The sequence below is a fragment of the Protobothrops mucrosquamatus genome, unplaced genomic scaffold (assembly GCF_001527695.2).
Source record: "Protobothrops mucrosquamatus isolate PMUCROS unplaced genomic scaffold, P.Mucros_1.0 scaffold341, whole genome shotgun sequence".
NCBI lineage: Eukaryota > Metazoa > Chordata > Lepidosauria > Squamata > Viperidae > Protobothrops > Protobothrops mucrosquamatus.
The window spans coordinates 82,822-154,910 of NW_015386678.1; the positions used below are offsets into that span (position 1 = coordinate 82,822).

The 72,089-nt window shown below is 39.5% G+C and overlaps 1 protein-coding gene and 1 pseudogene across 1 annotated transcript; both read left to right on the forward strand.

The window, feature by feature from the left end:
• The first annotated feature begins 4,071 nt into the window (after window positions 1-4,071).
• LOC107286954 lies at window positions 4,072-5,360 on the forward strand (annotated as a pseudogene).
• A 5,828-nt stretch (window positions 5,361-11,188) lies between these two features.
• TIPARP (TCDD inducible poly(ADP-ribose) polymerase) lies at window positions 11,189-42,209 on the forward strand. Its single transcript, XM_015815392.1, has 5 exons — window positions 11,189-12,119; window positions 33,190-33,358; window positions 34,102-34,283; window positions 38,303-38,572; window positions 41,451-42,209. Exons 1-5 carry the CDS (start codon window positions 11,212-11,214, stop codon window positions 41,896-41,898), a joined length of 1,977 nt encoding a protein of 658 aa, XP_015670878.1. The 5' UTR covers window positions 11,189-11,211; the 3' UTR covers window positions 41,899-42,209.
• Window positions 42,210-72,089: the final 29,880 nt, after the last annotated feature.

Genomic DNA, 72,089 nt, shown 5'->3' on the forward strand with positions numbered 1-72,089 from the left:
GCATTTAAAGACATCCTAAGCCTCCTTAGTTTTAATCTTCATTGATTCGGGATGGGGAGTATATGCATTGATGCGTGCTTTATGCTCCCCATACATTAAATGAAACAGATACTGTGCTTACTGGAGAGCTGTTCCATTTGAAAGGAATGCCCTAACAGAGAGGCCTGAAACAATAATGGAGTTCCAATATACATCCTTGTTAAGTCTTTGGAAGCAATTCACAAGGGGACAAAGAGTAAAGAAGCTGAAATTTATGTCAAATAATTAATAATTATAAAGTTGTTGTTAGTTGCGAAGTCATGTCCGACCCATCGCGACCCCATGGACAACGTTCCTCCAGGCCTTCCTGTCCTCTACCATCTTCTGGAGTCCATTTAAGCTCACGCCTACTGCTTCAGTGACTCCATCCAGCCACCTCATTCTCTGTCGTCCCCTTCTTCTATTGCCCTCAATCTCTCCCAGCATTAGGCTCTTCTCCAGTGAATCCTTCCTTCTTATTAGGTGGCCAAAGTACTTGAGTTTCAACTTCAGGATCTGGCTTTCTAAAGAGCAGTCAGGGTTGATCTCTTCTACGACTGACCAGTTTGAATGCCTTGCAGTCCAAGGGACTCACAGGAGTCTTCTCCAGCACCATAGTTCAAAGGCCTCAATTCTTTTGCACTCAGCCTTTCTTATGGTCCAACTTTCACAGCCATACATTGCAACTGGGAAAAAAGCATGGCCTTGACTATACGTACTTTTCTTGGCAGGGTGATGTCTCTGCTTTTTAGTATGCTATCTAGATTTGCCATAGCTTTCCTCCCCAGGAGCAAGCGTCTTTTAATTTCTTGGCTGCAGTCCCCATCTGTGGTGATCTTGAAGCCCAGGAAGATAAAATCTGTCACTAATAATTATAATAGACTAGGGGTAACTAACAAAGGCAAATTAAGGCTGAAATAGGGGCTACCCGAGTTCAATTGATCTCAAGACCAAATAGCTCAGCATATTTGAAACTATAAAGCTTTTGCCAGCTGAGCATAAAAGACAAGCAAAAATGTTTAAATAAGCTGCTGCAATCAGATTTCATCAGCACGACTCCTGTAATGGCTACAAATTAGGCTCTGAGCTGTACTCAGGCATGGGATTGCTTTCTTTTTTTAATCTTCTAAAGAAAAGAGGGACTGAGGTGAGCGTGACGTTCATTTATATTATTTGTAAGGTATCAAGTGGCAATATTTAAAAATATTTATCTCAAGCTACTGATTTAATTCTCAGCATCATAGTTTAGTTTCTGCTGTATTGCTTGTAATATTCATTATAATTATTGTTACAGATTGCTTACTAATGTTGTCTATATTGTTCCATGTTTCAGACAAAAGCTTGCTAAATAAAACAAATATCTTGGATGAAAGGACTGATGTTTTCCATTGTCTAAATCTTCACTGGAAAAGGGTTAAAGTGTAACATCATTGTTAGTTGAATGTTTTCTTCAGAGGTAGTTGATTCTGAAAGTGTAACTCAATGCCTAATAATAATTTAAATTCCAGACAACAGGAGGGTAGATTAATTGTGAGATAAAGGATCACATTCTTTAACATTTGATATATATAATTTTGTTGTTCAGGGACCTAGTGAGCAGGAAAAGAGTGGTTTTGGGTGGGATTATTGTTTAAATAAAAATAGTTTTAACCAGGCAGGAAGAACTGGCCTGTTAGATAATGATAATGATAAAGATATAGGGAGGAAATAAGAGATTGGCAGAAATTGGGATGAATTGAATACCAAAATGAAAATGTGAGATGACTGGTGATCATAGAGTTCAGACTCATGACTGAGGATGGGGCTGGATGGGATGCATCCTAGAGGGTCACAAGCAGAAGCTGCAAAACTGTTCCACTGTGTAATGGGCAGTGTCAGAATGGGAAAGGAGGAGCCTGGTGTATCAAGACTACTTTAGCCAGCGCTTTCATAGATGGATGAATCCGTTGTAATATGTGGGAACATGAGAAAGAGTTGCAGACAGGACAATAAGGATATACAAGATGTCTCAACTCACAGAAGGGGAGAGTGTGGAAAATATTTCAGAAGAGACCCTCCCTAGTTTTTAAGAGGGTAAAAAGAAAGGGAGAAATACTTTTAATGTTGCAAGTTTTTGTTAATACAACCATACAATAAAGAACAGAGCTAGTGCTCCTGGTTGTGCTACTTGTAGGGTCTATCTCATAGGACTAACACTAATTTTGCAAGATTCATCTGGTTTCTGGAGATGCCTGAAGAGTTTCTCCAAAATCTGAAGGCTGTTTTGTTAAGACATTTTTTTGAGACTCCCCTGTGCACCAATTGTGAAGTATAACTCTATTAATTTTGCTGGATCTTTCATCAGCCAATGATGTCCTCGATCATGGTATCTTTCTGTACTATCTGTCAAGTTTTGAGGCCTTGGAGGAGAAGCCATATTGGGATGCTGTTTAGTTCTGTCTGCCATTTTATTTAAACAGCTATATGAGGTTGTAGAGGTCATTCAATGGTTTGGGATATAGTATCATTACAGATTATACATTTCTATTCCAAGGCAAATGAGAGGTACAGTGGAAGCTTTGCTCCAATGACTGGCAACTATAGGGCCTGGATAGGAAGAAATACGTCGAGACTAACCCTAATATAACAGAATTGCTGCTGACAGAGAACCCAAATGAGTCTAGAGAGTACCAGATTCAGCTCTAGATTGGGTTTATGCTCCTCTGAGGAAAAGCTGGGGTACTGTGGAACCCTCTAGAAAGGGAGTGGAAGCTATGGCCAGGAAAGTCACTGTACAGCTTTGCTTGGTGACCTGGAATGGAAGGTAGCAACAACAGCCATTCATACCCTTTTCATCTCATGTTTCTACTACTATTAATTGCTATACTTAAGACTGCCCTTGAAGACCATCCAGGAACTGCAATCAGTGCAAAAATGCAGTGACCTGCATATTAATGGAAATATCCCAATACTATCACATGTTTGTCCTGCAGCATTGATTGCTAGTGTTTCTAGATGCAATTCAAAGTGCTGATGATACCTACATGGTTTGAGACCTGCTTAATTGAAAAAACACTTACACCAGATAGAATCTGATCACACAAGTTCTATTGGCAAAAAGTGCATGATAACAGTCTCTATCTCTTCTGAGATCCCATGGAAGAGACTCAAAAGTGGGCATTCTCACCTGTTAACTTTCTTCCTGTGGAATTCCTTGTCACCTGAAATAAGATCTTCATGTGAATTCTCAAAACATTTAGAATCTAGATTTTTTTTCTGATGGAGACTAAGGAGTAAACAGATCAGATACCTAGGGTGGATTATACTTCTATGATGCCTGTGATTATATGGTTTTTATAGTTCATTCATTCATTCATTCAATTTCTATAACCCATAAAGTAGGGGCCGTGTGATGGTCCCTTTCTCTCTAAATATATAAAAGTTCCAACTTCAACTAAATTTTCTCCCAAAGAACAAAAAGATAAATCTCCTGCTTCTTGGAGATTAGGTTTTTGAAAGATTGGTGGTTGAGCCACCATGCTAGAAAGTGGGAGACCGTGAATTCAAGTCCCATCTTAGCCATGAAAGCCAGCTGGGTGACCTTGGGCCAATCACTCTCTCTCAGCCCAACCCATCTCATAGGGTTTTTATTGTGGGGGAATAGGAGGAGGGAGATGTGTTGGATATGTTCACCACCTTGGGTTACTTGTAAAAATAATAAAGTTGGGATATAAATAAATAAATAAAATAAAAATAAATAAAAATTACAGGCTTCTGACGAAGATTACAGCTAGCAAACCAATTTCAGAAAGAAAAAGATTGAACTGAGTTACGCATTCAGCTTCAAGCCCTAATCAGGCATGTCAAACACACGGCCCGCAGGCCATATGTGGCCCGTATAGGCCACGTCCACCCCAGCCCTGCAAGGGCAAAACAAGTCCCGATATATCACAATATGGCCCGCGATGCAATCGATTTGACACCCCTGCCCTAGATTGTCCTCTTCAGTAGACAACAAAGACAAGAAGAAAGAAACCAAAACAACAATGTGCATATGGCACTTACAATATCAATATGTCTGACTCTGAATCTGAAGAGTAAGAAAATAGGAATTCTTAAGCCAGTATAATACATGGCAGTGGATCTTATACTAGAAGAAAATGGGAATAAGACACATATATAAGACTATTAAATGAAGGAACTTCATCACTTAATTCAAGCTATCATAAAAGAAAAGATGACTTGACTAATTCTAGTATTCCAAACATTACATCCACATCATCTCTGTGACTGGTGTTCAGAAAAATCTGCTTTCTAGGACAAATTCTCCTTCAAAGGCCACAACAGGTTCAGCAGCATCAGCCATGCAAAGCAGCATCTCAAATTGTTTAAGAGCTGAGAAAGACAATGTTTCTACAACACTGACTGCTCCTGTTACACCATCAGCTGTAAATACTGTGAGTACTACAACTGCCTTGTCTACAACTACCAGCAGTACTGTGTCATCTTCAAAAGTCAGGGAAAGGCACAGGTCATACCTCATTTCAGTTCAGGAAGATGAATCGGAATATCAAACAAAAGCTAGATCAAGACAAACAAGGCAATCCAGAACATCCACACCGTGTGTAACCCATGTACACAGGAAGCTGGAAAAAAAATTGATAGAAGTTGGATTATATGATTTAGAGAACAAGAGAATGAAGAAAAGGAATAGGAAGGAAAAGAAAAACAAGACAAAGGAAAACAAATGGAAAAGAAAGAATCAGAAACTAAGGATGATAAAGATATGTGTGAACTTATCAGAGTTATAGAACTACATCTTCAATTACTTCATCAATTTCTTCAGTAGCCACATCTTCTAATTCTTCAAGCCAAATGAATAGGTCAAACAGCTATAGATACAACTTCTGCTTACTCAAGAAGTGCAGCAAAAGAAAACGAGAGAGAAACAGACAAGAAAGAGGAAAAAGAAAAGTTAAATGAAAGAAGGCACTGTGAGAAAAACAAAGATCAACTGGAACTTGTTTTTGGACTTAGGATAGTGATGAAACAAGAACATTTGTCTAATTCCAGAAGAGGAAACTAATAAAAAAGAACGCGGAGTGACAGTCATTCAAGATATGACACAGGGTCATCTGGAGATTGTTATGATTCAGTAGTAGGATGACCCGGTTACAGTTACTTGGAAAATCACAAATTATATGCCAGTAAACTAGAAAAATAAGATACAACTGATTTTTAAAAACTTTATGAAAGATTATAGCTCAAAATGAAAAACTGAATGCACAACTGCATGATACGGATTAATTATCCGTATTAAGCTGAAATTGGAGAAGGCAACCCAGAGACAAAAAATGTGTTGATCAGTCTCTGTAAGAAATGGAAAAAGGGAAGTGAATAACTCTGAAAAGGCAAATATATGAAAGGGAAGAACTCATGATGCTATCAGACCTGAAGGCAGATAACCAGGGGCTAAAGGATGAATATTGGGCTTTGATCAGGGTAATCAGCATACTTTCCAAATAAAATTGTTCACTCTTATCAGCAAATCATGGGATTGCACAAAATTAGTAACTCCAGTGGATCACAGAATAGAAGTCAAGATTCCTGGGAAGATTTTTGGAAACTCTTTTCAGATATTCTGTTAAAAGCCCTTTTACCTGTGTGAATGTTTTTTAAACCAAGATCCTATTTTCATATGTTAAAGCAGCTGCTGAGAAGACAAAATCTGAGAAATCTTGTTTACATTAAGAAAGGGCTCAAGGTCTGATAAACCTGATATTGAATTGAATCAGTAAGTCTTAACTGTATATAAACACATTTTTAAAAAGCTTTCTGCTGTTACCTTATTTTGTTGCTTTGTCACTGTTTGTTTTGGGGGGGATTTTATTCCTATATGCCACTTGGAATCTCTGAGTTGGGCAGCCGTATAGATTTCCTTAATAAATAAAGTAAATGAATAAGACTAGATTCACTACGTAGTTTGATGTCCTAATTTTAAAAAGTGCTCCAAAAGAATATGAAGGCTGAAGATTCAATTAGCCACTGAGAGATGAAAGATAATCAAAAGTCTATGCTAAAATGGTTATAAATATGAAAAATGGTCATGTCACTTTTTTCAGTGCAATTGTAACTTAGAACAGTCACTAAAGGAACTGTTGTAAGTTGAGGACTACTTGAATCAAAAAGCTTTGCATTGATGATTTAAATTTTGACAGCAGTTGTAAGTACATTCCCCTCTTAACTTAATAGGGATTTGTGTCTTGGAACATGTTTTTGTACCATTATTGTGCTAAAGCCATGCTGAAAAAAAGGATTGAATCTATGATTGTTATAGTTCATTGTGTCAGATGGACATATTGATTTAATGGTTTCAGATGAATGGTGTGAAAAGCAGGGAGGATGAGTGAAATTAAAATAGTGGTTAGTCCTGTACTAAATAAAAGATTGGATTTGATAAGTGTAAATGACCTTGTCCAAATCTATAAATTTATTATCTGTCCACTTCCTTCTTTGTGAAATTACTTTCTCTACTTGTAACTCAATATTTTTCAATAAGCGAAACCAATCATCTTGCCAAAGTCAAAGCTGTAAAAAGCGTTTCCAGGCATACAGTACTGTTTCTGTGAGAAAGTTTGCGAGAAGCAGTAATTCATATTCACTTTTGATATACACCCGATTGCAATTCTTGTTGCAAGAGTCTGTGCATCAAAAAAAAAAAAAAAAAAGAGTACGAATTATTGTATCTCACAAACTTTCTCACAGAGACAGTATTCCTGGAATCACTTTGCAGCTTCCTCTTTCGTTCCCACCCTTTTTGGCTAGGTTCCTTGCTTTCTTCTTTAATTTATATTAAATGACGGTTTAATTTAAAAGACCTCAAAGAGGCAGGGACTTAGTTAACGCCAGCGAATTCAGGCCAGTTTCACACAAACAGCCAGTCATTCTGCCCATTTCCGATTCCCTCCCTTTTCGGCTCAAAAGCCAGAAACTGACACTGAAATGAAATTCTTGTTTTACCCGAAATTATACCTGAGGCTGTTGCCCAACCGTTGTGTATACAAAGAACTGCTCCATTCTTGCACCGAAGTTTCTTCCAGCTTCTTGATTCAAAAGCACGCTACGAATTTCTCATAAGGTCTGGAAAACCTAGAAGTCCTTTTGTAAAAGGAGTGGGGGGGGGATTACTCCATGCACACGTGTGCACAAGCGTGCTTTTTCACTTTTTTTTTTCCTGCCGGCTCGGGAACAAAGTGGCTCTTTGCAACCACGCCAGTTGCCGGGTTCGTGCGTGCGTGTTCGTCCTTCCACCCCCCCGCCCCCCAAGCCGCAAGAACTTTATGCAAATAGGGAGCCGTGAGCCCGCCCGGCCCCTCCTCTCAGCCCGCCCTGCTCGGGTGGGAACGGCGCAAGCCAGGCGAGGCCGGAGGGAAAGGAGGCCGGGGTGGGGGGGGGGTTGTTGGCCTGGAATACCTCTCTGGACCGGAGTTCCTCTCTCACACACACACACACACACACACACGCCAAGAAAGGTGGGAGCAGGCTCCGCCCCTTGAGGCTGCCAGGCTCCTCCCCCGGATCGTGCAGCTGTTGGCCGAGGGCTTTGCAGGAAGCGGTATTTAAAACAGGCTGCGAGGAACATGTGAGCCGCGCAGTGTTCGGAAGGGCTCGGAGGAGGAGGAGGTGGTGGTGGAGGAGGCGGCGGCGAGAGGAGCTGGCTGGGAATTGGTGCGAGCGCCGGCCTCCCTCCACCCCTCCCCACCGCCGCGGCCGGAATGGGAGCTTGGTCACGTACAGGCAGGAACGGCTGCTCCAGCTTGCGGAGCGCCGCCGTCCCTAGCAGACTGCGCTGAGCGCACGGACTGTGCCGAGGAGGGAGCCGCCGCTCCGGCCCGGAGACTCGACTTCGCCGCCGCCTAGCTGCTGGTGCCGGCCGCCGAGCAGCAGGAAGCGAGGTGCGTCCAAGCCGCGGACTCGGGGGAAACTTCCTTTCTTTCTCTCTCTCCCCCCCCCCCCCCCCGTCCTCAGCAAAGGCGTCCTTACTTTTGCCAGGGCCCCCAGGGCAGAGCGGGGCCGAGGGATTTACGCGCAGTAGTACTTTAAAAAATAATAATAATAATCTTGGCCTGCCCTGGCTTCTGGAGGTTGAGCTTTATGGAACCATACCTTCTTCCCGCTTTGCAAACGCTCGTCCTTGGGAGCCTTGCGGATTGACTTCTGAGGTCGGCGTCCCTGGGATCGGGGTCGCGAAGGGAACAAAAAGGGGTGTGGGGGTTGGGTTGGAGCGCTGAAGAGGAGAAAGGAAGCCGAGCCCCGGAGGTGGGCGCGGGTGTTTTGGTGGTGGGGTTTTTTTTCTTTCAGCCTGCTCTTGGCTCAAACGCGCGTCCTTTTCGATTCCTATGGTCTTCCCCGGGCAGCCGTTTCGGACACGGTCCATGGACTGGATCCCAAGCCCCAGAAGCCTCGCTTTGAGCTGGCCAGGACTTGTTTCCAATTCGAAGTTAGTGTGCATTGCCCAGGAAGGGGGGAAGCAACTGGGACCAGAGAGAGAGAAAAAGTTTTAAGCCGCTTGTCTGAAAGCGGGACGGGTTCCGTCCCCACCCTCAGAAAAAGCGCTAGTTGTGAGTGAGATTTAGCGACTTCCAGAACAGAGTCTCGGAATCCCCTTCGGTTGTTTTGGCAGGAGCGCCACAATGGTATGTTAATTAATGCAGAGGGAATAATCTGGACCTTTCGGCGCATGAACAGATCTGGATTAGAGAATCTCACAATTCAAAACAACGCTTAGAAAGAATGCGAGCAAAACCGTACGCCCACCGCTGTTTCGACGCTTGGATCTGTGTTAAGCAAGAGGAGCAGCCTATTTCTCTGTTGAATAATTGATCTTCTTGGAATGTGATCCCTCCTAGACAAAATAATGGGGAGGGGACTGCTTTTAACGATGGTGCATGATCCTGGAATTGTAAAACTTCAGGAAGTGTAATGAATGAAGCACTGTATGTCTCGAGTTGGTGAACAGGAAAGGGACTCATCCATCTGAGTAATCTTGGCTGCTGCATAAACTTGCTCGACCCCTTAAGGTTTGCACGGGGAGTAAATTGGTTGGCAACCTCTCCAGAACTATTTGCTCTAGGGACAGATAACCCTTCATACTAATTTGGGGAGTATGTGTATGTATCCATTTTGCCTTATAAGAATTGCTCTGACATAAAGTGTGTCATGATTTGAGTTTTTATGATGGCATAAAGCAGGTGTAACCTCCTGTTAATGATAAAATGGAAAGGTTCATTTTAGGGCAGCTGATTAACCAATTATAAAATCTTGGGTTAAAGGTTTCGAGTCCACAAGATACATGAATAGTCTGTCTGTTTGGCCTGGCAGTAGAACCGGATGGCCAGTTCAATCTTTTGTACAATAGCCTGGCACAGCTCTGGGTCTTAAGGGAGGCATCTTTTTTGTACGGGCACAGAGGGATAGGAACCTTCACTGGCTTGCTGGATTCAGTATTCGTATCATGTCCAAATTACTTTGCAATTTCTCAGAATTTCTTCCCCAGCAAAAGTGGCTCCTCTTTTTCTGTCTTATAAAGGGGCCCAGGAATTTCTTTTGAACTTCGATGGAGTGTGTTATTTCCTCTGTTTGTGGAGATGATTGATGATAATACAGTACAGCTAGCTGTGGTAACGTTTGTTTTTTTTTTGTGGTGTAGTTCTCTATCCTTCTGAAACCTGCCTGGCTGCCCACATGTCCCAGTCTGAACATCCCAGCAGGAAGAATTTCTTAGGGATTTAATTGACACTTACAAAATCTGAGACAAGAGCTGTTGGCTGCTGGAAAGATGACAGGCAAGGCAGCACTCTAGGCCACCTTGTAATTAAGGAAGTGGAAGAATACTCCACCCATGAGAGTTTAACTGAAATTCTGTCGTCCTCTGAAAGCAAATGTACATACAAATTCCCTTTTGTAAAACTGAGAAAGGCCTGGTGGGAAAAATGCAAGAGAATGTTTCTTAACATTTTAGTATGTATTCTTGTATCCAGTTTCTTCTTGCTCCTAGCTACAGACTTTGTACTGGTTATTTAGAAAGCCAGAGAAGCGATTCAAAAGAGCTTCTACCCCCTCCCTTTTAAGCATTTTAATTCCCTCCCTAGGCTCTTGCTAGAAGACAATATTTTCAAACCTTAATTTTTGCATATGTTCAGCTGCTGTTTTGCCTTTTCTTTCTGACTAGAGTCGGACCTGCAATAGTTGGTTCTGCCTGTGGGTGGCAGCATGTTTATTTGCTGTGTCATTTAGCCAGAAACAGCCAGGGTTTCTGGAATGTGATTCAGATAGAATGACTGGCAGTATGTGGGAATACGAAACTGTCCAGGAAGCTTGGAGGGAGGAACAATTGGCAGTTCCGAAGCCACTTTGCACAAGGTCTTTTTTTCAAAAGAGCCTTTTGAAAGAGTTTCACATTCCCACATGCTGTTAGTCATTAATTCTGAATGTGGCAACTTGCAAGGTCATCCGTGGAAGGAAAATGAATCTCTTCCTGTTGTTAGGATAACCAACTGGTGCAGGTATGTTTGTCCTTTATCTTCATTAATCTGTGAAAGATCAGGAGAAGGAAGGAAAACATTGAACACATTCAAGGGGATGTTAAGATTCTAGGACAATCTGTCCTGCGTAAATAAATGGGGAAATTGGGGGTAAGGGTGGGGAGGTAGTTTTAGTGTCTGTTCCAGAACTGGATTATGGATTCAGGGAAAATTGAATATGTTTATTGGGGTTCTAGGTCAGGGGTAGGCAACCTTGGCTCTTTTATGACTCGTGGACTTCAACTCCCAGAATTCCTGAGCCAGCCATGCTGGCTCAGGAATTCTGGGAGTTGAAGTCCACGAGTCATAAAAGAGCCAAGGTTGCCTACCCCTGTTCTAGGTCTTCAGTTTTTAATTGGTTTCGGGCTTTGTGTCCAGCCTCAAGAATTGGAGAGAGATTAACTACCTTTTTATTCTGGGAACTTAATAGCATCTTTTCTGACTGTCACCTCTTGATGAAAGAATCATAAAATGTGTTATAAGGGGTGTTATCGGAGTCCTGGTTCTTTGTCACCATAGATGTGACACAACTCTCCTTCAATAATAACAGTTTTATTTTGTTTACTTGTAGGTCTTTAGGACTTGGAAATTAATTCTGAACAGGGTGGGCCCAGGACGCACAGAACCCGCAATGGAAACTGAAATGGAGTCTCCGGGTGAAGTCCAGCCAGCTGCTTGTCAGGAAACACAGCCCCCCGATCCTCCAGAGGCATTTCCTCCACCTGCGAGCGTTCCCGAAAAGATACCACCAATTAAGCCATGTTTTAAGAAGAAGCAGCAGATGCAAAAAAGGCTGGATTCAGAAGCACTGAGGGCTCTGCGGCCGATCTTCACCAGCTTGCTTGGCACGGGCACCCTGGATGGAATTTTTGTGCCCAGGGGACAGAATAGTAGCCATAGTAACTTGTGTGAATCTGTTGCAAAAAAGAACTTGGGAATTGCAGCTCCATGCCCACAGCCAGATAGCAATGTAGCCGTCTTAGTGCCAGGAGCTCCAGCGGTTCAGGGACAACTATCAGATGGACATCTTGAAGAGGAGGTCCAGCCACAGGAGCAGCGCTTCCCCTCCATTACCTCTCCTGCTAATGAGCCATTCCAAGACAGCTGCTTGCATGCTGCCTCTAATGCTGCTGCCCTCCTTGCATACCCTGGCAAGATACTTGAAGGTTACTCATCTGGGATACCCCCAAGTAACAACCAGTGCCTGCTCCAGTGTAACGGGAATCCAGGTGATAAGTTTGGAGCTGGTCTTTTCCAGAACAAAAGTGAAGATGCTTCCCTTGACCTGGTATTTGAACTTTTGAATCAGTTGCAATATCATACCCACCAGAAGGATGAGATTGACATCTGTGTGCACTTTCTTCAAGGCATGTGCGTGTATGGCAGTGATTGCCCCAAGCATCATACTGTCCTGCCATATCACTGGCAAGCCAGGAGAACCGCTACACAAGTGTGGCAGAGTGTGACTACTGACTCCCAGGAGCATCTGGAGAGACTCTACTGCAATCCAGACAACGACAAAGTCAAAATGAGATACCAGTAGGTCTTTAATATAATTGTACTGGTGGAACAAAAAGTAGGATTTAGGAATCTTACTAGAGTTGCAGAATTTGTGCAGAACATAACATTTCATGTCTGATTAGGACAGATGATGTACATGTTGGGGAACAGGTTCAAATGTAACAGCTTCCTCCCTTCCCCCTCCCCTTACCTTCTATTCTTAGAAGACAATTATGTATAGAAAAGAACTTTCTCTGAAGACTTTATGCACAATTGAGTTTCTAGGTTCATTAATTGGACGGTCGTTTGTCTGATGTCAGTAATAATGAAATAATGGTTCAAGAGATACCAAAGTAAGAGTTAAACAAGTATTTGAAGAAAATGGATCATGTTGGTGGATGTATCTATTTGAGTTTTTTCATTGGTTGCAGTGATTAGCTGTGATTAACTTTGGAAACTAAAAGTGATTGACTGATTTGTTAGATCAATATCTCACCTTCCCTGCCATTTCCCCTATCTCTGTGAGATAACTTGGGTTGAGATTATATATTTTTAGTCTGGCTCACTTCTACTCTGCACAGTTCTGGGCAGATCACAAGTCTTATTTAGATCAACAACTAGATTCCCATAGTCAACAAACGGATGCTTATCTCCTGTTTTTCTTCTTTTGTGATTAGATTTAAGGAGCATGCACTAATAGTGTTCTTAAATGGATTTTAATGTCATATTCCTGATGGCCAGTGCCACGTATTTCTAAAGGCACATAGAATTTTCAACAAATGAATTAACAGTTTTCTTACTTTTCTTGAATTCAGTTCCAACTGATATTGTTCTCTCATTGTGAGACAGAAACTGCTCTTTATACATTTTTCTACTTTCTACATTAATAACTTCGTTCACTTTTATCATATCTTTTATCATATCTAAAAGCCCCAAACCTGTCACCTTTCTTTACAGAGCAGTGACTGAATTGACCATATTGATTGCCTTTTTCTACATTTTTTTCAAATTTCCTTTCTAAGCTGCAGCAAGATACATACAGTATTCAATATGTAGTTGGATTTATACAAAGGTAAAAGTTGAAATAGTTGTGCACCATTTTATACACAACTAAAATATTGAGATCCAAAAATGTGCTTTATCACACTGACCAAGAAACAACATAATTAGAAATTGACTTCAATACAGTACTTGCTAACGGTGATAAATTGGCAAGAAATGGTAAAGTTAAATGAAGTTATAACAGCTGTTGCAGGCAGCTGTTGATCCCTAAAGATTACATCTCTTTAATGGAGGACCTCAGGGGAGATCTCTCTGGGAACTCTTTAGATTGGGTTGCACCCGGGCTTGGCTAAGCACCAAAGGACTTGAATTGTCTGTGATGTAAGTAGAGCAATCTGTGCTAGGAACAAAGGAGTGTATGAAGTAACATGTAGACTAACAGACCTTTGGGAGAGGAACATACTGTTATCTATATTTGCCAGCACAAAATTGGATTAAATTCTAGGCAACAGGGTAGAGATACAGAGTGGAAGAACTTGTACACCACTCCTTAATTTCTTTAAAGCAGAAGTTCATACATAATCTGAATCCCCAAGGATGCAGGTGACTCTAAAAGCACACCCAGAAGTCTTAAGAGAGGTCCCTGAAATCACCTTGGAGATCATCTAGTCTTAAATGGTATAGGGTTTTCTGCCTCGGCAGGGGGTTAGACTAGATGACCTCTAAGGTCCCTTCCAACTTTTACTACTACTACTACTACTACTACTACTATTATTATTATTATTATTATTCGTTAAGCGTGAACCTCAGTCAACTGAGCATTCAAATTGACTGGCGCTGATGGTTGACACGGGTTGCTACCAATATCCTAGGTATCAACCAGGTACCTCCTTAAAATGTAAGATGTTCCGAGTAGCGCAGTTTTTTGTAACATTGCTGGAGTTATTGCAGGAAGCTGCTGTTGCTTGAAATATTTTGCAGAGTTTTTGGACATAGTTCCCAGTGCCCCGATGACAATGGGTATGACTGTTACACGTTTCATCCATAATCGCGCAATTTCGATGGCCAGGTCACAATATTTTGTAATTTTCCCAGTTCTTTTTTATTATGTCGTTGTTGTTATTATTTATTATTTACAAAAATGACCACTGAATTGAATTGTTAATGTGATAGGATTACATGTCTATGCATTTATTCTAATTGTTTTAAATATGACAAGATGTATATAAAAATAATTTTAATATTTTATTTCATTGGTTCTGAGCTTATCCAGCTGTTTGTCCTGCTCCTTAAGTGTTGTTCTTGGAAAGACATCGGTGTCTTAGCTAGTTAATTATTGTTGACCCAAACCAAAGGTTCACATGATTATTGAGGGTCTTTAATGGGATCCTCAAGAACTGGTTAACAAATATTTAAAAAGCCACACAAAGTTATTGGGAACTAGAGAGTAACTCAAAAATGGGTTGCTGGTCTGTCTGGCCATTGGACTACGTGGGCTTGGTGATGCAATGTCTTTCTTTCTTGCTAAGCTGCCTTATTGACTCAACTGCTTGTGTAGGGTTAGGGAAGTATTGGCATTGCACTTGTTCATACTTTGCACAGTTGAAAAGAACGTGGAATGCCTCTTTCTAGATCAGTGCTTTTCAGCTTGGCAACTTAAGAAGCATGAACTTCAACTCGCCTTGCTCTCTGGGGAATTCTGGAGGTTGAAGTCCACAAATCTTAAAAATTGCTAAGGTTGAGAAACACACTTCTAATTTGTCTGCAAAAGATGCCAGAAGAAACATCTTGAAAGTAAACAAGTATTTTGAGCTCCCTCTGCAAATGTCTCTTGTTGCTTGCTGATTCACTATGATTATGGCATATTACATCCATGTTGATTATAGGATTTATTTAAGTATTTCTTAGATTCAGACATGAATTTAGAAAGAAATGTCAAAACTGGTTGGTTTAATCTATCTGCCTGTAGTGTTTGGGGGGAATAGTGCCAGAGAAATTAATTTGCACCTGACCTTGTTATTAAACAATCAACAATAGCAAAAACAGGGCTGGGAGAAATGGTTTTGAATAGCGCTAACCCACAGCTATTTGCCATACTTTAAAACAGCTGCACTGCATGACCCAAAAGTTCATGCCCTCATCTCTCATCCTAGGACATTCCACTTGGATGGAACAAAGCCTTAGTTGCACCCACAAAATTGCTGCTGCTCCAAGCAATTGCTTGGGCAGCTGGGCTGGTTTTGCAGGACCCACTTGACATTCCAGTCTAGGTCAGCACAAAACTAACCTAGGCTTATGCAAATACAGAAGGAAGAGTAATCAGAGTGATTTAACTGACACAGTGAAAGTGTTGGAACTAGAAGGAGGGATAGGATGGCTGTCAAAAGAGTAGGAGCAGTTGGCTGGTTGAACAGTTGCCTTGGGGAAGTTGTGGAATTTCTCTTTGTGACATTAAAGCAGAAGCTGAATGAACCTCTATTGTGGATGGTTTGGATCCGAGGAATGTCTGATGCATGTGGTAGAGAATGAGCCCAACTCTCTAGTCTCAGGACTTCAAACTTTAGAGGGGTAAATCAAATCAATAATTCAAATACTATTCTTGTTCATTCTTGGAGGCTTGTCTGTCATGTGTTGCTTTCCTTTTGAAATTTATAAAGGAAAGACAAATTGATTTAAAACTTGTATGTTGTTCTGCAGCAATCAAAGTTACTTTATTCTTGTCTACATCAATGTTATTTTAAACCCTTAAATAACAACAAACCTAGTTTTGGTTTTACTCATCTCCCAAATCATGGGAACCTTCGCTTTCATTCTTCTAGGTGTTTAGGAAATGGATGCATTGCATCCACCATAAGTTGTAATTTTCAGATGTAGAAAGTATATTCATGTAAGGAAGAGTAGGAAATCTTCATGTAGTTGGGAAAAGCCAAATTTTGACTTCTCAGCACATGTGCACACAGGGCAAATTATTGGTGAGAAGAGGAAAAAGTAAAAATATTGAAGACACCATGGCAATCAAATAGAGTTGTTTTCCACAGAGGAAAATAATAAAGTACCTTTTACAATGTGGTTTGGATAAATTTAAAAGCCTTCAGGGGACTTTAAGATTTTATCTAATCTCTCTGTATTCATACAACTCCATGAAATTAAACTGTCATTTTACAATGTGGAATTTCTGGCTGGTTATAATGTTTAAAACTACTTTGCTAGAATTATTTGTATTGTTTTGCATTCACTTCTTGTACAACTACAATTAAAGTAATACATTAAAAATATTTTCAAATAAAGCAATCAGGTTTCCGTAAAAAGCATACAAGACAATAATAATTGTCTAAATAAAACATTCTTTAAAGAAGATAAAACAAGAACATGTGAGCAAATTAAGAGAATTGGGACAATGGACTCTGTAACTGTTACAGGTACTCCTTGACCTATGACCATAGTGGAGCTCAAAATTTCTGTTGCTAAGCCAGACAGTTAAGTGAGTTGCACTTCATTTTATCACACTTTGGCCACCGTTGTTAAGTGAATTACTGCAGTTACTAAGTGAATCATGTCGTTATGTGAATTTTGCTTCCCCCATTGACTTTGCTGTCAGAAGCCAATTGGGAAGTTTGCAAATGGTGATAAATGCCAGTTACCAAGTGCCCAGATTTTGATCACATGATCATAGGGATGCTGCAACGGTTGTTGGTATGACAACTGATCATAAATTACTTTTTTCAGTGCTGCTGTAACTTTGAATGGTCACTAAACAAATGGTTGTAAGTCGAGGATTACATGCATTGATTATTTTCCTGGGCAATGAGGAAAAACTTATTTTTATATTCTCCATTAAAGCATTTGAGTTTCTAAGACTGCTGCTAGGATAATTATTAATGATGAAAGCTATGAATGTTTAAACCCTGCACACTTTTTTTTCTAAATGTGTTCAGATGGTTTAATAATACATCTTATTGATTAATGCAACTGAATTGTTGTTTGCTTTTTGCTATTAAGCTGCTTTGATCCAAAAGGGCCACACTCGGGTATGATTCAGCATATCTTCTCTATCATCTTGCTGATGGTTGCCAAAAAGCTTTCAAATATTTGACATTGCAAGTCATTGTTTTATCTCAAAACATAGCTTTATCATTTTTATTATTTGCCAAGGTCGTCTGCTGGAAGATTAACGGCCTTCCTTGTGTATTTTGGTTGGCCACTAGGGAGAGCAGAACAAGGGTCTGATCCGGCAGAGCACAGCTTATGTTCTTATATTAAGGCAGAAAAGAGTTTGGGTTTTCTATATTTCTTTGTCGGCCATGATTTACAGCCTAGATCTGGTAGCCGTATTATTTTATACTTAAGTACATTGCATTCATAGACAGAGGATAATTTCCTCACATTTATGTGCATTCCTTCTATTCTTCAGTCAGCAGGAAAGGATGCTGATTAAAAATGTTGCTGCCCTGATGAACTGTCTCAGTGAAAAGGCGGCCACTGATACTGCCTTTTCAGTTTTAATATAGAACAATTTAAGGGCAGCAAATTGTGTATTCTCCCGTCAGCATTTCCCTTTGTCGCGAACATAAGTAAATATACTGTACGTGTCCCAGGATAATTGTTGCAGGCTCCAATCTGAGTCGGTCACCTTTGGTCCCGGTGACTGACTCAGATTGGACCCTGCAACATTTGCCTTCGTATCCAAGCTTCACCTGCTGGGTGGGAAGAACAACTGTTTAAATGTTCTAAATGTGTATGGGACAGCCAAACATCTTCTGAAATTGCAAGAAAAAAAATTATTGAATTTGGTGAGAAAAGCATATTCTTTGGTGTCTCAAATGAGAATTGTACCATAAATTCCTATGCCTGAGGAGTGGACCCAAACACCCTTACCAATCCAACTTCCATCCCAAGCCCAGGAAAAAAGTTGTACAGGTAGTCCTCAACCTACGACCACATTTGAGCCTAAAATTTCTGTTGTTAAGTGAGACATTTGTTAAGTGAGTTTTGCCTCATTTTACAATCTTTCTTGCCACAGTTGTTAAGTGAGTCACTGCAGTTGATAAGTTAGTAACATGACGGTTAAGTGAATCTGGCTTCCTCATTGTTTTTGCTCGCCAGAAGGTTGCAAAAGGTGATCACATGACCTTGGGATACAGCAGTGTCATAAGTATGAACCAGTTGCCAAGCATCTGAATTTTGATCTCATGATCACGGGGATGCTAGAAAGGCCATACGTGTGAAAAACAGTCATACGTCACTTTTTTCAGTGCCGTTGTAACTTTAAACATTCACTAAATAAACTGCTGTAAGTCGAGGACTACCTCTACTTGCGAGAGAATTCTGGTGACCTAGGATTTACTGCATTTACAGGGACCGATATTAAGTCTCAATGGGAATTAATTGTCTGGAAGTTGAGTCATAGCAACTAGACTTCTTGTTGATTCAAAATGTTTCGCTACTTGTACAAGTAGCTTCTTCACTCTTCTTCAGTTCAGCTGAAGAAGCTACTTGGATAAGCCGTGAAATGTTTTGAATCAACAAGAAGTCCAGTTGTCAGGACTCAGCTTCCAAACAACTCTACCTAGATGACTGAGAATCTTCATCGGCATATCCCAAACCTCGTAGGCTTGTAGGCTGCCAAGCTTCCCTGGTTTCTTCTGTTTAGGAAAAAAGGTGGAATTCCACAATGCAACACATCTTAAATATGTTCATATCTGTTCATCAAAACTATTCTGTGAAAATCTGTTTGCCCCCTTTTTAGGTTTTTGGAATTTTTGCATATTATTGCCACTGAATATTAGTAGAAAAGTTATATAATCTTGATGTGGAGAAGATTGGGAGCAATAGTGAAGCTTCCCAAGTATTTTACTTGAGATTTCTGGAGGAATGCTCTAAAAACAAATGAATCAAATTGAATTTTTTTAGCTATGTGAGTGTTGTTTCATTTGTCAGAAACCAAACACTTATTTGCAATAAGAACCTCATACCAACTGTCAAGCATAGAGATGATACAGTCATGGTTTTGGAATGTTTTGCTGCCTCAGGACATGCCACGATTAAATGAAGCATGGATTCTGTTTTGAATCAGAATAATCGGCAGGTCATCTTCAGCTGATGCTGAAACAGAAGTAGTTTGTGGAGCAAGGCAAGGGTCTCAATATATAGTATGAGCAAATATAGCAGATGAAGAAAAACAAATTTAGTCAGCATTTTTGAATAATCGGGTTAAAGCCCAGAGTTAAACCCATAGAAAGTTTATCACAGGATCTGAAATAAGCTAGAAAATGCTAGAAAACTCTTAGATATTACAGAGTTGAAGCAATTCATTCTGGAGAAACAGGCCTAACTTTCTACATAGCCGTGTGAGAGGTTATTAGTACCTAGAGGAAGTATCTGTTTTCTGGTAAGAATAATGCAATGAATAACTGAATTTAAGGGATGGTTACTTCTTCACACGAGCACATTAATATGTTGGATTGCCTTCTTTATGAAATAAAACAAGCACCAAACTTCGGGATTCTTTTTCTTCCAGGATCCACATGAGGTTTGTTGAAGAACACGGTCCATTGAATTTGCCATGAAATACCTTTTGGAGCAAACTTGTCCACTAATCTTTAAAAAAAACCAAATTAATACTTATTTTACCAATCCACATTACTGTTTTTGCATACATCCAATTGCTAAGTTTAAGTAACATGTCAGGATACAATGGGATTGGTTAATTTGTGACTTAGTACATGATGTGGTTTAGTTTGTAGTCCAGTGTTAAGATACCTGACCGTTCTGTTTGCATATTGTGAGAGCTTTGTTATTGATTTAAGTCCTACTATGATTTCATTATTTAGGCATAATACATTACATGAATTATGGTTTTCTCTTCTGGGTTTAATTTAATGTGTTTTATAAACTTAGCTAATGTACATTGGATAAGTCTAGAAAATCTGAACTTTTGAAGCCCATGCCAGTTTCACATGGAACCTACATGTGGCCGCTGCAATCCAACTTTCCTGTCTGTTTTTCAGATGATGTTGTGTATCCTGGCAACTCAACATGGATAGTGGTATTTTTGAACCTGGCTCCTTTAGCATTTAGTTTGTGAGCTTCCTAGTTCACATGGTTACCACTCTGATTTGGCTAAAGCTATTAAAACTTCAGTGGACTATCTGCAAAGCTTGCCAGGAACAAGAAATGTCTTAATTCAGCAGTTCTGAGTATCCAAGAGATGACAAGCTGCAGCCAGCCTTGGGTAGTAACCTGCAGGGGGTAGCTGTTCGTTTTCCCCCCTTTGTTTTGAATGGTTTACATGGCACAGTGACCCATCACTGCGCTTGGTATCCATAATACCTTCATTGTTTGGTGCTTTAAGTCCATTCATGATTCTGGACCAATGGCTCATCCAGAGGCTAAAGAACAAGGTGCCCTACCAGTAGCTTGCTTTTCAGTTGATCTTACCCCCTGTATCTATTCTAAAACTTAAATTCAACATTGCATTCCTTTTTCTTTTCTTCTGCCAAACCTTGTTGGCAATGTAAGAAAGAATAAATAGGCATATGTACAGATAGGGTGGATGTGGGGGGGGAGTATTGAGCAGCTGCCATAGCCTATGCCAGTTAAAGGGGACTTGTTTGTACTTGGGATCTCCCTCACAGCTGCTGTTCCTCTGTGCTATCACTTGCCTGGCTGATTGCCTTGTCCAAATATGCAAGGAGTGAAGTGATAAGTAGAGCACATGGCCTACTTGCATTGACTTTCTCTTTGGGCATAGAATTGTTTGGGGCCATGGAAGGAGAGAAGGGAATGGACTCTGTATTGATAAGGAATTGGGGAACAGAGAGTGGGGATAGCCATTCAGGTTTTCTTGCCCAAAAGCTCTCTTCCCCTTCCTTAAAATCTCCTTGGAATTGATCGTCTATGCTTATTGAAGACTGTTTTCTATTGTTTTTACTTACAATTTTTACGGGACTTTTATAGAAGTTCTGCTTATATATGCTTCAAGTGGTTGTCCTTGGACTGCCAGTCGCATAACACATTATATTTTCACTTTTTACATCTGTGATGACTATGTAATATGGGGTCTTCTGGCAGTTGATAATGTGCATACTTACATGGAAGTCAGTCCTTCTAAATTTAGAAGGATATATATTTTGAATAAATCTAACAGTTGTCTTTTAAAAGTTTAAAATCATTAAAATGGTTAATTCTAGTTAATTTTCTTCAACATTATTACAAATATATTTTTTAATGAGCTCAGACTGGAAAAAAAAATCTGGGTTGGTTCTCAGTGAGGAACATCCTTTGATTGACAGTCTGTTGATCCTCTACTCTTCATCTGAAGCCATGTCTACAAAGAAGGATGGGAATTTTGCTGTGTTGTGAGAATGTGTTAAAAGGATGGGCTGTCCTACTCTGTGGGTAGAATTTTGAATGCTCCATTCAAACTTAACACGTCCATTTCTGTATGTGTGTGTGTGTTTGTGTTAATTTTAAAAATCATGTATGTGTGTTTAAGTTTAAAAATCATATTAAGGAAGATTCACAAGGCAAAATCCATCTGCTGCCTAGCATGATACAGTTCATTTTATCATCTTCGCATTCTTGCATCTGATTCTTTTTCATGTGTGGGCCTAGTGCCATGTAAATAATTCCCCCTTGCATTTGGAACAGGAAGTTCAAAGGTTTTCTGCTAATCTGTTTTTCAAAACAGAATGTAGTGATTATATTTCTGGCACCATATAAAGGCACATAAAACTGCTCCCGTTGAGTCAAAGTGTTTGCTATTTTAGCTGCAGGTGTCCTGATAGCTTATTTAAAAATAATTCTAGTACATAATGGAACTTATTTTTATTTGCATCTGTTGTATAATATCATCAGAATCAGATTGCCATAGCTGAAACTGTTGGCATTTTTCTTCACTTTCAACATGGGTTGCAGATTATATTTTGATGTGGAAAGATGTCAGACTTTTTTTTTTTTAAAGTGCTGTAGCTTTTTAAGTCAGTGTTCTTTGACTCCCCATATTTTCCTGGATGTCAGAGTTTACCTAACCTGAGAAATTATGCAGGGTGATCTGTATAGGTAGTCCTCAACTTACGACTGGTAGCTTAGTGACTATAGCTTAGAGCAAAGGTCTCCAGCCTTTTGGGCACCAGGGACTGGTTTCGTGGAGAAAGGTTTTTCCACGGACCGGAGAGTGTGTGGTTTTATGTGCTGCCTGCATCCCACGGATGGGGCTTTGCTTGTTTGTGTGGACCGGTTGCTGGCATGCCACGGCCCGATACCGGTCCACGGACCAGGGGTTGGGGACCCCTGACTCAACCTCCAAAAGGTATTTGTGACCCAGTTCTGATGACCCCCCCAGTTCTGATGTGACTACATTCAGGTGCTTGACAACTAATCCTCATTTATACTTATTGGCAGCATCCTGTGATCACATGATGGCAGTTTACACCATTTTTGCCAAAAGCTGGAATTTACTTCTGATTTTTGGCAAAAATGCACCATAGTGAACAGTGGGCTCCCTTCATGACAGTTGTGTTTGCTTAATGACCACAGATTCACTTAATGACCATGGTGATTTGATTAATGACTACCACAGGAAAAAAGTTTGTAGAATTGGGTCACTCACGTAATGACCCAGTTTGCAACCATCTTGACTTATGATCATAATGGACTGGCTCCATTATGGTCATAAGCTGAGGACTACCTGTATGCTGTTTCAATGAAGATAACTTGCTATGAATCAATACAGATGAATTTGATTTCAGGTGATTTCTGGGCTGGTTCTTAGAATTACATCAGTTATATGCTTTGGCTGTGCCAAGACTAAAAGGATCAAAGATCTAAATGGGAGAAGTTTTGAATGATTGTGGATATCTCTGATATGAGTTCCTGCAAGCTCATATGCTGTGTTTATACAGGAAACAAAGTGATTAGACTCTTTCCTTATAGATCTCAGAAAACTGAAAGACACATGTTGGAAGTGGTGGGGGCAGAGTAGGTAACTGTCAACACACTCCTATTTACTTCTGTTACTATGATGATAAGATTGGGGAAGCAGCTGTCACCTGGTTTGATCTAGGTCAGTCTGTTCCTTGTATAGTAGTAATAAATGCATGGCAGCCTAACAGGGAAATAAGGCATAGGTAAACGCAGCAATCTAGTTTAGCCTATTCAAGTCAATTGTTGCAAGAAATTTCTGATTACCACCTGTGTTTTAGTTTCGTTAGCCATGAAGTGGGGGGGAAAAATCCTCCAAATATTTTTACATGTTTAAAAGTTTCCAAGCTCAGAACAGTACTTTGTATTCAAAGCAGTTTTGTTTCAGGTTTAGGATACTTCCAAAATTCTGGAAACAGGTAGTTTCACATTAAACATGGGATAGGAAATTGGTTTGAATCGAACTGTTTTGCATATCACTATCAAATGTGCTTGTGCTTGGCCTTTATATGGTAGAAATGAATACTGAGAATTTGTAAATTCAGGCATTATAAAATCCACTCACAGAATGATATCAATTCCCATTTCCCTAAGTAGTAGTAGTCATGTAGTAGTTACAGTTGGATAGTAATGAGGAAGAGTATGATGCTCTAGTTCAGTGTTTCTCAACCTTGACAATTTTAAGGCATGTGGACTTCAACTCCCAGAATTCCACAGCCAGCATTGCTGACTGTGGAATTCTGGGAGTTGAAGTCCACATGCCTTAAAATTGTCAAGGTTGAGAAACACTGCTCTAGTTACTTCTTGTCGGCCCAACTTTCCTCACAGGATTATTGTTCAGAAGATAAAATAGGAAATGACATTTTCTCCTTTTGTTAAGAATATAAAAATTAGTAAAATGTTAGAAAAATGTTTTGTGGACAAGGGTTTTTCATCCATACAGGCCTAGTCTTTACTAGATCTAAGCATTTCTTTCTTAAATAGAATTGCTTTCAATACAGGTAGTCCTCAGCTTACGACCACAAATTTCTGTTGTCAACAAGACAGTTGCTAAGTGAATTTTGCTCCATTTGACGACCTTTCTTGGCAAGTTGTTAGGTGAATCACTGCAATGTTAAGTTAGTAAGACAGTTGTTAAGTGAATCTGGCTTCCCCATTGACTTTGTCAGAAAGTCACAAAAGATGACCACGGGACACTGCAACCACCATAAATACATGCCAGTTGCCAAGCATCCGAATTTTGATCATAGGGATGCTGCAATGGTCATAAGTATGAAAAACGGTTATAAGTCTCTTTGGAAACAGGCTTTTTGTCAGTCTGTCACCTGTGATGCCTCCCCCAGTCTTATCATTTCCTTATTTCTGCACCTAGAAATGCAGATTGTGCAAACTATTAATGTTTCTAGAACTGCTATGGTCCTATAATAGGAGTGCTTTTGGGATGGCAGGAGAGAACAGAATGATAGAAGTCCACGTCTCAAGTTTCAATTTGCCTTTTTTGTTATTTAATTGTAAATTGACAATTTCGGTAAAGCTATGAAGATTTGGCTTTCCCCCCAAACACTGGAATAAGATGAGATGGCTGCACATCAGAGGTTTGACTTAGCACCAGATTTTTGTTTTAAATACAGTATGTTTCATTTTTATAATTTTAACATGACTTTTACGCTGTTTTAACTTTCGATTGGGAGCTGCCAAGAATTAGTTATAAAATGGGCTGCTACATACATCTTTTAAATACATAAATAAGAGTCACAAGCAAACTTGCAATTTGTCCAGAACCCAGTCTTTGTGGAGGGGATAAAGATTCTCGGCTTCTGCATAATCTTGGCAGAGATGTTGGCACTCAAACCTGCCCTGTGTTCCATATAGCAAATGGCTCAGTGTCCTGCTTTATGTTTTCTCAGTAGCCTGAAAAGGAGGCATTGACTTCCACACACTCTCCTTCACTGAATTTCTTTAAAACTTCACAACTAGGAATAGCATTATATGTCGACTTCGGTTGTGTTGCGTGCATGCCTAGCTACTGTTGCTAAGCCACAAAGGGTTTGGCAAAAGAGGAACAAAGAGCTTTGTCAGCCAGTTTCCAAGAGTGATTAAGCAAAACCTTGTTCTGCATGTGGTTTCCCTCCTTCCTCCCTTCTAACTGCAGGGCACACACCACTTGACCAGTGCTGATGAATCAGGGCATAGTCACTGAAGCAAAGCCTTAAATGATGGGGCACAGTATCCTCCTGTCTCCTGTCAGGAGCCTTTTAGCCAGGAGGCTGAAGTTAATATGGTACATGGAAGCCGTTCATGGCATGATGAACTGACTCCTGTAGCCTGCCCTGTCTTTCTCAGCAAGGCATTCATTAATTGAATGTGAATGCCGCTTCCACACCCTCACCCTGTGTGCAGATTAGGAAAATCGTGTCTGCAGAAGTTTCCATTGTGTAACTTGTGCATGGAAATCAACCTAAGGCTGGCTCTCTTCCACACGCTCATTTCTGTGCCCTCTTGTGCAGTATCAACATACGATGCAAATGAATACTTTTAACTAGGAGAAATAGCAATAGTACTTAGACTTATATACTGCTTCACAGCGGTTTACAGAGTCAGCATATTGCCCCCAACAATCTGGGTCCTCATTTTACCAATCTTGGAAGGGATAGCAAAGGAATAGCAATAGCACTTATATACCGCTTCACAGTGCTTTACAGCCCACTCTAAGCGGTTTACAGAGTCAGCATATTGCCCCCAACAATCTGGGTCCTCATTTTACCAATCTTGGAAGGATAGCAAAGGAATAGCAATAGCAGTTACATACTGCTTCACAGTGCTTTACAGCCCACTCTTTACAGAGTCAGCATATTGCCCCCAACAATCAGAGTCCTCATTTTACCAACCTCGGAAGGATAGAAGGCTGAGTCAACCCTGAGCCGGTGAGGATCGAACTGCTGGCAGTCAGCAGAATCAGCCTGGCAATATTGCACTCTTTTTTTTAAAAAAAATATTTTATTAATTTTCTATTATTACAATTCATTAGCACTTAATGAACAACGTGTTGTCTGGGTTGATTTGTTTTGCTTAGTAATACAAGTTAAATTCTTACTCTCTATCCCGTTTTTCTAGCCATTGATAAAATAAGTTCCATGTTTGAAAATATTCTGTATCTTCTTTTTCTTTTACCAACCTCGGAAGGATGGAAGGCTGAGTCAACCTTGAGTCGGTAAGGATCGAACTCCTGGCAGTCAGCAGAATCAGTCTGGCAATATTGCATTCTAACTACTGTGTCACAGCGGCTCCTGTCAAATGGCAACTCTTAGGAGGTTGGATAGGCCGAAGTCACCACTTCTCATCAGTGTAGAATTTTTGTAGCTTTCATGGCATTGAGATCTCCCCTTTCGTGTTGTACTTTCTGCGTACTATCCACAAAAGTTCTGATCTTCACAAATCACTGTAAGGCAGGCTGATGGTATCTCCAGTGTTGTTGTAGTAGGGCAGAATTGAGATGATAATCCAGAATTCATTTTGAGATTACATGGATAATTTTGAGCCACCCAGAGTTATTGTGAGTTGGACGGCGTACAAATTTTAATAAATTATTATTGATATTATTGATAAAGGTTTATTCCCTTTTATATACTAATTAATTCAACAAACTCACATTCTCTCTTAACATTTTGTAGAATTTATATAATTGTTAAATAAATGTAATTATTCGACTACTGAGACATATACTTCCAGTAGCAAATATTATAAAATATTAAAACTGATGAGCACAAGAACCTTGTCAGCTGATCTAATCATAAACCAGTTTGAGCTTGATCCATCCCTCAGAGGAGTCACTAGTTAAGGTGCTAGATGTCACCAGGATACAAATGCTGTAACCTGATTCTTGGAAACTACAATTTCAACAATCAATGTGAGCTTGATTGTTGAGTTAATTAGCATATAAAAGGATGAATCTGTGTACAGCCAAGTGTGAGGAAGAACATAGTTTGTTGTGTTAGCCCTTGTAAAGCCTACCCGCAGCTAGCTAGTTAATGGTGTGTCTAGTTCTCCTTAGCTAGATAACTTGTTCCTAACTTACAAAAAGTTAGGAGACTTGGTATAGCTGGACTGTATTACATCTAGACTAATCAGGACTGAGTTAACATTTGAGGATTAAGTGTTGCTCGGCTCCTTACATGTTCATATGAAGTTGCTAAAGATTTCAGCAAAATTATTAGAAGCAATTTTGCTGTGCCACTTTTAACTTGACTTCTGGGTGACCTTGTAGAGATATCTATGAAGAATTCCTGTCAACAATATGGAAGTAATTTCTTTGTTCTGGGGTATTTTTTCAATTTCTAGGCTTAGCCTACAGTTCTGGGGTTTACCATCCAATTATTTGAATGTTCCAATGTTATCTTTTTTTTTTTAAGATCAAGCCTTTTTGATTAAATAAAAAAACTCCCTTTAGTCCCTATTTGGAGTAGACTCTGGGCAACTGAATGGAGCTGAGCATTTACTGGCTGGATACCTTCCTGACACCTATGTGGAGTTTGCGGCATATATTTTTTTCTTTGTGCCCTAGGAGAGGAACATCTGCTGCTACCTAGGATTGAACTCTCAACCTTCCGAGTGGGAGGCAAGCATCTTCTCCACTAGGCTCCCTTTTTGACTAAATGCTACGGCAATGATGGAGAACCTTTTAGAGACCGAGTGCCCAAACTGCAACCCAAAACCCACTTATGCATCGTCGGGTGCCGGGTGGGCGTGGCCCATTGGGTGGCCGTGGCCCATTGGGTGGCCGTGGCCCATTGGCTGGGCGTGGCTGCGGTGGTAATGGCAGATTGGGTGGGACTAAAAAGTTCAATCAATTCCAACTTTGCAAGATTTTTTTTTCCCACGAGAAGTTGAAATTGACTGACAGATTGAACCTTTTTTTTTGTACCTGGCGGAGACCTAAAGCGAAAAAGTTCTATAAAACCCAGCTGAAGGCCTAGGACTAGGGCGACGGCACGCGTGCCCACAGAGAGGATTCTGACTGCCGCCTCTGGCACCTGTGCCATAAGTTCACCACCACTGTGCTAGGGTTAAAATTCTGCCTCTAGCAGAAATGGCTTTGATTCTTTTTTGTGAAATGCAAATTAATAAAACCAGTTGGAAATATTTTAGCTACTGACAAGAAACAAGCTTGCTTAAAGAAGTTTCTTGCAGTAGAGTCCAGTTCTGTAGATTTTGGAGCCCTTGTCTTGAATAGCAAATGCAGTCTATGAGTGCAAAGTGTGACTTCTCATTTACAGGGGGAATATGTGCCGTTTATTGGGTGGGGTAGATTGCAAGAAACTATAACCCATATTGAAACCTTTAGTAATAGTAGTCTTGCACACTTTAACTGAACTTTGAGATTCCACCCGGCACAGATCTGTTTTGAGTAAGAACAAAGAGGGCAATGTCTTCCTCATAGGCTCCTCAGAAGTGGGTTGGCCTTTTCAAGTAGCAAATTCACTAAAAGCAGATGCCATCTTCAGCACAGATCTACTGCAAAGTTTGGATGGGAGAGTGTTTTAAAAACATCTCATTTGATTGTGTGCCATTAGGTCATTTTCAACTCTTAGCAACCACATAGATTTTCTTAATGACAGTCTATCCTAACTTGGTCTTTCAGCTCTTCTGATGGTGCAGTCATCCTCACTGTAGTCGAGTGTATCCCCCTCCCTTATCTTCTTGTCTTTCTTTCCCCCTTTCCATCTTTAGAGCTTTCTCCAGAGAGCTGGATCTTGGCACAATCAATTCTTCATATCCTGCTTCTTCAAAAACCAACTTTCACTTCCATAGAATTTCAGAAGGAAAACTGTTGCTTACACAATTCTGATCTTTGTAGGTAGAGATGCACCACAGCATTTGAATATATTTCCCAAGGCATTCATGACTGTTCTACTCTGTGGTGTATTTCTTGACTGTTTATTTCTTTTCTGTTGATGGTTGATCAACAATAGAAGCCATCTACCACTCCAATTATCTTCATTGTCAGTTCTAAGGCTGGTTGTTCTACTTATTGTCATTAGTTTGGTCTTTACCTTTAGTTTTACTCCCCATTTTTTAAATGTAACCCTTGGTTTTTATTACTAGAGCTGGCAGATCTTTTTCATTCAGCTATCAGGGTGGTAAGAACAGCGTAGTGTTTGTAATCTGTTATAGAGGCTTTAAAGAGAGTTGATGAACTTTAGCACATTTTTGCATGCCTTCTCCTGCAAAGCAAGCTGAATTCAACCCTTCCTTTGATTAGAGGCTGATTTAGAGATGCTGTATGTCTCTTATAAGGTACATTAAGAACAGAATGTGGCTGTAGAGACAAAAGTGATAAGTTCATCATATGTTGTTATTGTCCTTAGAGCTCATACTGGGGAATCTTTGCCACTTCATTTCCCAGTCCACTTAATAAAGAATCTTACAAATCTTCCTCTCGCCCTACCACCATTTAATTAAGAGTAACTGGAAAACATTCTTATAGTCCACAAAACAGGAGTATATTTAGACTGTGCATCCTTAGCAATTTTTAAATCTTATTTTCTTTCACAGGGACTTTTTAAACTAAGGTTGAGTGCTGTGTTTCAAAGGAGCCATACAGTAAATTTGGTGCATGACTCCATGCTCTGGTAATTGCCATTTAGTACATCTGGAAGGCACAGGAAATTGCAAACAAGAGCTGTGTGGCAATACAGAATTTGAATTTTGAATTTCTAAATCACCATGCAGTTTCACATGCACATGTGCATAGCCACCAGCCTAATTCCTTTTAAAGTAAGCAACCATATGCAAAACACAGAAAAGCAATGAGAAGTAGTAATTAGAATAAATGATTAGAAAATTTTTAAAAAATAGCTAAATTTGTTTACACCATTTATTATACATCCCCATACCTTTCTGTTCTTATAACTCATCCTTCCTTTCACTATGTTCATACTCTGCTTCTTAACTTGCCATTCAAATTGTGTGGGTTTTTTTCCACATTATATAAGTAAGAAAAGTGTGCTTATGAAATTAATGAATCAATCCAGCAAAAACAGTTTTAAGTGTTGCCGATTTATCTCCTTGCCCACAGTGGGATTGACATAGCTTCGGAAGTCATTAGCTCTTTGTGAGTGTATCCCTATCCATGGTGGCGCAGGGGTTAGAATGCAGTATTGTAGACTAATTCTGCCCACAGCCAGGGGTTCGATCCTGATGGGCTCAAGGTTGACTCAGCCTTCCATCCTTCTGAGGTTGGTAAAATGAGGACCCAGATTGTTGGGGGCAATATGCTGACTCTGTAAATCACTTAGAGAAAGCTGTATAGCACTGTGAAGCAGCATGCAAGTCTAAGAGCTAATGCTAATTACTATCTTCATAGCTGTTGTTTGATATGCACTCTTTTATGAGGTTGTTGTAGAAGGGAGACGGGAGTCAAGTCATACAAAGATTTGAACAAATAGTTTCCTCGCAAATACGGTACTCACAGTGAGGCTGGAAGATTCAAATAGATAAGTGTGTCTCTGAAATGCTATCCATCTGGAATCTGGTAGGTGAAGTCCTCTAAGAAGAGATATCTGAGCCTGAATAGGTTATCGAAATTTTTTGGAAAAGTAAAAAAAAAAGATAGAGCCATTTGATTTTTTTTTATGCTTTCCTATGGTAAATTGAAAGCACAAAACTTTAAGAGTCTCCAAAACAAATTTCTGAATTAAATCTGAATTAGGTAGTTCTCAAACAGACCCAAGTTAAAGCTAAAGGTTTCCCTGTCCAGGTCGTGCCTAACTCTAGGGTTAGTGCTCTTCTCCGTTTCTTAGCCAAGGGAGCCAGGGTTGTCCGAAGAATTTCCATGGTCATGTGACCAGCATGACTATATGCCGAGGCACATGGAACAGTGTCACCTTTCCACCAAAGTGATACCTATTTATCTACTTGCATTTGCATGCTTTCAAGCTGCTAGATGGGAAGGGGAGCCTCAAGTTATCTTACTTCAAACTTATTGAAGCAATGTCCAAAATGAATAGTTGGGGAATATCTGTACTAGAAAACACTCCATAGATTTTCCTGAAAACTCAAAGAATGATTGCCCCCATTAAAAAGAATTGTAGATGAGCTCCCAGAGAGAATACTTTGCTCCCTATAATATTATGAGAAATAACAATTTTTTAAAAAAAGTCTTCCTTTGCCTCTAAGGCTTTGGGAGCTTAAATTGTAAGAGGACAATATAAACTGCAGCTCCCTTGGAATGTGCAGGCAATCAATACGTATCATGCTCACAAAAGCAGTTGTCAGATTGAATTCAGAATGCGATGAGTTTATTAAAAAAAAAATGTCACATTCGGGTATTTCTCCATCTAAATTGACTGCCAGCAAATGGGACAATGAAACCTTGGTGTGGATTTCTGTTCTTAGTCTTCCATGCTTCAAAATGAAAGCATTTCTGTTAATACTAAAATAGATGCAATGTTATAAAAACAAAACGTAATAGTGAGGCAAAATCTATTCAAGTGCTACTTGAATAGTGTGCTACTTTTCTTTATTTCTTAATGAGTTCTTACAGTATGTTTTTATAAGAATACAAGAAAGTGGTCTATGGAGTAAACTGTGGAGTTTTGAAATGTGATACTTTTCCTCCTGCTGTTTCCCATCCTATTTAATCTCCTAATAAATTATCTACCTCTGACAGGTAGACACTGGATAATGTGATTTTGATTAGCATTATGTGTAAACCCAGTAATGTTTCTTTAAGTAGTGCCTTAAGTGTCCATGTTGTATATGAAACAGGGCAGAATGTTCATCCCATTGGCTTTGTGCAAAGTAGGAATAGTCCTTGGGTTGGTAATGAAGAAAAGGAGAAAGGCCCATGGATCTGTAACAAACTACTCATGACAAAACAACTTATCTTACACCTGGAGGAGGCCATATAATTAGGAAGTTGGAAAGGGTTATTTGAACCATGAACTCTATGCTCAGTGCAAAAAATATGGAGTAGTTGTCTTTTGCCCATTTCTGTTTTACAAGGAAATGATGACTTACTGCAAATAAACAATGGTACCATAAAATATCTTGTTATCTTCCACTTGCTGGAGTTCTCACTAATAACCAAAGAAGCAATCACACCTATCATAAGAATTTCCATAGCAATGCAGAACATGGAGAGACCAACACAGCCAACACTGGAAAGTACATAAGAGTTGTATTTAGCCTTGGATAGTTCTATCCCCATTTCTGGAGATCCCCAGCTTATGAATGTGCTCTGAAGAAAGGAACAGTTTGTTCATTTGTTTGTTTAATTTAAAAATATCTCCACCTGTTGCAGGCAGTGTACAGCATTTTAGTAAATAATTTAAATGTAATAAAATATGTGATAATATAAAACATAAAGGACCTTTATTATTAGAAGTAGTTCAACAATATTATCATAACATCTTAAATCCCAAAATAATGTTTGTCGGTAGCTAAATTTCTACAAAGCAAGCATTGCCTTGCATTATATATGCATAAATCCATCTGGGATTTATCGCAGTGGTGATGAAGAAGGGGGTAGTCTTTCAATGCCGGTCAAGTAATCAAAGAAGGCAGATTAAATTCTAGCTGGTCTTGGTTTTGGATGGTGGTGCTGGTGGTTGTATATTTGTTGCAGCATAGTTTCTATTCCTTGGTCTCAATAGCTCAAATTATAAGAACAAGGCTGCAAAAATGCAGACTTCAGGGGCAACAAAGATATTTTAAAAAACTCTACATCTTTATTCAGATAATCATCTAGAGGTTTTCAACTCAATCTGTTCAGTTTCCAGATCAAATTAAGAAAGACAGTTAGGAAAGAATAGATAATGTGTATTATTAAAATAAAAATTACCAGAAGAATGGCGCATGGAAGGACTGAAGATTTTTGTGGAAGATTTATATGTCTACATAGAAACTGTTAGAACATTCTAATTAGTAATATCCTTCTTGCAGATCTGTTTGAAGCAGAAGCTAAGCTAAATTAAAGCTCCAGGGGATGGAGAGTTGAGGGTTGATTAAGGGATTAGAGAATAATGGGAAACCTATAGTTAGTTATTTCTATGCATTTAAGAACTAGTTTACTTTGGCTTTCAGTCCCAGAAGGCAGCGCTTGTAAAAATAGTACTGCTGATATAGCTTTCAATCCATTTCTGAACAAATGGAGGAACTAAACCTTTTGTCATCTTCTCTTCTTCAGAGGTCAGGAGTTTTTAGTAGACCTGAGTGCCCTGACGTTTTATGATACAACTGAGTTTGACCGGTTGAGGAGACTGTCTACACCTGTCTGCACAAGTACTGACTCCAACTATTATACAGTCTGGAAATATTTCTGCAGGGATCACTTTGGCTGGAGAGAATATTCTGAGGTAATTTTCCTATCACTGGGGTAATATACTGGGTTTGGTTGTGGAAATTTGCTTTGAAATTACCACTTAGTCAGGAAGCTTACTCTAATTAGGTTTCTGCAGCATGTTTAATCAGATCAGTTAAAGACCAAATGGTTGTGTTTGTACTTCATGCTAGGCTTAGTTAGCCTTATAACATGACTTCTTTTTGTGGCATAGTGAATTGTACAAACTCAGCCCCTTTGGTTGGTCTTAAGAGCCTTGAATGCTTGACGGTGCTGTCCAGAGAACAGTAATTTTCTTAATACAGAAATAAGGGATGTGCTCAAAGGATTTACATACATACATATTATATTCATTTATTCATCTACTTCCTTGTATGAAGAAATTGAGACTTTCAGCCAAAGTTGAACCAGACTGTTTCAAATTTACATGTGGCATTTCATTTGTTAGGGCAATGTAATTCCCAGCATCCAGAGAAAATATGATCTATTGTGAAAGATCCTTCTTCTGGGTTGGGGTTGCTTTGATTTCAATGGTTTTAGATCTAGATGTCTATCATTAACTTAAGGCTTGTTGATTTGAGTGGGTCTGTCCTACCTATGAGCAGGTCATTATGTATGATTCCATTTCTACTAAAATTAGTAAGAAAGCTTGGCTGTGTTTGAAAGGAGGATGGAAGTATTGGTTACTCTGATGAGTAATTCTATGAAATAAAAAAGTTGAACATGAAATAGATTTAAGTGATTTTTTTTTTCAAACAGCCTGTAGTACGACTGATAGAAGAAGCCAACTACCGAGGGTTGGCAGAGGTCCGATTTGTTACATGGCACAATCGTTACATCCTGAACATTAAAGATGGTTTCCAGCAAAATGCGTGTGTTCGAAGAGAAATCAAGAAGAGACCTCTCTTCCGCTCCTGTGTGATTCTCATGCCGTTTTTGCAGTAAGTATTGCAAACTTCCTTGTATCTCTTGAGGTCCTCAATAATAACCATGGGTGGTGGCACAGGTATGCAATATAAATTGATTATGTAGCTTTAATGCGTTTCTTATCTTGGTCATAGTGTTAGCCGATTCTTTTGTTTTTTGTAAAACATCGTATTCTTCCCTCCTGGTGCTTACATACAGCTAAAAGCTGCTGCCAACAACTAAAACCAAAACAGCATCAATAAACAAATAAACAATCTATTCCTCCATCATGCACACACAAACGCATACTCAACATAATAGAAAGAGACACATAGAACAGACAGTGGCTTTGTTAAATGTTCTTCTAATACCACAGATAGTCCTCATTCAAGATTTACCCATTCAGTGAGTGTTCAAGTTTACGATGGCACTGAATGAGGGTATTTGAGGGCAGTCCTTGTAGTTATGGCCATTGCAGCATCCGTACAGTGACATGATTGCAACTTCACAATTAAGACACCACAGCATCCCACAGTCACATGAACTGCCATTTGCTATCTGCATTGTCAGCTTCAAATAGGCAAAGTTAATGCAAAAGCCAACAGGAGGTCACAGATGGTGATTGCTTGAGTGTAGGACACTGCAACCATGCAGAATTCACCTAATCACAGCAACAGGGACAGCCTGAACTGCTGTCATAAGTTGGTATGATCATGTGATGTCACGCCTTACATCCACATTACTTAGCAGTGGAGTTACCCGTCCTATTTGGACTGCAGATGCCATCAACTCTGCCTGGCAATCCTCTCAGATGTCTTTCATTTAACTGTAGATACTAATTGCATTGGTTTCTATTGTGGAAACACTGAACTGAATTGTGCTCCTGTTTTCTTCCCTCTTTTTTCTATTGAATTTCTATTAATCCTCTCTTTAAACGATTCTGCTCCCTTGACTAGCTACTAATCTGATTGGATTGTACAGGGTACACAGTTTTCAATTATGCTAAAGGAAACAAACTAGCTTGAACATAACTTTTTTTTAATAAGGGTAGAATTGCACTAGCTTTACACAATTTGCTTTTGTTAAATTGGCAAAACTATGCAGCCACAAATGATTTTAAAAACTTGTAAAATTTTGATTTTAATAGGAAAAAAACATTTGAGGAGCCCTTTTTTCTGCATGGGCTGAAAAAGGACTTCCATTTTCAAGTCACTTTCCAGTTCTCAGCAGTTTCTCCTGATGTTTTTAAAGTTTGTTTTCTGTTTTGTTGGGAATGAGGCAGGTTGGACTGCTGAACAGTTCAATGTCAAAGTGATCAACCTGCAAATATTCTGGAAACATGACCATATATATTTTGACAAAATTACTGTGTGGCATACACTTATTTTGGAATTGAATCCTAATTCTTTGGATGGCTTTGCTTATAACACCATTAGCTGGATCCAGTCAACTTTGCACTCAAGTTCCCTTTAAATTCCTTTGAAAAACTATTTATATTTAGCATGAACCACATTGACTTTGAAAGGACCAAAAATGGAATTGACCTCATCTGGATCTTTCTGGTGCATTATTTGCTTTCTAAGAGCTAGTTAATAGGTATTTGGAATTGCCGTAGTTCAGCACATATACTGTTTATAGCTCTATTGAGAGCATTAGATTTAAAATAAATGGATTAAAAATAGTTTCATTGTTGGTGTCTACCATTGATCATCCAACCAAAGAGAAAATGTGGTTATTTTTAAGGAGAAAATTGCTGATCTTTCAACAAGCATCAATTAGTTGTGATGGGAGGTTTTAATTACTGCAGCAATTTGCTGGGAGACGAACTCTGCCAAGCCCTCTACTTCCAGGAAATTCCTGACCTTTCTCTTGTCTAGGAGACAAGAGAGATTAGCCATTCTTTGTTTGACTTAACCAATAGGGGAAGAGCTAATAGAGAATGTGAATTTGAGCAAAAGTGACCAAGGAATGCTGAAATTCCATTTGGGATGGGACACTAAGCAGAATGCAATTAAAGGTGCAAATTTTAACATACACTGATCAAAACAAGGATTAATAAGATTATATGACAGCAAAAGGAATGGGGAAAGGGAATTCAAGATGGGTAGGAATGGGAATTCCTAAAAATAACATAACTAAAAACTCAGTTGGGGATAATTACAATAATTACAGTGGAAGAAAATAATGTAACTATAAAGTGAATATCTGAAAAAAAAACCTCAAACCTGTGTGTTTATGCATATACGGTATAAAGGAGCTTGAAAGAAAAATAAGTCACCAAAGGCAACAATATGCAAGTAGCCCAAATTTGTAGAGATTGGGTCAAGATAACTAAAATTCAGATATAAGGTACCCATAGGAAACATGTTAATAACAACTAAGAGTATTTCATCAGATACCTTCTAAATGTAAGAAATTCCACCAAACAGTTAGGAAAACCTAGTTGAGGAAAGAATTTCTCTCAGTTTGGGCTTGACAGAAATATAAGTGAGAGTATGTACTGACTTAAATGAAATAATTCCTTCTAGGTCAGAGATACTTGCATTCTAGGATACAGAAGTAACCTGACAATAGTCTGGCCAAAAATCTATAAAAGGAGCATGGACAGAGTTCAAAATAACACAAACCTGGGAAAGGAAGATATATTCCTGTCTTACAAAATGAGAAAAGGAAGGATACAAGATACGGACTATCAATCAGTCTGACATTGCTATATGGGAAGATCCCAGAATAGGTCATGAGAGATAGATCTGTAAAAATTATGCAGAATTCAGCATGGATTTCTGGGGAATAAATCTTATTTTCAGATTGGGGAACTTCCTTAGTTGAGGGAAGGCTGTGGAGATAATAAATCTAGACTTCAGCAAAATATCTGACAAAGTGCTAATGACATGGTTTAGCAAGAATGGGATGGAGGGTATATTTATTGATTGGATTCGTAGCCAATTTGAAAGCTGTATTAAAGAGTAAGTCATCAGTGGTTCTTCATCAAACTGGTATGCGTTGCGGTTCAGTTCAAGACACAAGAGTCTTAAGTATTTTCATTAATAACTTCAGTGAAGAGATAATGCTTACCAAAGTTCAGATAACAGAAAAGGATCACTAACACATTAGAAGACCAAAATGTTCGGCATCAGGGTGAGAGGTTAGAGTAGTGATGGCGGACCTTTTGGAGACTGAGTGCCCAAACTGAAATCCAAAACCCACTTACCTATCGTCGGGTGCCGGGTGGGCGTGGCCCATTGGGTGGGTGTGGCTGTGGTGGTAACGGCAGACTGGGTGGGACTAAAAAGTTCAATCAATCGATTCCAACTTTGCAAGATCTTTTTTTTCCCCATGAGAAGTTGAAATTGATTGATTGATTGAACCTTTTTTTTCCCCACACGGCAGTGGAGGACTAAAGTGAAAAGGTTTTATAAAACCCAGCTGAAGGCCTAGGACTGGGGCAACAGCGTGTGCGCCCACAGAGAGGCCATAGGTTCGCCACCACGGGGTTAGAGCATAATTTCTTAAACTTTTTCTCTTAGCACTCTTCCCACTTTTAAAAATTATGGAGGAATCCCAAACAGCTTTTTGTATAGGTTATATTTATCAATATTATTGGTGGTATTAAAAACTAATATTATTAAAATAAATAGTATTTAATAGTATTAAAATTAAAATTGATGTATTTATTGAATATTCATTTATAAAATCATGTAAAAATAACAAATAACCCATTAGATATTAGCATAAATAAAACATTTTTCATGAAAAGTCCCTCTTATTTTTTGACAAATAAAAGTAAACAATGAAAAGAGTAGTGTTTTAAATTTTTGCAACTATCTTCAACATCTGGCAAATTGTTTTTATTTTGCAGACCCCTGAAAGGGTCTTGGAGGACTCCCAGGAGTTCTGGGACCACGCTTTTAAGAAACACTGGGTTAGAGAAATGGACTGAAAATAATAGATTGAAACTATGCAATAGTTTACAGGGTATCTGTAAGTCAACCAACCCTGTTGCAAACCTACCCTATTGATTCCTTTTCTTTCATTTCTCTCCAAATTTCTCCAGGACACTTAGTGGCAACCTGGCAGTGCCAATGACAGAATCTATCCCATCACAAGTTTTATCCCCAAGTGCTGTTACCTCTCCCAGTTTCTATCCAGAAACATGGATTAGCATGGACCCGGCTCAGGACTTTATCCAAGTGCCTGTTTCAAAGGAAGACAAAAGCTACAGAACCATTTATAATCTCTTTCATAAGACTGTGCCTGAGACCAAATATAAAATCTTGAAAATACTGCGAGTTCAAAACCAGTTTTTGTGGGAGAAGTACAAGAGGTAAGTCAAGATCAGATAAATAACCTCCTGTTTAACTTCATTATTTCACGGTTTTGGGACAGGTGGCACAATTATAGTGACATTTCTTGAAAACGATTTTTTTTACTGCCAATGCCTTCAACAAGAGAGCCAGTATGATCTAGTCTAGTGGTTAAAGGGCCAGGCTAGAAAGTGGAAGTCTGAGTTTTAGCCCTGCCTTACCCATGAAAGCTTGCTCGGTGACCTTCGATCAATCACAAACACTCATCCCAACTCACCTGATAAGGATTGTTGCTTGGGAGGAAACTAGGAGGAGAAAAGTTTGTTGGATGTGTTCGCTGCCTTGAGTTATTTGTAAAAATAGCAAAAGCGGCATATAAATTAAATAATTAAACAAACCTTGCTCCTTAAATTGGGCAGTTGCTGCACCACCTTATATATTGGCCTAGATGTCTGTGAAGAGTTTGTCCTTAGAAACACAAACAAGGACTTCAGCTACATTGGAGTGGGGAAAATTGCAGGCAGAAGCTGCCTGTAGGGAAATATGAGGAATGGCCATTGTTGTGTGCAAATCGTTCAGAAGGAGTGCCTCCTAGACAGAAAAAGTGGTTCCTGCTTTGCTGAAAGCTACCCTCTGAACTAAAACCTGCATCTCTTTTTCAACCTATGAAAGAGGCCTTTTGTTGAAGCACCCAGCCTTCATGATGAACAGCTGTTTTGTTTGGCCTGATTGAATTTGAATAGAGCTTCCTGGCTTCTCTCGTTTTGTTAAGTTGGCACCATGTTTTAGCTTCTAACCCAAAACTGAGAAGAGCAGAAATCCCAGTGATATATCCTACAAATAGAGCTACAAAATCAAATTTTATTTGCTTTTCGCCCCCTGGAACATCACCTCTATATATTGTACTGTATGCTGATAGTAAAAGTACCATCTGGGCTGGGGGAAAGCTAGCGTTTTCTATTAAAAAAAACAACCCACTAAAGTAAATTAATGTTATGGTAGAACCAAATATTCTAGTTCCCAGCTTTCCCTCTGAAATGTTACAGATTAGCAACTTATAATTGTTTTCTAAATCTTAGTCCTATTTGACTATTTTGTCAGAATTAATGTTCTCCTTAAGAAGAAAGGCAGGTGGTAGACCCAGGAGACGAGTTTTGCAATGCTACTATTCCTGCATTTTATAATTAGCTTCTGTATTGCTAGAACCTTTCCCTGTTTCATTTAAGCATGATACAAACATGACCTGGCATTGTTTTTCTTTCTGCCATGTCTCAATGGAGTTGCCTCCATCTCATTCCCAGCCTACAAGTAAGGCAGGTCTACAAGTAGTCTTCAACTTATGACTGTAATTTAGCTTGGAATTACAGTTGTTGTCATACATCAAGCACCCACATGACCAGAAGTAATTTTCTACCCTTTTTGCAGCAATCATTAAGTACCGGTAAATTGATGTTAAGCAAACCCCTTCCATTGAATAGGCCTTTTTTTTTTTTCAGAAGCCGGCCAAAAAAAAATAAATCATGCTTCACAATCACATGACCACAGAAGGCCAGGGCCGATTGTAAACTGACCTGCCTGACATGCAATCACGTGAATGTAGGGGAGCAGCCTGATCATTTATGATGGCTAAAGTCCTTTTTGGGCCCTAAAGCACTCATTCCATGGCCATCATAACTTCAAATGGTCGTAAAACATTTAGTCATTAAGGGACAACTACCTGTACACCATCTTTAGCTTTACTAATGTGAAAGTAGTATTTCCCCCTTTAAACTGAATAGTATTCACAGAGGTTGCAAAGCATGTAAAGACTTATGTATACTTATCCATTAAGTAAGTCTACACTTCCCTTTTAACCCAAGGCTGCCATGTTTGGTGTCATTTTGCTTCCCTAAAGAGTTGCGCTATATTAGGGATCTAGGAGAACTGTGCAATGGTGCTCTCAACCATGTGCAGTATAACTGCTTTGGTCCCTGCTGAAAAATAAATCATGGTGCTTTGAAATTTAACAGCCTTAATTTTATCTAACTCAGGTGATGACAGAATGGGATGTAGAAAGAGAAGCTCAGGAAACAGCTTAGGCATGGCAAGTACAGGCCAGTAGTAATCATTCTTGTTGCAAGACTGTGATTGGTCTTGTTGGCAGATGTCATTCAACAGAGAAAACTAGTGGAATCAACCAATTTCTTTGGTTTCTCACATTCTGTGTGTGCAAAGATCAGGCGATACCATTTGGCAACAAATCGAAACAGGCACAAAGGAAGCAGGATAAACAATGGCAATGGGAACAATTGTTAAGGATAGCTAAGAGCACCAGATAAGCAGTGGGGAAAGCAAGTCACCCAGTCCTCCAGACATGAATCGAGGACAGCTTTGGAGATTATTTCAGGCAAAGATATACCACTCAAACTCCAGGGTCTACAAAATGTCTTGCTCTTTAAGTTCCATTAGGCCAGCGGTTCTCAACCTATGGGTCGCAACCCCATTTGGGGTCGATCGACCATTTCACGGGGGTCGCCAAGCAAGGCTGTCCACCATTTTTTTTGTCCGCCATTTTTTCCCCTTTTCCGGCGGGTGCCTTACCTCCCTTGGGCTGGGCCAGCTGGTGGTCAGCCTGCTCCGTCTCTGCCGCTTGCCAGCTATGCCTCGGCCGGCGCAGGCGGCGGAACCACACATGTGCGGCGCTCCCGGGCAGGGAAAGTCCTTGACTTACGACCGATTGGGTAGTCCTTGACTTACGACCGGTTTAGTCCTCGACTTACGACCGGTTTAGTCCTCGACTTACGACCGGTTGGGGGGTTGCGGCATTAAAAAGGTTGAGAACCACTGCATTAGGCAGACCTTTAACATTTAGGAATTTGAAAAGATATACCTATATATGTGTCTGTATTTCATTTCCAGGAAAAAAGAATACATGTCTAAAAAAATGACTGGGTTAGACAAGATTATGAATGAAAGACATTTGTTCCATGGGACCTCCCAAGACGTGGTAGATGGTATCTGCAAGCACAACTTTGACCCTCGGGTATGTGGGAAACACGCCACCATGTTCGGGCAAGGCAGCTACTTTGCTCGGAAAGCCAGCTACTCCCATAATTTCTCCAAGCGGTCACCCAAAGGGATCCACTACATGTTTTTGGCAAAAGTACTGACCGGAAAGTACACAGTAGGGAACCACACCATGAGAAGACCTCCACCTGTGAACCCTGCCAGCATCACCAGTGATCTGTATGATTCCTGTGTGGACAACTACTTTGAACCACAGATTTTTGTCATTTTTAACGATGACCAGAGTTACCCTTATTTTGTTATCCAGTATGAAGAAGTTAGTAACACTGTTATCATCTGAGAAAGTCAGAGCGAAATAATTTCCATTGGTAAATTATTGTTGTTAATGGACTTTAATCTGCTGTTTGTAGAATGGACCCCTTTTTAGGGGGGAGAAGAAATTCAGTTTTGGAAGGAATCCAGTTTTGGAGGTTTTAATAAAGGTATTGAGGAACAGGGAGGGAAAAAATAACCTTTTTAACAAACAAACAAAAAAAAGGAAAAATAATCCTGAAAAGACCAATTGTGCAAATTGTAAATATTTTCCATTGTTTATAGCTAAGAAGAAAAAACTGTGCCTTTTGTTATAAACACTATTTATGTTAGTAAATTTAATGTTTTAAAAACTTAATAGTGTGATCCAGTAATATCTTGAAAACTTGTAATTTGTCTGTCTTGAATGCTTGCTGTTCTGAAGTTGTCAGAACTTCTTATCTGTCCTCTTTCTTGGGCTTTTGGAGGAATTTGATCCTTTACTGTGAAATGCTTCACTTTTGAATTGTATCTCGAGAACAGGTGTGGCTACTTCACAGCTCTGCACCTGTACAGGTATCTACTGACAATCTGCCCAAGTGCAATACATTATCTGCTTCCCAAAAAAGAACAAGGTTGGGGATTCAGTTCCTCCTACAGAAAACAGACTAATATCAGGAAGGGAAAGCCAACTGGTTCATACACACACTTCATTTTCTCATGGCTCCTTTCCCTCTATCTTAAGTGTTCAACAGTTGGGGTTTTCATGAATGAGAAGAGATGGCTAAGAGATAAAGACAACAAAATGACATTCTTGGGGAGATGATACAGTTGATTTATACTTAGAAAGGGTTTGTTTTCCTGTTTTTCTTTTCACAAAAAAAAATCCTTTAGGACCATGGAGGTTTTTGAATGGGAACACATAAAATCATGTGTGAGATGTAAACCTAATTTCAAGTTCATTGGATAGCAGCTTGCTTGACAGTGAGTCCATGTGGAAACAAGTTGCACGCCTTGCTTACATGTCATATCCATATCTTTCTGCTAATTTCACCAGTTCGTAATGGCCCTAATTAAGAAGTAAGGGTGAGTCTATGCACAAGCAACAATCATTGTTTTAGTATCTACTGGAAAGCAGCAGATGGTGTGTGTGTGTGTGTGTGTGTGTGTACATGCATATATTCACAGGAAAAAGTGTTTGGTCTCTGAAAAGCATAAACTATATGCATTTTGCTCAACTGAATCTATGCTGGATTGAAACTTTTGCACCATGACAGACAGTATCCTATAAGAATATGAATATAAAAGAACAGAATTGAGATGAAGGAAAAAAGATCCCATGTGGCTTAAGCTCCAAATTCAGCCAATTCATTTATTTTTTTATCCAGAAGCTGATGCCCTTGTGTGTTTTAACTTTTTTTTTTTAATTGTTCTGATTTTCCTTTCTCCCCCAATATTTTGTCAAGCTACTCTTCCTGTGTTATCTAGAATGTTATCCGGCTTTTCACAATGAAAGAGGATAGCTGCATTGAGATTGCCAAAACCTCTCCCTTGCCTACTTGGGTAATGCATTTCCAGCTGTGCCCTAAATTATTCAGTTGCAACTGTAATGTTTCATGGATTAATCCCGCTTCTTTGGCATGCAGGTGTTAAGGTGTAGGGGTTTGCCAAGATGCATTGAAAAGGGGTCTGAAAAAGAAAGGCCTACATTTTAGATAAGTTGGTACAAAATACTAAAGCTTATCCGTGCAAAACGAAATTCCATTCTTGGAACTCAAGGTAAGCCCTGGACCTTTAACCTTTAAATGATGAAAGGAAAATCTCACAAACTGCAAGGAGCCAGCATTTGGCAACAGCTATATTTTTAAAGAATGTCTCTAGTGTTACTTAGGTCCAATTATTTGTAGTCAGAAATAGCCCCCTGAACAATAAATAAGTGCAGGAAGCAGCCCAGTGCTGTTTGAAGTTGTCCCTTGCTAGAAGTCAAAGGTAAATTGGATGTTAGAAAATGAGGTGAATAAATAGAATAATTTGACAAAGAGGGTTTTGTGATAGCCATCATTGTGGTTAGACAACCCTTCTCCCCCCAACAGCCGTGTTGTGAAAATTAGCTTGCTCTCAAAATTCCAAGTTTGACACATTGTCTTCTCACCTGATCTTTTCACTATATTTCATGGAATTAAATTCCATAGTTAACATGACTCTGGCCATCCTCAGCATTTATTGGATCACAGTGGCAGGTCATGGCATTTTCAAGAGCAAGAGAGAGAGAAAAAATATCCATTATATTAAATAGAACCAAATGTCACTCTTTTTTTTAATGAGATGATAAATGCACACTTATGTACCAAAGTTGCTTATTTCTACCTACTTGAGAACTCATTGTGAGCATTATGGTATTCATAGTTGTTAAGGAAACTATGTATATCACATTTTAAAATTCCTTTCTAATTTCTGCCTTGCTAATTTCTGAATGGAATTCCTTGTCTTATGTATAGATTTTTTTATATCTTTTTTCTAAAATAATAATATATATATATATATATGAGATTGATTTTAAAATGAAGGGCAAGCCAGCTGCCAGTCATATGTCGACGTGGCATAGTCTTCACTTCTCGACTATAATCACTGAAGCAGGCTAAAATAATGCTAACATGGGCCAGGTGTTTTCCGTTTGTTCAGAAGTGAGAAGTAATGCTTGCCCCACCCAGTCAAAGTTTGGAGTTCACAATATTTATTGTGGCTGCAATCCTACAACATACCTAACCATGGTTCATTTTATCATGCTTGCAAATAAACGATGATTAGGTTTATTCAATATTCAAACTCGCAAATAAGCAAGTATAGTACTATAGAGAATTATTCTTCATTGTCAAAAGACCATGATTGTCTTGCTTGCTTTACATTTACATTGTCCAAATGTTTATTTGTTATTTATTTGAATACTATAATCCTACATCCACCTATCTGAAAATCTCTGGGTAGGTTACACTACATAAAATATGCATTATACTTATATCCCCAATATAAACTTATATTACAACCTGCATTCTTAATAAGACATGAAGAAATTGATGGGGGGGGGAGGAAATTGTATTTCAGCTGTCCCGACTGCATGCCTGCATACTTTTCACTGCAAAACTAAGCTGTTTCAAGAGTTCAGGAAATACTAATGAAAGGAGAATGGGGGCCCTAGTTTAATTGTACTGTTCCCACTCATTGAACTGGGATTAGCAGGGATCAGATGAGACTTTTCAGTGGCATACAGAGATCTGAAATGAGGATTCCACCCAGGCTGCCTTCCCAGTAATGGCAACATCCAGGTTGGCATTAGGACGTACAACAGATGGCTCCTTTATACCCTAGACATCTATCTTATTCTCTGGCTTAGCTTCTTAAGAGCCAAGCAGCATACAATAGTACAACTCTTGTTGGATTCCTATCGCTTTAGGCTGCTGCTGCAGGATCACATGCTTAAATGTTTTCCCATGCAAATCACTCTCTGGAGGAGAGCAATAGATTTTTGATATTGAGGATCATGCGGAACTGAATGCTAGCAGGGGCTGTGCCATGTTATGCTTTCTGCTACTCATGGAGATGAATTCTTAAGGGAATCAACTGAAATGTATACATCACAACCTCTAGTAAGGCCTCCATCATCTTTTTGGTTTCAGCAAGAAAGGTATAGGGGCCTAATCAAACAGTAACATATTAAGCACAGGTACAGCAGACAAAATTCAAAAGGATGGATTCACAGGCATACAAACTTCCAGATGTTAAAATGTATGACCGTATCATGCAAATGTCATGACTTAAGTATCTGCATCATATGTTGGAATGAGAGCACATGTGAGTACATAATGGCAGCATTTGTACAATATATATACTGCCTTCTAACCATTGCACCTGGTGGCGCAGTGGTTAGAATGCAGTATTTCAGGCAAATCTGCCCACAGCCTAGAATTCAATCCTGACGGGACTCAAAATTGACTCAGCCTTCCATCCTTATGAGGTCGGTAAAATGAGGATCCAGATTGTTGGGGGCAATAAGCTGACATTGTAAACTGTCCAGAGACTGCTGTAAAGCATTATGGGGTGGTATATAAGTCCAAGTACTCTTGTTCTTGCTATGATATTGTCATCATAGTTTGCTGTTGGATCGACTTAGACTGCATTATCTCTGTGTTATCACCTAGACCAGGGGTATCAAACTGCCGGTCCGCGGGCTGGTTGCATCATGTGGAGACCGCACCACCCCAGCTCCGGCAATGTGAAAAAAGTCATATGTCGCGACACATCACATGACACGCCGAGTTTGACACCCGTGACCTAGACCATGGCTTCCCTATTTGTGTGAATTGGGCAGTAGTGTAAATTACAGATAAAATAGAACAAAATAGTCTCCTTTCCCACATGCCAGGGATAAGCAATGTAACAGTACCCTTCACTTGTTCTCAATTTCATCTCCATCTAATGCAACTAACATGGCCAATGATAAGGAATTATGGCAGCTGTTATCTGAAACATTTGGAGGGTTTCAAGTTACCTTGCCAAAAGCAATCCCCATTTGGAATTATTGCCACTTTTGTTGTTGTTAATGGGCTTTTTATCTAAAGATAGTATTTGTTCCTGAATATTGGGGACATTTGTTTGCAATGATTTTTTCTGAGAAAACCACAGATGCGTGTTCAGCAGCACTTATCACAGAACACCTGGCTTCTATTTTATTGCTTTTCTTTTCAGTTCACTACACTGTGCTTTGCTTTGCCCAAATGATAGGCCTCCATTTCCTTTGTACAGAAAGCAGATTGTGTGATAGATGGATGAACCACCATCTGTAACGATTCTTATCTTCATTTCTCCACACACTCTACCTATGCCTAGAAAAGGAAACATTTAACTTTCATGGTTGTTTTTCAATGTTCACAGGACGTGATTTTCGCAGAGGTTTTTTTTAAAAGGTGGTATCTGTTCCTTGGTATGGAAAATATTTCTTGTAGCTAAGGTGGTTAAAGGTTGAAGGTAAATTTTAACTTAAGTGGACTGTTAAAAAACACACCCTTTTTATTGAACAAGCAATTTGTGGAATCTGGGCAGTAAAGTAACCCCACTAGAACAAAGTACAGGAAAATCTATGAATGTTTCTGGGCTAGAGTTTGTCCACAATGTCAAACTTTAAAAAAATAATAATCAGTAGGACATAGATAGCAATGAAAGGAAAATGCAAGAATTGACTGGGATCAAATAGCAACTTATCCATGAGACTCCATGGGTTATATGCTTCACAGAGACAATCATTCTATTCAGTGGTGGGATTCAGCCAGTTCGCACCACTTCAGCAGAACCGGTAGCTAATTTTTTTGTTGCCCATGCCCAGAATGGACTTCTGGAAATGGTATCCACACAGAGAACCGTTTGTTCACATATTTGAATCCCACCGCTGATTCTGTTCCTGATCACAAAATTTTTGAAATTTTGGAGGAAGAAAAGTGTGTAAACCTGAGCTTGAAAAGCAAAAAGTACAGCTTCTCAGCTGAAGAAGCAGTTATTTCAAACTTGCAGAAGAACTGAGTTCCTTGCAATATGCCAGGGCTACACACTGAGGCTTACAGAGCATGAAAACATTAGATGTATTTGTGGGATGTACCCCCCCCCCCGAATCCAATCAAACTGATTGTGAATGTGACAGAAGAAAGAAAAGAAATGAAGTATGCAAAGGCTGTATCCATATAATACTTTTAACTGAGTCAGATAACAGTAGGATGAACACAATATCTAATCTTGGTTATGAATAATCTTGATCAATATCTTGTGGGTTAATATGTTGGGGAAACCCACCCTATTTGATTAGTTTATAATGTAATGTATTTTGCAAACTCGGAAAACCGGTTTCATTCAGAATCAAGGTCAATTCCCCATTAGAAACTTGCAGTGTTGGAATGATAGAAAGATCATCTTTATTACTCTTATTTTGGCACAAAAGAGTGTGGATGACTTCAGAAGACCATGTAAGTGGGGAAATGATGCCAGTCTTGTAAGAAGAACTTAGCCAGATAACAATCATATGGGCAATATTTAATTAAAGTGAAATTACACCAACATTTCATTTTAATCCTAGCCCTGCCCATTTATCTTTCTCCTGGTTTTACAGACTTTCAGTGCACTTCTCAAAAGACAGTGGGAAATCCTTAGCCTGAGAAAAGTTATCAATTCTTGAAATGTGTACTCAGGACGTCCTGTCTTTCATTTCTTCTTTCTTTCTTGTAAGGACTATATCATAACTGCCAGCCAGGAAGGGTTCATTTCAAAGTGGAACCTTCCTAGCCAGCATATGAATAAGTGGGTCTCTGTTGATCAGAGTCTAGGGGAATTCCATGCTGACTAGTATGCATTCAACAATGGTAAAACATTGGATCTAAACAAGCTTATTCTTAATGTTTAATCTATGTAAGCCTCCTGCACAAGCACCTTGAGCTCAACCCTCATGGAACTTCAAAGATAGTGATGAAAGATTTATTAGTACAAGATCCTGCTGACAGTCTCTGCTCCTCAATATCTCTTTAGTTGTTTTACATGTTAATCCTTATGCCAGTTGAAGGATTGAAAGGGAAGTTGTCCTAACCTCTGATAAGACCTAGGCAGAACCTCCACTGATACTTCTAATAGAATCCTAGGCTGCATAATAGGAACATGGAATCTGCTGCAGTTGGAGTATCTTGCAAACATATGAATTATCTAGTATAGTGTTGAAGGTTGCTCAAATGGACAGATACAAAGCAGCAGCAAAAATCAGAAATCTGCTGTAATATAACATCTGCTCTCCCTGACTCAAAGGGTCATATCACATCTTATTAATATGCACACTATAATAATTATGCAATGATTGGCCAAGCTTCTGGCATACCTTTTAGGTTTCCTTTGCAAAGAAAAAAATGCAGTTTTTCTCCCAATCATTTCTTACATCTGAAGTTCCAAATTAGCCCAACTCAGTCCAGGATAGCCTTTTAAACCAAAGATGACAGTAGGTGCCAATGCCATTCTGAAGTGTTTGGTTGATAGGAATTCTTGTAATTTCTCCTGGAAGCAAGCATTTATCTCAGAAGGAAATATAAACACATTTTAATATGTAGAAGTCATCAGATTAAATAAACAGTTCTGGCATTCCAACTATTCCTTCAATCCTCGCTGTAACCCTTACCTATTATCGGCAGCATGACTTTTTGGCTGGTATAGCGATACTGAGTGTGGGAATGCTGTAAAACTGTTCTTCCATTCTTGTAGCTTCACGTGACCCATAAGGAAGGACCTCCTGGGTAGAAGCATGCACGTTGGGACATATTGTGCAAAGCTCTGAGCCAATTCTCTCTCTGCAGGTGCTAAACTTCCAGCTGAGTGGTAAAGATAAATCTATCTTCTTTTCCCTCCTCACATCTTTGCCCAAATACACAATAAAATTTTCTCCAGAGCAAACTCAAATTTTCTCTAGAGCTGGCCTTGGTGAGGAGAAAATTCTCGAAATAGTGGAACTCCATCAATATTTTTATTTGATTCTGTGTAATTGATTTTCCTTCTTTTTTTTTCCTAGATGATATAGCCTGAGTTTGTTCTTACGAGAGCTGGAATATCTGACAGGTTAACAACGGTTGATTTTTGCAATTTCCCAGTATAGCACTGATGCAATTTATGGTGCTAATTTCTTCAAAATTATGAATTAAGAGGCCCCTTTTCAACAGCCTGGCCTAAGGTCTGTAATTTTCAAGTTCTAATATTGACATTGAAACCAGTGCTGAAAGAAAATAAATGATGTGCTTTGAATTGTAGACCTTGCTCCCCAAAAAGTTAATTGACAGGGAAATCTAATTGTTGAGTTGTAACACTCCAATGTTGCAGTGTTCCAACTGCAGAAAGCTGACATTTCTCCCACCTTCTTCCAGCATTTTGATCATATTCAACCATTTTGAACATATTCAACCACCTCCTAATATGTTGGTCAACTGAGAGGGGACAGGAAGAATGCAAAGAGCTGGGATTTCTGAAGAGCCATTCATCGTGCTCTCTACCACATCCGTGTTAGGCTTTTCTGATATTTCTGATATTCAGCTTGCAGGAATGAGCACAAAAGAGGAGGAATCTGGTGTTTCTGAAATTGGAATCTGAGCTTTGTCTTTGGAAGAGAAAACCACGCAATTCTGTAGCCATAAAGACAGCTAGGAGAATATGTAATCCCTGAGGCACTAAAAAGGTGATTGATTAAGGATTGCATAATAAAGATGATATAAGGAAGCTGAGAGGAACACCAAAAACTATTCCCATTTGCACTGAACCATAGCTCAAACACCCCTGCAAATTCATTTTTTTCTGCCTTCATCCCATCCCCAGCCCACACTTGGAGAGTATTATCATTCTTAGCTGATACAATATTAAAAAAAAGTTTTCTCTCTTATCCTAGCACAGGTATTGTAATGGATACAATCTGCCCTCTTTTGCTGACCACTCTGTCAGCATCATCAGGTGATCACCAAGAATGGGATGGGGCCAGCATTCAATGGCCACCATGGGCAGGCCCCTCCCTGGAGAATAGTTTTAGGAGGCTATTTTATTTTGGGTAGCATACTCTCCCCTGTGAGTCTCTGAGCCAATCTCTAGCTCAAAAGCCCAAGTCAGCCCCCCAAGAGTAACTGAGTAATTGACGGAGGAGGGGGACTTTGACCTGAGGAGAGAGAGAGAAATTCAGGAAACTCCTCTCCCCCAACCTTTGAACCTGCACATTAAAGCAGGGTCCCCAACCCCCCATTTGTGGACTGATACCGGCCCATGGCCCATTGGGATCCAGGCCGAGCAAGGGGCAGGAAAGTGCACAAAGCTCTATTTGCACATGGGCAGGATTAGGTTGCATGTGCGAAACCATCCCCTCTCCCCTGCTGCTGCCACCATCATCCACAGCCACCATCACTGCAGCTCTGCAAAGCCAAAAAGGTTGGGGACCGCTGCACTAAAGTATGTTTAAAAACAACCTGAGCTAATAGTTGGCAGACATGGGGATGAGAGGGGTTGGAGTTGGAATGCAATGTAAGTTGGTGAATTGGAAAAAAAAAATCTCCATCTGCACTAAGCAACTCCCCCCTTCCTTTCAGCTGTTAGGCAGCTTTCATATCCAAGTTCAGCCTTCTTGTAAAAGCAGCCAAAACACAAATTTAGCATTCTTCCACCAAAGCCCTAAGGGGAGCCAGGACTGGGAGGGTTGTCTAAAGAAATCCCATGACTCTGGGGAAGGCTGAATGAAGTAGCAAAAACTCTTCTGCTTTATAAGGCAGCCTCTGCCATTTATGTTAACTATATCAGCCACAATCTAATGCCTGATTTGAGGGTTGTAGAAGAACTTCCCATAAAAGCAGGAAAAACCCCACAGCCTCCTTCTGGACCAGCTATCTCAGTGCAGGTATAGTCCCTGACTTATAACTACAATTGGGACCAGAATTTCTGCTGCTAACCAGGTGGTTGTTAAATGACTATACGCCTGATTTTATGATTTTTTCTTTGCTATGGTTCTTAAGCAAATTACCATAGTTGTTAAGTGAATCATGTGGTCATTAAGCAAATCTGGCTTCCCCCATTGATTTCGCTTGTTGGGAGCCAGTTGGGCAGGTCGCAAATAGTGAGCACATGACCTGGGATGCTGCTACTGTTGTAAGTATATGCCAGTTGCTAAGCACCTGAATTTTGATCACGTGAAGGCTGTAAGTAATTGTTTTCAGTGTCATTCTAACTGCAAATGATCGCTAAACAAATAGCTATAAGTCGAGGACTACCTGTTGAGTACTTTGAAAGCTGTCTGACTCCATGTGTCTAGCCATCTCTCCCCACCATACTGTTATCCCAGATCACTGTGATTAATTAGCTCATCATTTCCTACGGGGTACTGATGCTGAGAGAAAGGAAGGGCAGCCAAACCACTAGATTTAACCTCTGACTTGGTTAACATGCCCTGTACAACAAGTCAGAACAGAAGGTTTAAAGCCAGAACAGGGATTGACAGAGGGATAGCAAATGTTATTCCAACATAGCTTTCTAATGATGTGAGGATGGGTGGGGAGCTGAACAACAAATGCATGAGCTGAGTGCTTGCTTTTCCTTAGGAATCTACAAGAATGAGAAATGATGGTATGGGAAGTCGGCAACAGAAGAGTTTAGTAGTAGTGGGCTTGATAAATTCCTTATGCATTTCTTTGAGTCTGACTGGCTCTATAGAAGGCTGAAAGCATATGGGCAATTCCCATGCTTTATTCTAAAACTCAGCTAATTTACATGTCCTACCAACTCTTACCAAACTGTTCTGAGATTTATTCAGCTTTCATGTATTTATTTATTTATTACTTAAAGCAACAAGAAGATACTACAGTAAAGCAGTAAAGTGACAGTGTTGTTTCCATATCAACAACTCTGGAATGTATGTAGCACCTCTGCAAACTGTTATCAAATTAGCAATTTCATATAATATGTCAACTGAGTTCTATTTCTGCATTCAAACTGAGATGAACATGCCTCATGCTTGGTGGGGTGAACTGGGACTATCTGCAGCAGTTAATCATTGGTCTTTGCAACCTGTATGTTTTTATTGGAAAAGCTAACATTGGAAAATAGTTGCACACTCCAAACATTTGGGTGTGTCTGTCTGCTCAAGAATCCAAGCAAAATTTCTGCACATTGAAAACAGATCTACTGATTGCTAACCAATTGTTTACTAACACTGGTTTCACACATCACTCTAATGCAGCAGTCTCCAAACCTGGCAACTTGTGAACCTCAACTCCCAGAATTTACAGCCAGCATGGGGAATTCTGGGAGCTGAAGTCCACAAGTTTTAAAGCCAAGCTTGGAGACCCTTGCTCTAACGCAAACATCATCCACTGTTTGGGCACAGTGACCGTGTTTGACATTTTGAGAGGATCCTGTGGCTGCTCTGTCAGAGTTAGTTAGACAAGTTCCCCATTTGCAAAACGGTTGTCACAATTACTCTGGCCAGTTCCAGAACACCAATTCCCTAGAAGCACATTGGTGAAAAAATTAGTTATGATCATCTCTCCAATTAACTTTGCCTTTTTCTGGGGAAGTAGAAACATGTGAAGCAAGACAATGAGGTACAGCTCTTTATTTTCTAAGAATGCCTGAAGAGCTCAGGGCATACTTAAAAGTTAAAATCAGTAGTTTGTTAGGTAATATTCTACCTTACTATTAATTTTTTAAACCCTACACTTAAATTTCAAAGTGCACCAGAACAAGGGACTGATAGTCATCAATGGGAGATAGCAATAACAATAGCACTTAGACCTATATATTGCTTCATAGTGCTTTACAGCACTCTCTAAGTGGTTTTCAGTGTCAGCATATTGCCGCCAACAATCTGGCTCCTCATTTTACCGACCTCGGAAGGATGGAAGGCTGAGTCAACCTTGAGCTGGTCAGGATTGAACTCCTGGCAGTGGGCAGAGTTAGCATGCAATACTGTATTCTAACCACTGCACCACCACAGCTCCTATGTCAGTGATGGCGAACCTTTTAGACACCGAGTGCCCAAACTGCAACCCAAAACCCACTTATGCATTATCGGGTGCCGGGTGGGTGTGGCCCATTGGGTGCGTGTGGCCCATTGGCTGGGCATGGCCCATTGGGTGGGCGTGGCTGCGGTGGTAACGGCAGACTGGGTGGGACTAAAAAGTTCAATCAATCAATTCCAACTTTGCAAGATTTTTTTTTCCCGCGAGTTGAAATTGACTGATTGATTGAACCTTTTTTTTTTTTGCACACTGCGGCGGAGGACTAAAGTGAAAAGGTTTTATAAAACCCAGCTGAAGGCCTAGGACTGGGGTGATGGTGTGCGTGCCCCCAGAGAGGGCTCTGAGTGCCACCTCTGGCACCCGTGCCATAGGTTCGCCACCACTGTCCTATGTTGTTCACGAATATGCTGGGGTCCACAGTAATTTCTACAAATAGTATAAATAATGCCTATTGCTATTAATGTGCAAGATCTTGCGTCACTAAGCTTACACCATTCTCAGCCAGCAAAGGTACCAGAAGACCTATTTACTTTCCCTGGCTAGCAAGGTGATCAAACTAAACTGACCAGTGAAGAGCAGACCAATTTTTCACCGACAATGCAATGAGAAATCATATCTATAGCAAAGCACTGGAAAGAAAGAGAACTTTAGATGCTTCCTCCATCCACCCGATCTCTCCCACTGACCCTACAGACTTCCCAGAAATTTCACCTGCTTTTCTTCATCAGCCAGTTAGATCAGCCTAACCAGGTAGCTGGCAAGGGGAGCTCATTTCCTGAAAGTCTCGCAAAAGGAAGAGGTAATGCTCAGCAATCCTGAATGTATAAGTAGTAGATGCATGGATAAATCTGTACATTTACCACCCATCTAGCAGTCAATGGCTCTATTTGCTTATCATGTTTGATAAATCACTTAAAGAGCCAAACGGTATGCAAACCCAGATCAAAATCAGGTCACAATTAGGTTATTTCCAGGTCATAAACAGGCCTCCCAAGTCCCAAAAGTATCCTGCATGATCTGAAACCTAGCTAGTGTCATGCAAATGAAAAATAAAGAATTAACTATGTCTTCTGCCTCTAGAGCAGGGGTAGTCAACCTTGGCTCTTTTATGACTCGTGGACTTCAACTCCCAGAATTCCTGAGCCAGCTGTGCTGGCTCAGGAATTCTGTGAGTTGAAGTCCACGAGTCATAAAAGAGCCAAGGTTGACTACCCCTGCTCTAGAGATAGGCTTTAAAAGAATCTATTGTGTCCCTGGGGAAAAAAAGGAGGACTGCTCTGTTGCTCCTTTCTTTCACCTTCTTTCAAGAGGGGGAATGGAGGAAGACCTGGAGAGGGGTAGCAAAGGCTCATCCACATATATCGTCTCACCACAGCACAAGCATACCCAGGCAACCCTTTTGTATGCCACATCCTCACAACAAGGCTTTCATCTCATCTCCAATCTTCTGAAACCAGCTGGGAGGCGCCAGGTAGAAGAAGACTGGTCTGCTAGATGTCTACAAGGTTAGCCTTTCAGGCGTCAGGAATGAGCCCTCCAAGGGAGACTGGCTGCACTGTGGGCCAGACTTCAGTAGCTATTTCCAGCCTTGTGGGAAAAATTTGGAAAGATCTAAAGAGCTGTCCATACATTTGGCAGAGATTAGGTCCCCAGAGCATCTGAGAGACTGAAGCTGTCAAGGAGCTGGGATTAATGCCAACTGGTTGGTATTTGGGCTTTCCTTTTTTGGAAACCAAAACTGAAAGCCTAATTTAAGGTCATGAGCAAATATCCAACTCATTGGCCATGACAGGATGTTTACACAAACATTGCAAAATTACTAGCACATTCCCTGTAGTTAAAAGGAAAGAGATGGGCCACTAAGACTCTCCCCCCCCCCCACCTCTTTCCTTCTACAAATTCCCGCTGAGTGAATACGCAAAATCAGGAGCTATATTTATAGGAGCCAACTCTGGATATGGCAAGAGAAAACAGAGAATGATTTGTGCATTTTTTTTCTGTTGAATTTTTGGCAACCAAGAGAGGAAACTGAGAATAGAGACTAATGTCAAGTTAAACCAGAAACTTCAAGTGTTTGCTAAACAAGGAAAGCAACTCTGTTCAAATAAATATGTCATTTCCATAATCAAATATGGAACCAGTCTGATATCTTACATTTATTAAGATGTATTGTTATTATTACCTTTGTTCTTACAGCATCAGTACTACGTCCTGCACATTATAAAGTGTAAGAGAGCAAATCCCTGCCTGAATTGCTTGCACTTAAACTTTTAACAGAGGAAGAGAAGAGAAGTCAGGGATCAAGCAAGTAGGAAAATATTTCAGGTCAAATTTGGATTTACTTTGTCTTTCTCTACAAGTAGCAGACGATGACCATCTTTGCGTAAAGTATCTAATGATTATGATTTATGGAATTTATCCAGTTTTCCAGTTTTTTAAGGCATACTGTTTTATACATAGGCTGAACTTACATATCACACTAGATTCAAATATGATTGACTATTTCATAGTTCTGGGTATTATGAAAATTTATCAAAAAAGGATTTGCCCTATAATAAGACAATTTAGCTCCTGTTTTTATGTGCCCTCATAGAACATAATTCCACTGGGTTTTAGGAAGAGTACTTTAGCATCACTTACTCAAACTGTTTAAAAAACGTAAAATTTGAGAGTATGGACAAGATGCTGAACTAAGGCTATACTGTATAAACTGGTACAATTACTGGCTTTCTTTAGTAAATTTGGGACAGCTCTGAACTTCTGCCTATAATTGGATTATACTGGCAATGGACTGCTTCACTAATCTCTAATCTGCCTGACAACCACATGATGCAGACGTGATGCAGATGTGCCTAACACATGATTAAGCCTTCTCTGTTGCATTTTTCATTGTTCCTGAAAATATCTTCTTTCTTCTCAATAAAGCAATCCATCTTTTAAAGGTCTGGAAACTCCACATGTTTCTCCTTTCTGGAGGGCATTCCTTCTATAAGGGCCAGTGAGATTTTACATCCTCTGACAGTTCAACTTTTTCCAGGGTTTGGCAAGTTCTCAGATTTATTCCTACCCTCTAGAAAATATTTATTTCTTTTAATTATCTGCGTTTTCTAAATACATTAAGAATACTGTATGTTCCAAAGGTTAGATGTTTTTCTTTTTTCTTTTAGATATCCCAATTGCTCTGATGACAAAAAGTTTTCCTAGGTTCATAATGACACATAAGTGGATTGTGAAAGTTCAAGAAATAAAAATCACATTTTTTTAAAAAAAAAGTATTTCTGTTCCTTACAAAAAGCTAGATATTCAGGCACATATTCTCATCTTGCTGAGGAAAAATGCTCTGCAGAGCAAAATCAAGTTTTAGGAGATTATTAAATTGTGACCAATCATGATTTAAGCTTTCTGGTGTACATCCCCTGGTCCTGACAAAAGAATGTGTTACCCAGGTCAGTGTGGTATCAATAATACAGCTAGGTCAACCCCAAAGCATTTCATTTTCAGTCTACTGCAAACAGGAAATATTTATACAAAAGTGCCTTGGTTCATGATTACTTTCTGACATTCAATGACTTTGTTTTACTAATAGTGCAGTGTTCTTAATTTGATCTATCTAAATAAAGCCTGACATAATAATAGCTAACAACTGACAATATAAAAAAAATTGAACTTGGAGTAGAATTAAGGATTATTTACTTATTGATTGATTGTATTCATTCTCAGTTTTTCATGATAAATGTAATAATCCCAAAGCAGGCTTGCAAAACAGAATTAGTATTATAAAATTATGGAATTTTATAATCGTGTGTTTCAGATTCTTTAGAGTATTCAAGAAAAAGCGGGCTAACACAGCAAATCTGATCCAAGCTTTATATAGATTGCAGTCCTACATGCACACTTACTTGGGACTAAGTCCAGTTAAAGTAGAGGACAATATGAGTGACTGAATGTATTTCAGATATCCAAACTCCTACATACATATATTTCTTCCAATCATATTAATACCATCAATAAGTTCATAGGGTTGTTGGAGAAATTCCATATTAGGGTGTTGCACGGGTGGACAACAAGATTATGTTCCATGGGTAAGGAAAAGGAAGAGATTGTACTGTTGAAAAATAGAATGATAATTTTAAAAAAATCATGGAACAAAACAACCTGTGCTATCGAACATGTAGTTTAACACGACTCTTTGGTGTACATATTTGACACTGTGTGGTCTTGATTATCTTTTCAACAGAAAGAACTCAGCAGAACGGATAAGTGAGAACAAAGAACACAGAGATCCAGTAAATGATGAGTTTTTATACCTCCGCCCACTATTGCTAAGGTAATTTATCATCTTACAGAATTATGTCAGAGCAACAGGTTATGACAAAACCATTTCGTGGTATTTGTAGCTAAACTGGGAGGTTGCTATGGCTTTTTTAGGTAACACCAGTGCTTTTTTTCTTAAAAAAAAAAAAAAAAAGGTGCTGGAACTCACACACGTTATACAACCTGCCTTGCCTACCCTACAAGGTTCCATCCAAAAAAGGTGCCGGAACTCTGTTCTGGGCGTTCTATGACAAAAAAAGCCCTGGGTAACACTGTCTGCAGAACGTCCCAAAGTGGGGGGAGAAAGCGCACAAGCAATTGCATCAAGCAAGCCTAAGGAGATTTTCAAAAATAGTTAATTTGATTGTAACAAATGGTACTTCAGTCTTGTCATTTCTTTCTACATTTCCCCCAAAATATAGGACCATGTAAAAGTGATAGAGGCTTGTAAGAAGATTAATGGTACGGAGTCATCTTAAGCTGAGTGTTTATTAGTTTTGTTCCATATGCTTTTGGAGGTGGAAACAAGATGAAAGTCAAGGAAACAGTTGACCCACTGGGTGAAGAAGTTGGAAGGATGATGGCAGGCAACAAGGAAAAGGCTGAACTACCTAATTGTTACCTTGCATCTGTTATTTCATCCAAGGAAAAAGTGGTCCTATTTGTCAGGAGCTCCACAATGGGGAGCAAAAGAAAAATGCAGGTTAAAATAAGGAAACAATGACAGAATATCTAATTGAATTCAAGTATCCTGACCTGGATGGATTTTACATCCTGGTGTATTAAAGGAACTGGCAGATGTCATCTGAGAAATGACTGAAGGTGTTGACAAATCCTGGAGCACAGAGGACATACCAGATTGGGGAACAGCCAATGTTCTGATGTTCTATCTAAAGAGAGGATAAATTTAACCCAGGAAAATACTGACCTGATATCAGTTTGATATCGACACCTGAGAAAATTATAGAAATATTAAGCAGTAGGCTTGAACAGGGTGATTACTAGAGTCTGTTAAAAACAGGTCATGCCAAAAAGATCTTATTATTTTCTTTGATAATAGTAGATGAAGAGAATGATACAGTACATACTGTATGCAGTGTACTTAGATTTCAATAAGGCATTTAATAAAATTGACTGTAGACAAATGTTCTTGACAAATTGGAACAATATGTGATGGATGGTTCCACTGCCAGATAGATTCACAATTGATTGAACAACCATAGCCAACATATAGCTTTTAATGAGTCTATGCCCATATGCAGGGCTTTTTTTGTCATAGAACGCCCAGAACGGAGTTCCGGCACCTTTTTTGGATGGAACCTTATAGGGTAGGCAAGGCAAGTTGTATGACATGTGTGAGTTCCGGCACCTTTTATTTTTACAAAAAAAAGCACTGCCCATATGGAGGGAAGAATATAATGGAGTACTTCAATGTTCTGGCCAAGACCAAGTAATCTTCATTATCTTCATACATGACTTAAAACGAGGGCATAGAATGGATGCCCATAAAATCTGTAGATGATACAAAGCTGGGGGGGGGAAGGGGGAGCAAATGTAAGAAAGTTGGTAATGTATCAGAAGGCAGGCTTAAAATTCAAATGGATTTTGATAGAGTTTTAACAGGTTGGTGGGCACCAACCAACAAGTGATGTTCAGTGGTGAGAAAATTAAGGTTCTGGACTTAGGCAAGAAGAACCGGATGTGCAAGTATAATTAAAAATGATACCGAGTTTAGCAATAGTTCTTGCAAGAAGGATCTGGATGTTTGTTGTGATTCCGTGCCAGCCTGTGTTCCCAACAGCTGAGTCTGAGGAATCTGAGGAGGAGGTGGAGGAGGCCGTTGAGGGGCCATCAGGGTCAGAGGGAGGCTCTGATGAATTACAAGACTCACGGCTTGATGAAGAGCCTGGCCCCTCCAGTCGTGTTTCTGATGAAGCTCAGCTGTGTGAGGAGCAGGAGTCAGNTCTTGTTTGCAACGTGTTCCTGTGGACTATTTCCTTCCTTTGGACTTGAGGTTTGCTGTTTGTGTTTTGGACTTATTGACAGGATTGTCACCCAAATAAAAGGGATTTTGTTTTGTTTTAACGTTTCCAGCCTATTGTATCAGCAGGGGTTGGTCCTTGTGCCTTTAACAAGGACGGCAATAGGCTGGGATAGAACAATGTTTTAGTAGATCAACAGTGTGCCACAATTTCCAAAACAACAGTTCAATTTTGGAATTCATCAATAGAAGTATAGTAGCATGATCATGGGAAGTGATAGTGCACTTTTTCCTGCACTGGTCATTTGGAATACTGTGTCCCATTCTGATCACTACAGTACAAAGGCTGCTGAGAAACTGAAAAAAATCCAGAGAAGAGCAACAAAGAAGGTGAGGGTTCTGAGGCTAAATTTTATGAAGAATGGTTAAAGGAATTTGGTATGTTTATCCCAAAACAGAAAGAGTTAAGGGGAGACATGATAGAAATTTTCAATACTTGAAGAAATATCACAGTGGAAAGGGTGTGGATTTATTCTCCAGAGTATCTGAAGGAAGATGAGTACCAATGGATGGAAGCCTTGCAATAAGAGAGCCAAGCTTATAATAAAGATGAATTTCCTGACCAAAAGAGTACTTAAGCAATGAAACAATCTGTTTCCTGAAGTCCTGGGTGTTTCATCACAGGAGGTTTTTTTTTAAAAAAAGATTGGACATTCATGGTATGAGGATTCCTGACTCAAAGAAGACCTCAAAGGTCTTTTCAACCTTATGATTTTATCAAAGTTATCAGCAAGATGAGAGAAGCCTTTGAAGTTCAAATATGATTTATTTTTTTAAAAAATCAGGAAAGTTAGTTTTTGACACCAACCCCTAATGTGACCTTTAAACCTAATGGCCCCAGAATTTAATTCATCAAGTTGGATGCAGATTTGGGCCTGTTACAGTGAGAACAATTGTACAGACCCAGCTAAAGTCCAAGTAGTATTTAGCTAGATCAACCCTTCCCAGCCTATTTTCCCCCTGTGTATTCTAGACTTCCCAACATGTATGCCGGTTAGGAATCCTGCAAATTGCAGTCCTAACACATTAATGGAAACCAAGTTGAGGAAGGCCATGTTAGATGATGAATATTCTGACCTTGTATCAGACAGCTTGCTTTATTATTATCTGGCTCTTCATACTGCATTCTTCATATTGTGGCTTCTTCAAAATAATTTGCTTAGATCTATAACTCAGAACTTTAGAACTATACATGCAGCTATCTTAACTCCTCTTAACTTGAAGTTACTTGTTGCCTGAATATTCTGCCACAAGTTGAAGTGATAAATGGCATACTGGGATAGACACTAGATTCTTGTGTTGGGAAGATTCCCACATCAGGTTGAAAAAACACCGAAAAAACCTATGCACAGATGAAAGCAATAAACAAATAAATATAAATCTGCCAATGGTTGAAAATTTTAATTTAAAATTTTAATTTATTCATAAATGAAGAATTATACGATATTTGCATTGGTGTCCTCTCTCTCTCTCTCTCTCTCTCTCTCTCTCTCTCTCTCTCTCTCTCTCTCTCTCTCTCTCTCTCTGTGTGTGTGTGTGTGTGTGTGTGTGTGTGTGTGTGTGTGTGTAAAGTCATGACATTATTGTGTAAATGACATGAATAATTATTTTGCTTCATTTGTGCAATCATGTCATGATGCACGTAATGTCATCTTGGCTTGCAGAGCCAACAAATGCCTATTCAGAAAAGATCTCTTGCTCCCCATCATCTCAGACCTGCATCCCTTGGGCTAAACAGGGAAGTTGTATGGAGCATTATATCAGTTGTGGGTGGACAGGATCCAAACAACTCACAGTTCCCTTGGCCACATTCATATTTCCCTCCAGCCATTTCCTTTCTTTTTTTACTTCTCTCCACCACTGCCACCACCCCTTCTCCCCTCTGTTTTGTTCTCTTCTTTGTCCCATTCTCTTTCCATGCCTGCTCCACAGCAAGGGCGAATGAATACAAAATACGAAAGGATAAAGAGAAAGGGGGAGATTTGGAGCTTCCTCCTCCTGCAATTCTTGCCAATGGAGTCTGGAACAAATTTACCTCTGAAAGTTTTGAAGGGCCCTTACATAATACAAACAACTACTCAGCAGTCAAATTCAAACATTTAACATGCCAAGTTTTTCTTTGACTCAGGCTTCAGATTATTTATGCAAGTGTCATTCTGCCCCAGTTTCCCAAAGTTGTGAGAATAGGTCAAGGCGATCTGGACATTCTTCTCTTGGTTGACACAGATACCCTGACAGCAAGGTAGCTTTGTTCCTGACAACTTCTCATCAATGACTCAGTGTGCTGCTGCCCTGAGGCTACAATTCAGCAGGGCTGTCTTTTCCATCAAATATAGCTGGCAAGCAGGCCCTCTCCCTCTTCCATGTGGTGATGCAACCAGTATCATCTGTGATGGAACTTAGGTGATTCCCAATAAACATCTTGTACCCAGTGTGCAGTCTTTCAGTTCAAGCATACTGTGAACCCTGTACCTTGACCACTTAGCAGCCTAGCTGCCATATTTTAGAACAGTTTTCAGACCCCTTTCAAATATAATCTCGCACTGATACACTTATACTCAAAGCTGTCACAAGAGGATGTAACCAAGGTGCATATAATTATTGCTAAATCTAACTCAGGATGGAGCATGGCTGGTGCACTAAAAAGAATTCTGCTACAGCCCTCCTAACTGTAGCCATCTTTTTCAAATCCATTGACCCAGCTGAGGATTTGGAGAAGCAATTCCAGGCAGACTATCTGCTCTTCAGGGAGAGAACCATTTTATCCTAAGGAGCTGAACCTCAGGTCCTGAATTCAGTTTCCAATTTACCAAAAGCATTTCTGTTTTGCTGGATTTAATTTCAGCTTGTTCTCCTTCATCCAACTTGTTGTTAAGTTCAGTTAATATTCCACAAATATTCATTTGTTTCTTTCAATGGGATGGTTAGGAACATGCCCCATTTCAAAATTCCAGCTGATTGCCCTTAATAGCTTCATGTAGATACAGGTAATCCTTGATACAAGTCCACAAGATAAACCCAAAATTTATGTTGCTAACTGAGACATGTGTTAAATGAGTTTTGCCCCATTTTATGACTTTTCTTGCCACAGTTGTTAAGTGAATCATTGCAGCTGTTAAGTTAGTAACCCAGTTGCTAAGTGAATCTGGCTTCCCCCATGACTTTGCTTGTCAGAAGGTTGCAAAATATGATCACATGACCCCGGGACACTGCAATTGTCATAAATATGAACCAATTGCTAAGCATCTGAATTTTGATTATGACCATGCTGCATTGGTCATAAGTGTGAAAAACAGTCATAAGCCACTTTAGTGCCGTTGTAACTTTGAACGGTCACTAAATAAACTGTTGTAAATTGAGGACTATCTGTATTGAACTACATGGAAGACAAGATAGAAGCTTGTGGTACAGTCTAAATCTAAGATATAATCCAAATGCAAGCTCAGCTAAGAAGCTACCATCTTCTTGCTCAGAAAAGGCTTTGGTCTGTAAATGTATAGATCATCTGAATCAAGGGAAGAATTTTGTTTGTTTGTTGTTTTACTTAGTAAAGTTGTTCATATAGTCTCCTTCATAAAAAGAGAGATTTCTTTCCTTTAACAGTACGGCCAGTCCCATCCATCCAAAGAAGAAGGACTGAATAAGCAGATGAGTCTTCATCTCTTCACACATCCTGTCCATGACCTCAAGGGCTATAAATAGGGCTATAACAAAAAATCAGTTAATGAGGTTATAGATATGACATACTCCAATTGTATAATTCAAATCAAAAGTGTAAAAATCAAAATGGATTTGTTGAGTCAGAAGCTTTTTTCTTCTTCCTTCTACAGTATAGTAAACTCAAGAAAAGAAATGCCAAGGGGAAGGATACAAATGCAAATATCCTTTTCAATACATTTTAAATAATGTGTTAACAATTGACTGCTACAAGTTGAATGTATGTGGCTTAGGCTGGTTTGCTATAATGGTCCCTGGTATCCAGTTCCTGGGTGTGCCAATAAGCTGAAAATATTTGACTGCTCAGAGATATGTCAGTTGATTGGGGAAAAGGATGATTAGGTCATAGTTATAATGCAAAGATTATAATATTGCTAAAATGCATTCATTTAACTCAGATCAAATTTACTATGTCATGTCATCCCAATCATTTCTTCATCCTGATTACCTGCACTTTTTTTTTTTCAAAAAGGTCCCCGAGCATTTTATTCAAAGTTTTAGATTGTGGTTCAGAAAGAAGCTGAACAACCCTGCCTCAGGGCAGACAAATGACACAAACAAGTTAGAAGAAAAGAATGCTTGTTCATATTTTTCCTCTGAAGCTATACTGAGAAGGAAGGAAGGAAGGAAGGAAGGAAGGAAGGAAGGAAGGAAGGAAGGAAGGAAGGAAATTGTTTATGTTTCTGAATCTTCAGAAGATGGAAGACCATAAATATGCTTAATAAAATCTGAAAAAAAATAGAGATAGAGCCAAGTAGATACAGATTTCTCCTTCTTATGCTTAATATACATAGGGAGGGGTTTTATCAAAGAGGTGATAGCCTTTGTATAATATCCCCCTCCCTTTCCTACTATAATAACAGATATTTTGCAAAAGTCTATTTTATTGTTTTTTTTTCTTCCATTCAATCATGTCCAATTCTCGGGGGGGGTCCCTGGGTTTTCTTGGAAAGGTCTTTTTCAGAAGTGGTTTGCCATTGCCTCATTGTTAGGGCTGAGAGAAAGTGACTGGACCATGATTACCCAACTGGCTTAGTGCTCAATGCAGGATTAGAAATCACTCATTTTTAGCCTAGGCTTTGACCACTAGACTAAACTGGCTGTCATGCAAATGCCCACTGTTCACTTATTAAAATGCTCCTTAATGAGATGAATAGCAACCTATTCATGTCCTTTTGTGAGAAATCCTAGAGGACCCCAGAGCTATGGAATTTCAGTTCATTGCTGAATTAAATTTGGTGGAATTTTACACAACTACACATTCACACATATTTAGGTGCACATAGATCAATTTGCATTTAATTAAACTGCCAAGGCTAATAAAGGTCATGTCTGTCCAGACAAAATTATTCATAAACCTCTATATGACGCAAACCTGACCAACTCTGTATGAATGTTTTGGTTATTGTTCTTCAAAATAAATGTTGACTTCTGATTTTATATATATATAAACTGTACCTCACTTAGTGCTTCCAGGTTTGGTTTTAGTATCACTATGGCAACATATGGTAATTTTGCAAAGTGCTTATATGGACAATACTTGAATATCTAGTAGACATTAATGTGCCCCAATTACCTTAGTGCTACCAGAGTTAGAAAACAAAGTCTGTGGGAAATAGTAGTATGTTTTTTGAGGAGAGATCCAAGATATCTTTTTTTATATCATAGCATTTATATATTCTGTATGCTTTAGTTGCCTACTAGAATATGTGTCTTTGAACCTCTTCTCTATAGCTAAACCAAGAACCAATTTGTCCAGCAACAAAAGCCTGCAGGAAAATCATATATTCATCTTCACAGGAAAAATGATAAAAGAGCTCAATAAGGCACTTGTCCATCATATTCTGCCCACAGCTCCTTTCATCAGTTCCTGAAGTACTGCAGATCTACACTGGTAGCCACAACGGATGCTTCATTCTGAAAAATAAAATAAATGTATTAAACATCTTATAAGCTTAATGCTTAACCATATTTGTTTTAACTGAATTTGAATGTACATCACACTGAATTTAGTTTTGGGGCTGACTCATTATTTAGATAACAATCATGGGACATCACTCAAAGACCAATGTGGGTTCCCTAAAGTGTATGTACCAATGCTTGAAAGCAAGCAGTTTTAAACAAATCACGGACCTTTCTTATAAGAAAACTTAATCATTTAACAGTGCAACTTGTACATGTTCATTTGAGTACCATGGGAGCTTATTTCCAAGTAAATAGGATGTCACACACTAAGAACAATTAAATTGTAAAAAATTAATCCCATTTTCATTCTAAGCTTGGATATTTAAGTAAGCCATTTGCCATGGAAAGATAGTCTTCTCAAATCAAGCACAAATCCCAGAGTCTTCATGGATACACCATTTATAGTTATCTAAAAGCCCAAACCCTTCTGACATGTAAAAAATGCTTAACTGGCACACTGTTTAATTAAACAATAAACTTCATTTTAATGAGAGTCTGTGATTATCATTAAAATGAAAGTCTTTTAAAAGATTGGATGGTATCTGTATAGGGTTCCTCTGTTAGGAACAAATGGCTATGATAATGAAACTCTTCATTTGCAGTATTTGTATTGGAGCTATTTCTCAAATGACAATGTTTATGTGTACTTTCCTGACTGCATGATTTCCCATCAGTTAAAAAGAAAAACACCCAGTTGTAATATTGTACTTTTTGTGTTTTACATAAGCTGATACCATTGTGAGCCAAATTGCTGTATCATCAAACTCTGTTCTATCTGTGTTTCTTGCATATCTTGAGGACTTAATGACTTCTCCTATTGTATGACTCTTAGCAGGGATATACGATTCCATCAAGGAAATGAGCTGTGAGAAATGATAGAATTGAGGTCTAGTCAGATACATTTCTCTCCACAGAAGGCAGAACATTCTATAGGACAGTTATGCTGAGCCACTTTATTGAGCTATAAACTTTTTCAGATATGGTCTCAACATCTATCTGTTGAGGAGGATTTTCTTCGGGAAACACTGCATCAAGCAAAGGGTTGGATTAGATGGCCTTATTCTTAACATTACAAGGAATGAAGCTTTTTTTTTTAGTGGATTGGAAAATAGCTGGGGTGTATTTTGCATGGAAAAATATGTCACATGAAAAGTAGCAAATATCCCTTCCTCTGAATTCTATTTAACAGAAAGAAAATCTTATTTTCTTATTTTTCTTAAGGAATTTTATTTAATTATAATCTGAGATCCCATGTAGTTTCTTTGCATTCATCAGAATCCTCCAGGTTGGTGCATAGTTCATCTTTAAGGAAAAGATTATAATCAATTGGAAGGGAACCTGTCTGGTCATCTGTATTAACTACCTATCTTAGAACAATATCCTTTAAAGACAAATAGGTTGTGGCAGTTGGGAAAAAACAACAGAACTAGAGCTAGAAAAGAAAATTATAGTTTCTATTCTCCACTCAGCACGGATGTTATTTCCAAGCTGAAAACAGAACAAAAAAAAATAGCAACAAGAAATACATGATTTTCACAAGAAGATTCTAAATTGACAATCCAGCATTGTTGACAAACTGAGAAATTACGTGATCTCCAAGATGCTTTGAAAATCTTCACAGAGCAATATGTGATTCCATCACCTGAGCTTTGGATCAATGACAAGAACACTCACCACACCTTGCACATTTGGGAACTGTGTGAAAGGGCCCATGCCTATATAAGCACATAGAGATAAGGGTTTCCACTTAGGCAAGATCTTTTTTACAGACATTGTCTACACAGAAACTGGATTTTGTAAGGAGTACAGACTAGTGTAAGAAATCTACAGCCCTTTCAAGCTAGAAATGGCACACTTGTTAAAAGCTTTGGAAAAGCTGATTCCATCTTGGCCTAACACCATGTACTGACTGGTGTACTCTCCATGAGAGTTGCTGCTTGTTTCAACTAGCAGCCCCAACTTTCGACTAATAAGCATGCATTAACAAATAAAGTGCTGCAAAAATGGATGGCAAATGTGAACTGCACAGCAGGAAGCTACACTGTGGGCAGGCTGAAAATGGTTTTGCAGATTCAGTTGGTAGATGACCAAGAGGTTTTTGGTCTGAAATATGAGCTGTAAAAAGCAGAAGCTTCACAAGGGATGTGAGCTGGGGGAACAAAAACACAGCAGAGTTTCTGTACATGCTGAGAGGTGAGGAGAAGGAGGAGGCTGTGGAAATTCAGATTCTGAAGCAGATCTAACCAAATAATATATTGCAGATAGCTCTGAAATATATTCTTAAGCTACAGTGTAGTTTTCCAATTAATTTCTGCTGCCCTTAATTGCTTGTGTGCCTTGTATTTTATATTCCTCAACTTACAACTGATTGCTTAGTGAGTATTCAATGTTACAACCAACCTGAAAAAGGGGACTTACAACCTGGATTTGAAGAACCAACAGGTGGGCCCCCTCTGTAATCAGGTGACCAAATTTTGGGCACTCGGCAACATGGCTGCATTTACAACCTTTTGCAACGTCCCATGATCATATGACCACATTTTACAATAGTTATGCTGAAAACTGGCACTCCAGTTTTCAGAAAACTGCGCCCATAGTGAACCATTGGTTTGCCTAATGACTGTGGCATTCATTTAATGACTATGGATTCACTTAACCATGGTAGTTTCTTAATGTTTCCAGCAAAAAATATAAAATCTGGTCAGTGATGGTTTTACAACTGCCACGACATATAACCAAAATGGGTAGGTTTCATTACAGTATGCTGAATACTACTTGTAATTTGAGAAAAAGATTTGAGGGTATCATACAAGTGTTAAATGAATAAAAAATACACCTCAACATCTCATGTCTTTGCCTTTTAATAAAATAAAATGCCTTACTTTTTCTTGGGGGACCAGCAACTTGCTGAATAGCAAAAGCACACTTAAAATCCAGTAGTCAGATAAAGTTGGTTTGGATCCATTCATTTTTGCAGGTGTTTACAGCTAATGGACAATGGAGATTTATTTGTTTGTTTGTATCCCGCCATCATTATTTTTATAAACAACCCAAGATGGCAAACATATCCCACACACCTTCCTCCTATTTTCTCCACAACAACAATCCTGCAAGGTGGGTTGGACTTAGAGTGATGGCCCAAAGTCACCCATCTGGTTTTCATGGCTGAGACTTGAACTCATGGTCCCCTGCTTTCTAGCCTATGCCTTAGCCACTAGACCAGTGATGGCGAGCCTTTTAGAGACCGAGTGCCCAAACTGCAACCCCAAACCCACTTATGCATCATCGGGTGCCGGGTGGGTGTGGCCCATTGGGTGGGCGTGGCTGCGATGGTAACAGCAGACTGGGTGGGACTAAAAAGTTCAATCAATCAATTCCAACTTTGCAAGATCTTTTTTTTTCCCGGGAGAAGTTGAAATTGACTGATCGATTGAACCTTTTTTTTTGTACATGGCGGTGGAAGCCTAAATCAAAAAGGTTTTATAAAACCCAGCTGAAGACCTAGGACTGGGGTGACGGCGCATGTGCCCACAGAGAGGGCTCTGAGTGCCGCCTCTGGCACCTGTGCCATAGGTTCGCCACCACTGCACTAGACCAAACTGGCTCTCAATTTTCTTGTACCACGTCACATCATTAGTTTACATAGCTCAACAGCAGATAACAGTTCTGCAGCCAGAACCACACTTCAGCACGTGAGGACCATTGCACTCTCCCATGAGAGTGAGACAGCAATATCACTAAAAGGGATAGAATGGAAATATTTTGGGGAAAACATTTTGATATACGGGTTGGTTTTTCTTTGGTTTTGAAGTAAAACTTGAGACAGAAGTTCAATTTTATTTTATTTTTCTAGCAGAATCTTCATGTCCTTACTTTGATTCTTGCTTTTGAAGAGAAAAAAAAGAGAGAAATCTTTCAGCGTTTTACTGACTCAGAGGTGTTGATGGAAGAGGCACTTCCGAGGAGTACGGAAAAGGCCTGGGGAATACATGCCCATAAACTGTCCCCTTTTGCTTTCCTTAATTGGCTGTGGCTTTCCAAATTTTCCATTTTTTTTCCAGGATATGCCAGAGGCTGGATCCTGAATTCTTCATTAGAGATGTGTTAAACCAGTGGTTCTCAACCTTTTTAATGCCGCGACCCCCAACCGGTCGTAAGTCGAGGAATAAACTGGTCGTAAGTCGAGGAATAAACCGGTCCTAAGTCGAGGAATAAACCGGTCCTAAGTCAAGGACTACCCAACTGGTCGTAAGTTGAGGACTTTCCCTGCCCGGGAGCACCGCACATGCGTGGCTCCGCCCCCTGCACCAGCCGAGGCATAGCTGGCAAGCGGCAGAGACGGAGCAGGCCGACCACCAGCTGGCCCAGCCCAAGGAAGGTAAGGCACCCGCTGGAAAAGGGGAAAAAAATGGCGGACAAAAAAATGGCGGACAGCCTTGCTTGGCGACCCCCGTGAAATGGTCGATCGACCCCAAATGGGGTCGCGACCCATAGGTTGAGAACCGCTGTGTTAAACAATCTCTCTTGCATGTCCCTTCTACTAGTCTCATTCAGCTGATGAAAGTGTATTTGTTTCTGGTTGTAGAAAATTCAGAAGAACTGAGGACCACACTGGGGAAGAACCAAACTTTATTGATGATTGAGTGCCTGCTTAAAAGAAAGAGGGACCCCAAACAATGGGAAAGCACAGATTTTTAAAGAAGTTGAGGACTACAAAGTGGGAAATTGTAGGGATTTGATTTGCTGGCCAGTTTTGAGGAAGCTGGGAAGGTCCACACCTGGGGTTATTTTGATTGCTAGTCAAAACAGCCATTTCAAGGAGCAGCAGCAGACCTGGAGAAGCCCATTGTTAAGGAGTTGAAATGTTGAGGTCATCGGCCTGATTGGGGTTGTGGTTTTTTAATGTTAGAATTCCTCTGTTAGGATGCCCCTTGGGCTATACTGTTTGCTAGAGAGGAGATTTCTAGTTTTTGGCTTAGAAAATACTGCAGGGATTTTGTCTGCGGGCCCCTTGCATTATTATCATCCAAATGCCAAAGCTTATTATTCAAAACACCCACTATTACTTTGGCTTCTACCATTGACCATCAACATTTTCTCTCTGGCTTAAAAATTCTGAGAATTGAAGTCCACACATCTTAAATTCATTGAGGTTGAGAAACACTTTCTTAGGATATCCTCAAGCAATAGGACACAAGAATTTCATCCAGAAGGGCTTGGTACAAGGAAGAAATAGAAAGCAAGCAAGTGATCTATCTTCTGCTTTGGCTATTTCAAATTGGATTTTTTTTTCAGGCCTTCATATTGGGAGATCACATCTTACGGTTTCTTTTGACCATCATTTCAGGAGGTAAATATTTGCAGGATCTTTTGGGCTGCAAATGGAGATTTGAAGTGACAGGCTGGGTTCACCCAGCATGAGCTAGACTCAGATGATGTTGATTAGTATGGATTCACACACAACACACATAGTTAAAAAAAAGGGTTTTGATTGTGTAGTCACAGCTGCAATTTTTCAACCAGACATCCTGAATGGTTCTGAGTATTATGAATCCAGTCACTGTGCTTAATTCATTGTGTTATGGCAGCCCAGGCAGTGGTGGGATTCAAATATGTGAACAATCGGTTTTCTATGTGGATGCCACTTCTGGAAGTCCATTCTGGACCTGCACAACAAAAAATTAGCTAACGGTTCTGCCGAACTGGTGCAAACTGGCTGAATCCCACCAAAGCCCAGGTAATGGGGTTAATTTGGTCTGCCCAGCCTCTTCCTTCCTTCATGATCACACAACAGTAAAACCCCACAATACAGCTGTTTTTATTACCACTTTTGATTTAGTCTCAGCAGCAACACGTCTAGAGTCAAGTGGGCAAGCCAAGACAGCTTATATTCATACCAGCAAGATTTTCCTGGGCTTCTTAAGCATGATAGTCATGACAGGCAAACAGGTATAACAGGCATTAGCAGAGAGAAATGGATCAGGCCATTTAAACCCCAAATTGCAGGTGTGTAGGCTATAATTTAATCAGGCTAGAGGCAGAAATAATGCATATGCATGTCTCTCTATTTCAGAACTGTTGTGACAGCTCTTTGCTAATATGCTATCTCCTTTCAGTTTTGCTGCATGCATGATGTTCAGCAGACTATTTATAGCTGGTAAACAATACAACCTATGCAGTCTGCTGAGGAACAATAATAGCAAAAAGTGGCTGAACTAGACTAGCTGTGGCATCCTTTTATTTTTCTTGTTAGGTTTCTTTTTAAAGTTTCTCTCCACCCNCGCCCTTAAGACATGGTTATTCCAGCTTGCAGGACTGGCCTAGGGGAAATTTTTAGAGGGGGTTTTAATTATATTTTAATTAGATCACAGTTAAATATTTCCTTTTAATTAATTTTAATCTTGTAATGTATCTGTGTATTTTTACTCGATTGTTAGCCGCCCTGAGTCCGCAAGGAGAAGGGCGGGATATAAATTTAATTAAAATAAAATAAATAAAATAAATAAAGACTAATTGTCACTACTAATGCAACTAATTCTCCATCTACCTGTATTCAGGTAACATCTACCCAGTCATGCTTTTCTGTGCAAAAACCCAGCACACTGGGCTGAGTAATATACAGGACTGGAAACAAACCAGCAATCATGA

Coding starts and splice junctions, on each gene's coding strand:
- TIPARP (XM_015815392.1), top strand. CDS start 11,212: ATGGAAACTGAAATGGAGTCTCCGGGTGAAGTCCAGCCAGCTGCTTGT. Junction 34,284..38,302: donor ATTCTCATGCCGTTTTTGCA/GTAAGTATTGCA, acceptor AAATTTCTCCAG/GACACTTAGTGGCAACCTGG. Junction 38,573..41,450: donor TTGTGGGAGAAGTACAAGAG/GTAAGTCAAGAT, acceptor TTTCATTTCCAG/GAAAAAAGAATACATGTCTA.